The following is a 69,914-nucleotide window of genomic DNA, read 5'->3' as shown; positions in this document are numbered from 1 at the left end:
TCCATTGGATGTTCCAGTTCATGGAGGGGTAAGACTTACACCTGGGAAGCTGATGGCAGATGCCTCAGTCTTCACGCAATTATGTCATTCAGTTGAAGAGAGTGAGAAAGAATATCAACAAAATAGTACTGATCTGAAGACTCCGACAGAGCACTCTGCCCATTTGTGAAAGCTCACACAGCAATCAAATAGCTCTTAAAAGCTAGGTGTTCCCATATTTGAGTTTGAGGGGGCATTATGTAACATGGTTAATAATTTACCAGCTAATGTTAAGTGGGTGAGTGTTTAAGTAATGATTGTTTTTCCCTCACAGTCTCAAGTCTTCTTGCCTTTATTTTCTTTGAAAATTGTTTTATATGTTATACATATATATTATTTTATTTGCCAGTTATTTCTGAAAGTTATTTTATTTGCCAGTTTTTGGTTGTCATTCTATTGAAAATTTTATGTTGTTTCATTAGTAAAAAACTGTATTATATAATTCTGTCTTTTTTTTAAAAAAAACCAATGGTGCATGATATTATAGAGATAATGAAGTACTGAAATGTTTGAAGACTCATCCATGGATTATGAAGATTGTGTTCAACTAGTATTGTTTTTTTTTATTGCACACAGAATGAAAAGAGGAAAGAAAAGAAATTAATATCAACATTCAGGTTTGCCATCCCTTATAGATTTAAAACAGCTGGTAAACAGTTTCACTTTTAATTCAAGGGCCAAAGTTTTGCATAATTTACACCAGAAAAATACCACACAAATCCAGGCTGTTGCAGGGTCTTAGGACTGAAAAGAGCACCTCAGTTCTGGTTTCCCCTGAAAACATGAAGAAAGCCTGCTCTACAAGGGCTCCATAGCAGAAGTGATGGAGGCCTGATAAGGATGAAAGGTATTTTGAAAAGTCTGGGACCTTAAACACATGCTAAACTGATTGAGGTGAAGTGGGGAGACTAGGGTTTACCTTGAACAGTTTAGCATGTATATGCTGCCTTGTCTACACTAGACTTTTCAAACATGGTAGCTAGAATGGCTCAACATTTCACCTTTAAATTCTAGTCTGGACAAGGTTGGAAGGGAAAGACCAAGGGTTTACAACCAGAATTTGAGCATACAGCTGTTGTTTTTTGAAGTTTGTATATGTGCCTTTTGGGGAGGCAGGAGATGAGTGGATATTATTCCTGTACTGCAATCAGCCAGTAGCCAGCAAGAATTTTGTTCTAAGGCCAGGTCTACACTACCGCGGTAGTTCGACAGCTGGCAATCGAACTTCCGGGTTCGATTTATCGCGTCTGGTCTGGACGCGATAAATCGATCCCGGAAGCGCTCGCCGTCGACTGCGGTACTCCAGCTCGGTGAGAGGAGTACCGCGGAGTCGACGGGGAGCTTGCCTGCCGCGTGCGGACCGCGTCTGAACCGCGGTAAGTTCGAACTAAGGTATGTCGACTTCAGCTACGTTATTCACGTAGCTGAAGTTGCGTACCTTAGTTCGAATTTGGGGGTTAGTGTAGACCAGGCCTTAGACACTGGGCCTTATTCTCATTTATGCTACAGCCTCATGACTCCAGTCTGGCAGTGAAAAGGAGCCTTAACATGGCTAGAGTGGTGTCAAGGGGCCTCAGTATAAATAAGAAAAGGTTCAAAATGCCAAATGTAGGAGAGTAAAAGCAACACCAGAACAGAACAAAACCTCTGACCATTTAAACCGTTAAACCAAACAATGCTATTATTTGGCTCTGATTTGATGCACAGTCCTAGATCTCCTTCCATTTTTTTACTGAATACAGAGTATTTGTCGCTCCCTTCAGGGCATGAGCAATAAACCTTCCCGATTGTCTGCTTTTTCTGTACTTCAGCCTCTTTAAAGACTCCAGATCCCTGTGGGTGTTCATTATCAGTCGACTAGAAAGAATGAAAACAAGATGTGTTTCACATTAGCAACCAACTCTCCACACAGCTGCAGGAATGAGATTCCAAATATCTTTAAAAAAACCCACTCATAAAGATCACTAATTTGTCCTTCATTAATCTGAAAGCTCTATAATTTACACACTGTTTTTCTTTCCCTTGCAGATCACCTTTAATTGAAAGAACGGGTTTGTTGTGTCTTTCACAAAGAGGGATTTTCTCCTAAATATTAAATAGGTACAAATAAGCAAAAAATCTTAACAAAGCATTAGGCCCCATTCAGCATAGCACTTAAACATGTGCTTACCTTTAAACGTGAATAAGGAAGGGATTGCTCATTTGATTAAAGATGAATAGGGGCCTTAAAGTAAAAACTCTTCAGATTTTATGGTTTGTTTACTTGCACTTATTTAATTCAAATTCCTGAATAGGAAGCTTAAATAAATGAAATCCCCTTCCCTCTCAGGCCTCGTCTTCACTATGATAAAAGGAGTGGGGGGTTTTAAATCATGAAGACAGGAAAAGTATTTTAACATGTTATCTGCTAGCGGCTGATTGTAGACTAAATCTACACTAAAAAACTAACTAGTAGAGATTAGGATTTACTTTGATCAGCTAACCCATGTTAAAAAGAAAGAGATCTTGGAGTTATTGTGGATAGTTCTCTGAAAACATCCACTCAATGTGCAGCGGCAGTAAAAAAAGCTAATAGAATATTGGCAATAATTAGGAAAGGCATAGATAATAAGACAGAAAATATCATATTGTCTCTATATAAATCCATGGTATCCCACATCTTGAATACTGGCTGTAGATCTGGTTGCCCCATCTCAAAAAAGATACATTGGAATTGGAAAAGGTACAGAAAAGGGAAACAAAAACTATTAGGGGTATGGAACAACTTCCATGAGGAGAGATTAAAAAGACTAGGACTTTTGAGCTTGGAACAGAGATGACTAAGGGGGATATGATAGAGGTCTACAAAATCATGACTGGTGTGGAGAAAGTAAATAAGAAAGTGTTATTTACTCCTCATAACACAAGAACTAGGGGTCACCCAATGGAATTAATAGGCAGCAGGTTTAAAACAAACAAAAGGAAGTATTTCTTCACACAATGCACAGTTAACCTGTGGAACTCTTTGCCAGATCATGTTGTGAAGGCCAAGAGTATAACAGGGTTCAAAAAAGAACTAGCTAAGTTCAAGGAGGATAGGTCCATCAATGGCTATTAGCCAGAATGGGCAGGGATGCAAAACCATGCTCTGAAGAGTCCCTAGCCTCTGTTTGTCAGAAGCTGGGAATGGGTGACCTATGTTCTTAGGTAATTACAATTTGCTGTATGTACACTAGGATTTTGAAAAATGTATCTTTTTTTCCTAGCAAAGACAATGCCATAAACTTTGACCCTTCAAATCCTTGTGTGGTTTGCAGCAGAGTGTGTAGTAAGGCTGTTACACTCCAGCACAAGTGTGAATGGAGGTTTGTGGCATAAGTAATCTTAAGCAAAGTCTTTCACAGTAAGCAGTAGTTTTAACCTGCTGGTACACAGGAGTGATATGGTAGCCCCACAGTAGTTCTGTCATTAGTGCAGGAGTCCCTCTCCTGTGCTCCCTGCTCTACTAATCACTTTTTAACCTTGCCCTTATGCCCACGTAACTGTACACATGCCTTGTGCAGGTTCAACCTCTTACAGGGCATACAAAGACCTGGACATTTGACACTAAAACAAACCAAATCTCTGAAGCGGTCTATATTATAAAGCACAGTAAACCAATCCTCCTATCTTTCAGTCAATAATCAAGAGAATCACATGCTGTGAAGAGTTCTACATGTACCATCCCTGATACCGAAGTATGTTCTTACTTGAGATTAGAGAGCTCAATAATCAGACCACAAACAACATCTGTTGCATCTTCCTCTTTGGTGGGATCACAACCCCCCTCCATCATTTCAACCCTGATGAAAAAAGGAAGGAGAGAAGAACTAAAACAGTCCTAATCACCAACTCATCAATACCCACTCAGCTAAAACATTAGGCCTGATTCTCATTTATACTAAGGCCCCTATACAGTATATGACTAAATGCAACTTTAAGCTTCTGTACACTGCTGAAGGGGTAAAAGGGATAGTGTAAACAAAAGGCCTTAGTGTAAACAAAAATCAGGCTCATTATATATTTTGGCTACCTGCTGCAGTTGCGCTGTTGTAGCACTTCAGTGTAGACACTCACTACAGTGACGGGAGGGGTTCTCCCATCGCTGTAGTTAATCCTTGAGAGGCAGCAGCTAGGTCGATGGAAGCATTCTTCCATCAGCCTAGTAATGGCTACACTGGAGTTGAGGTTGGCTTAACTACATCACTCAGGAATGTGGATTTTCACACCCCTGAGCAACGTAGCTGGGTCGACATAACTTTTCTATAATCTATATCTAGTTACCATTTTTTCAAGCTCCAGATAAGTAAGAATGAGGGTCTAGGAAGAAAACTGTATTACCTATACAATGAGAAGTTCCCTATATTTGGTATTTGACCAGAAACTAGTATTTCACATTGCTTACACATTGCTCATCTGAAAGGATTGCGAACTATAGTAATGACTTTGTCCACCCTCTCCAGAAAAGTATGGAACAAAGCAGTTAGAAGTCCTCAGCAACATTATGCAATAGTTTAGGGCAGGAAGTAAAGAATATTAGATCCATTTAAAACTGCAAGGGAAGTTTTAGGTAGACAAAATGTAATTGCCCAATTCCAGATTGTCCACAACTCTAATCCATGTGTAGAGTACACCCCTGCATACGAATCCACTATGCCATCTCACACCTCCTCCCCCCCCGTATGGAAGGCTAGTACCCACATATTTATACATGGAAACTTATCATATAGAGTGGCAATGATAGAGCATGTCTGTATAGCTCTAAAATCAGTACTACAGCCAGCTCACACTTTCCATTCTTTCCATGATAGTTTGAAATACAATTGAATCTTGTTATCCCTTCTTGCCAGAAACGTTCCTAGTACCAAAGAAATCAATTGAAATAACAATTATTCTATTTCCAGTAGTCAGGATTAATATGTACAGTCCTGGACTGGTGAAATGCAATATTGCTTACTCCAGAGCATGAAACTATGAATGGAAAGAACATATTGAAAATAAGGTTTCACACTGCTCAGTAGGAAGTCTCCCTACCTGGGTTGCAGCTTGTTTGGGTAAGATATATTAATGATTGGGACTGGTGTCTTTGGACCACGTCGTTCTCTTTCAGGATACAGATCACTTTCAGGAATGGAAGGACTGCAATTACTATCCACAGAAAATGGCTGAGAGGGAGGAAGTTAATACAAAAATAGAGAAATGCTCTGTAGAACGATTTAATTTGACACACCAAGAGAAGTTGCTTAATGCACTATTGGAAAGTGCTCAGATATTATGGTGATGAGCATGGTATAAAAACCTATATAGAATAGAATATAGATGCCCCCGACTTATGTAATCATTCTGTTCCGGAAAGCCTTGCGTAACTCGAATTTTGCGTAAGTCGGAAACGTATACCCCTATATTACGCAAAAATTTCCGAAACTCGAAAATCCTATTTCTGGCTTATGGAACTTTTTCCGTAAGTGCGAATTTGCGTAAGTCAGGTCTTGAGTAACCCGGGGAGCGTCTGTAGTATAGAATAGAATTCCAATGTGTAGTCATCCCTCTCCCATGCTCCATCTATTATTGTTTTGCACAAAGTTTCTGCATCCTGGTATAGTAATAATAAATTAATTATTAAGCAATCAGTGATGAGTACAGGCAGAAGTCTGATGCAGGTATAGCCTCTAATGAGTTGTCCAAACTGTGCAACACTAGAAGCCTCATTGGCAACTTTTAGGGAGCCCAAAGGCTGTATTTAGACCCCAGTCCTAAAAAGCCTCAAGCTGTGCACCCAAAAATGGAGGCACACAAAAGTAATGGTCACTTTTGAAGATTTTGCCTTTTAGTTTATCAGTTTTATTCTCACCTTGCAGGTTTTGGCATTTAGGGGGAGTGTAGCCAAAAGCTACATTTTAAGACTCTAGGCTGCATTTGGCCAGCAGGATGCATTTTGGATAGTTCTACTCTATGGTAGCATGTTTTAAACAAATGTCATCAAGGCTAAAAAAAAGTGTGTGGGGGTTGATTTTGTTCTTAAAAGAAGTGTTTTAAATAAATGCCCTTATTAGAAATGCCTTACCCAATGGGTCTATATTTAAGCCCCAATTCAACAGAACACTTAAGCACATGAGGAGTCCCATTTAACTTTAAACGTATCACAGGTCTAGTCAAGCTCTCTCTTCTGCACACTCACCTGGCTGTAGTGTTTGGGTCCCACCATGTTGGACTCATGCTTTTAAGCTTCCTAAGTCTGAGCAGAGTCCAGGCACTGCCTCTGGCTTTGGGTTTCTAGGCACTTTCTCAGGTGTAGATCCTCTATTCTGAGAGCTGAGACGCATGGTATAACTGCCCAGGCTCTGTGACTAGTGCCAGCACCCCAGACTCCTCAATAGCTTACACACAACCTTCCCAGAGTTACAGCCTTGTGGGCACCCTCATTTTCAGGGACATGCGATAGTTGAAGCATATATTGGACAGACTTTGCAAAGATTTCTAACACAATTTAAACAGCACAAGAGATATACAGATAATAAAACACCTACACACCATTCCTTGCCTCAGTTTTCTCACCACTCGAGTGTTCTTTGGGATACAGGAGTCCTGTAGGGTGTCCCCCTCCTGCACATGGCTTTGCCTCTAAATCACAGAATCTCTCTCCTGCAGCTAGTTTCCTTCTTCCTCAGCTGGTCCTTCAGTCAAAGAGGACTCCTATGAAAGCATGAGCCTTTGTTCTTCTCTCCTACCCACTCTTCCTTTCTGGCTCTATGAGTTTTTACCTCCTAGTATTAACACCTGGTTTCTTTGTTTCCTCATTCCACTGTTCAAACCCCTTGTCCCCTTCCCTGCAGACAAACTTGGTCAACCTGATTTCCCTGGGCATTCAATTACACAGCAATTTAATGAAATCAACCAGAATTTGTAAGATGTAAATAGATTCTCCAAATTGTCACAAAACACAGGAACAGTCCCTCTGATTTCCAACGGGATTATTCACATGCTCAAAGTTAAGCACTTGCTTAAGTGTTTTGCTGAATTGGGGCCTGAGGTAGGCCTAATAAAATCTCATAATGTACACTATAAACTGATCATAAAAGGGGCCAGAAATTTTGCATCTATATATACAACTCCATGTTTGGCCAGGTGTGTTTTGAATGTAGTTTTCCTTTATATGCTAGGTGGGCCCAATTCAGTCCAAAATGGGTATTTATGCTCAACATTATTGTAACTTGACAATCAGCTTACCTGCTGTAGTGGAAATTCAACTCTGTTATCTTCAAGGACAGTCTGTAATGGGTTGTTAGGCAACAATTCTAGATCCAGCGAAAGTGCATCTTCCCAAGGTGAGCAGGTTTGGTCCACTGGGGAAGGATCCCTCAGTGCACCACTAGGCAAACCTGTATCTGCTGCAGAAAGAGATTTCCAGACACCTGAATTCGCATCAGTTTCTCTTTTATGATTGATTATCACCTTTTCTCTTTCCAGTTGCTCAAGAACATCTATAGGGGAAAGATAATTTTCCATGGGAACAGGGTCCATCTTATTTTTCTCACAAATGACCATTTCTTCATTGTTTTTTACATTCAACGGGAGGCCAAATGAAAGGGGAGAAGACTTTATTCCTGCTTCTGGAATTTGAGTTGCTGCCTGTGGGACAATCTCTGTATTTGACTGTTTCACTTCTAATGCATTAGGTCTTGAGTCACAGATACTAAATGGTGACTGTTTCCTACCAGGCCTCACCTCCTCACTTCCATTTTCCTTCCACCACTCCAAAGTGATGTAATCTTCTTGATTGTTCTCACATATAAAGCTATTATCAGTCAAGAGGGTTGAAGCATTTGGGTCAGAATCTGCTCTGGTGCCTACAGCTGTCTTGCTCTTCTTTTCTGCCTCTTCTTTGCCTGTATAACTCTCTCCATTGTAAAAAGCTGGTTGCAGTGAGGTGTTGCTGCACTCTAAGTGACCACACCCTTCAGTTTGTAGGCAGAATAGACAGGTTGTTTCAGTAGCTTGTATGCTTTTTGATTCAGTAACCTCTACATCCATCTTCAGATCAACAATCCTGGATTGAGTACTACTAAGAAAATCCTTCCCAGAAATATCTCTGTCTTTGTCACTGTTGATTTTCTCTGAGACTCTGACACTGTTGTGAGGGCTGCTTTGCTCTGCAACTTTACCACTGCTCTGCAGGCTCTTTTGCTCCAAGACTCTGCCACTGCTCTGTGGGCTGCTTTGCTCTGTAACTTTGCAATTGCCTCTTTGCTCTACTACAACTTCAGCACTTATGCATGGGCTACTTTGCTGTGTGGTTTTGCCACTGCTTTTTGAGCTGCTTCGATCTCCAATTTTACCAGCGCTGCACAGGTCGCTGTGTTCTGCAATTTTGCCACTGCTGTGAAGACTATTTTGTTCTGCAGCTTTGCCATCTTTGAATGGACTGTTCTGCTCTACTTCTTTGTCACTGCTGCTTTGCTCTTCACCCCTGCCCCTTGTGCATGAGTTGTTCTTTTCTTTATCTTTGGTGATGTTTAAATCTACTAAAAATTGAGGTTTCATTAGGTTGCTCTCCATTTTGCTTTTGATGCTTGTATCCATCAGATCTATGACTTCCTCATGCACATTTTTAGTCTCTTTTTCTTCTTTAACAAAGTTGCCTAGTTTTATGGCAATTTCATCCTCTGTGGGTTTCTTTTGGTCCATATTCTCAAGGCAACTATTCAGAAGGTCTTCATTTTGATTGCCTTTACCTCTGTCAGAAATTCTGTATTCTGTTAGTATACTACAGCTCACATCCTTTTCAATGGGGCATTCAAGTGACCCTAGAGATAGGTTCCTGTTTTCATGACTACCTGTATCCTTATGACATAAAGTATCTGGAAATAAGGGAACAAGTTCCACGAAGGTGTTTTTGTCACAGTTGTCTTCTTGTAAATTAGATGCTATCCCTGTTTCTTGGTGAGAATCACCTATCATAGCAGCCTCGGTGCTTATGTTTTTAATCTTCTGCTGGTTTTGAGTTTTAACATCCAGCCCTTCACTAGTACATTTCTGACAGTGAGAAATTACCATATCTCCAGCTTCTTGCATTTTGGATCCCATCAACTGAAATGACTCTGGTGAGAACTTTGCTTCCTGCATATCTGCTTCTGAGGACTCACATGCCAGATTGCTGTCTGTGCATTGGAGATTAGACTCTAATATTTCCTGAAGTTTGTGCATCATTAGTGTCTTGGAGGAAAATAATAGAGCAACTTCAGTGTTTTCCAGTATATAGATCTCTACTCCAGTCTATACAAACAATTACCAGGCAATTTATAGGAGCTGTGCACTGAATTCAGAGGATATTTACAAAGGTGAAAATTATATGTAAGTATGTGATAAAGTTAATAATAATCAGTTGTTCCCAAAGGTGTCTGAAAGTCCATTAGGCAGACAATGAAAAGTAGTGGGGGCTAATCCTCAGATGGTGTAAATTGGCACAGTTCCATTGAGTTTAATATACACTGGCCCAGGATCTGACTGAGGCTTTGTCCTCTCTCTCTCAGAACAGTTTTCTGAGGCCTGATGAAACTCCCAAGGACCCCTGCCAACAGCAGACTGTGCCGCAGTTCACAGAATCCAGAAAGATTTTTAAATACACCCACTGAACAGCTTTCCCTTTTTTAGTCTTCCTGGATTTATTACTCCCATTTGTATGGGAATATATAGTAGTTGTTCCACTCTCATGAGACAACTTACACCGTGGAATAATTTCTCAAGGGATCTAGTGGAAACCCTGTCGCTGAGTCAGGGTACATCTTCACTCAAGGGGGGGGTCGATTTAAGATACGCAAATTCAGCTACGCGAATAGCGTAGCTGAATTTGACGTATCGCAGCCGACTTACCCTGCTGTAGGGACGGCGGCAAAATCGACCTCTGCGGCTTCCCGTCGACGGCGCTTACTCCCACCTTCGCTGGTGGAGTAAGAGCGTCGATTCGGGGATCGATTGTCGCGTCCCGATGGGACGCGATAAATCGATCCCCGAGAGGTCGATTTCTACCCGCCGATTCAGGTGGGTAGTGTAGACCTAGCCTCATTTAAAATTGAACAAGACAAAGCACTAGAAAAGAGATAGCAGAGCAATCTTACAGGCCTAATTAAGAGGAAATAGACTAGAGTAGATGGACTTAACAGGGTTTTTTTCCATCCTTAATATTTATGGTTCTACAATAAGCAGAGCCAAGATTTATTATATCTTGTTGGCTGGTCAATTATTGTATATTCCCGACATCAGGAAACATTTTCAGAAGTGCCTAAGTAACTTAGAAGCCTAAGTCTCATTTTCAAGAGTAACTTTGACACTTAGAAACCAAAGTCTCATTGAAAGGGCCTTCAACCCTAAGTGCCTTTTGAAGAAGGGACTTAGGCTCCTAAGTCACTTAGATGCTTTTGAAAATTTCATGCATAATGTTTTCATTCTCTTCATATCTGGGCAAAACTTTTGGAAGAACTTTTGGGCACTGTTCCATGGAACTGTGTTGCGTGGAATATGTTCATCTTTAATTACTAATGTGAAATAAAATGTGCTTTAAATTTTAGAGTCAGAAGGAATTATTTTGCTAAATGTTCTCCAACATCTAACAACAAGAGGTGCCTGTAAATTGTAGGTTCTCTTGTATATAACTGCACATGCATTGGTGGGGCTGTCTAACATGTTAATTGATGATCAAGTGCTGTACCTGTTCTGTTTGAAACCCTGCTGCTTCTCCATCATTTCTCTCAGGTGTTTCAGTCAAACCTTTCTTTGGTTTTGCAAAGACTGGCACAAACTTCCCTGCTGAATTCTACAACCAAGTTCAATAATGATGAGTGTAAAGGATGGTTATTACCAAATGAACTAAGTAATACAGCACTCCGAGCAACCCTGACCCAAGCTCCCTCAGATCAGACACTTTCAGTATTGATTAGAAAGATATCAAGGGAATGAATGTATCTGGTTTTATAATCCTGTCTAGTTAAATAATGCAAACCAACCCATTTCAATCTACCCAATAACATGTCAAGTCTGAATCTAAACTCACATAGACTACTTGGCTGAACATAGAAAACAGAGCTGAATAATTTAAAGAATGCATTTCACATAATTTCACACATTTTAACATTTATTTTACAAGAGAACAGAGGATTAAATTAGTTGTACATTATTAATATGTATTTAGGTCTTGTGATGAATGTGTGGTCCATAGGCAGCATCTCTATGAGGTTAACCTTTTTCCAATGCATGTTGCTTTGGTAAAGCTGTTGCCAACAAACCATGAGCATCCAAGTTTGAGGAGTAGGAGATAACAATATGTACACACAGCAAATCCATCTACATAGTGGAATCAAATCCAGCTGTGCCATGTCTAGACAGCACCTAGCAAACCACAGCACAATTTATTGCTCATATTAGTTTTGCATCACACCATTAGAACAGACTTACCTGAGATAAAGGAAGAGAAATAAACTCCTTTGCCTGACTTAACTGTTTCAGCTCAGAGGTAGTCTTTCTTTCTTCGTCATTTGAGCTGGTTAGAAAAAGAGAGCACAACAGCATGCATATTTAGGAAGTTAACAAATTAATAAATTCCCTAGGGAGAGGCTAGAGCACAGATTCTGGGCCCCTGCATTCTATTTCCAGCTCTACCAATGCCTTGCCATGTTATCTTGGAGAAAATCATAATAATTCTGTGCCCGTTCTTCCTTCGGTAAAAAGGGGATAACAATATGGATCCATTTTCACAGGAATTCTGTGACACTATCTGTAAAACACTCTGAGACCCTCAACTGAAAGACACTACTGAAGCACAAAGTATTATTATTAATATACACCAGTAAAACTGAAGCAAACATATATAGTGTAAGGGCCTGATTTTCAGAGGTGCTGAGCAGCACAACTCTATAACTTCATTTGGAGTTATACATGCTTAATAACTCTGAAAATCAGGTCCATAGGGTCAAATCTTGCAGTTCTTGACTTATTAGGTTTGCCTGGGTAAAGAATTGCAGAATTTGGCCCTCAGGCTTCAAGTGAACATTCTCCTATAAAGAAATCTTATGTGAAAGAAATTCTGTGCAAGTGATCAAAGACAGTGAAAATTAAACGTGCAGGGAGTCAGAAAAAGGGAGTATTTCTCCATATTCATCCCGCTCACCCCACTCTACAGGGAGAATTTCCCCCCCTGCCTTTGTTACTCCAAATCTCTGTCTTCTATCATCCAAGAAACTCATGTCTGATGATTCCAGTGCTTCATGGGGAACAAATTCAATTACCTTGTTTGCAAGTTTACTGCCAAAGCTTCAGTGTTTTCCTGGCTTTTCTCTTCCCGTTCCTGCTTTGTTCCTGCTGTGGTTGGTTTTGATTTTCTTTTGGAACCATTGGATTGAGGTTGTACTGGTATTTCAAAATTATTCTCTGCCGTCAGCTGGCAGTTCTCCCTAAGGCTTCTTTTTGTTTTGGAAACATTGAGTTCATTGTTTCCTTCTTTTAAGGGAAAAAATCATTAAAAAGTCAAATTGATAATGTTCTATGCAACAGGAATGATTACACTACATCTCTCATCTAGAACAGAAAAAGAGTGCAATTTTATACAGTTACATTGTAGCTTGGGAGCTGTGGCAATTACTCCACAGGCCCTATCAATGGAAACTTAATAAGCTCAAGGTATCATTATATAGTTGGCCAAGTGGTCATTAGTGCAGGTTTTGCATTAATTTTTGTGGCTATATAAAAATGTCAAACTAACACTAAATTTCTAATGCAATCTGTGACACAACATAAAATGCTACAGATAATTTTGGATCTGATAGTCAGTTATGCTAAGGACCCTTTGCAGAACTCTTGCAGTGTTAAGGTGCCTTAAAGAGGGTGTAAAGCAGCATTTTTCAGGCCCTTTAACTGTATCCAGCAATCCTCTTAATGATGTGGCACAGGGATTTCCAGATTTAGTAACATTGAGGTAAGCTACATTAGATATTTGCTAGCTGCCAGAACCTATTATATATATATATATATATAATTCATTGAGCATCTAGGAACTTCTCAGAAATTACTATCCTGCACATCATGGTGCTCAGGAGCTTACATATTATTTATTTTATTTTAAATTACATATAATCACAATAGCAAAGATGAATCTTATATCCTCCTGCTACAGAAACACACATCTCTACCATTTGAGCTAAAGGAGGATCTTCTTTAGTTGTTAGCAATATAGGACATATGATACACAGTAGAGGACTTCTGATCCCAGTTGAGGGCAGTGGTGCCTTAGCCAGTTCAGTACAGTATTTACATCAGTTTAAATAAAGATGCTGGTACTTTTATTTTTCTCAATAGATGAATAAAACATATGGGTTGGATAAATTCATGACCAATAAAACGTAAATTTGTCCATGTTTGTCTTCATCCTGAGGTTGCAAGCAGATTAGCCATGAGTGATATTTTAAGAGGCTACAGGCTGTATTTGTCCCTCTTGCTGCACTTTGGACACCTCCTGATTTGGCAGATTGGAAAACAAATGCTAAGCAAGGAATCCTGAAACCCCCTCTGCATCTTGGAATAAAGCCTCATGTATGTTGCCAGTGTTAAAAGTTAATTATGCAGTGGTGAAATTCCAGGTCTCCTTTCTAGAGTAAATCTGTAAGCGCTGCCAGCTGAGAGAGGCTGAACAGGACTTCTCAGTGATCCTCCACCTACCAGAAAGCTGCATAACACAAACTACATAATAATTATGCCACAACATATAATTTGACAAAACTCAATCTCTGAGTAGATTAGACAGGTTCTACTCAGGGGAGGGAGCTGAGACTGAACTAGTTCAGCAGTAAGAACTAAAAATTATCACCCATATGGTTAAGCTTAGTTTGGTCGTGTCATTCCTTGGACCCAATTCTTCTTTTACACAATGGTCTAAATTGAAGTCAATGCAGTTACAACAATGTAAATAGGTTTCGCAGAATTTGATTTTTATTTTTTCATAATTTTGATAGATAATATCAATGTTTATTTTTAAGCATTTTTATTTTTATCTATTTAAATTTTCACCATTGTGCAAAGTTACGGGTTTCAAGTATTTTTTTCTATATTATCGATTTAAATGTTCACAGTTGCAGGAAATTATGAGGTGGTCAGACAATTATTTGATGACAGTAGACATAGTTTTAAAATTAAAATTTTATAATTGTTAAAACACAAATTAGCAACATCAAAATATACAAAGGAAATATCCATAAATCAAATTCTTATAAATTCTCAAGCAGCATTTTTCTTACTTTGCCTTTCTGTAAATTTTGATTATTATTGAGGGAAATATTTTTTCATCAGTTTGTGTATCCTGGGACCAACTCCGCTACAACACTGCAAACTACGATGAAATAGACATTTACTGAAAAAAATCTAATCCTTCCAAGCCTACGTGTAAATGAATCAGGTGCTTTGCCTTTAGGTCCTTACTGCAATGCATTGGCAGGAAGCTTGCTCTTGCATGCATGCGCTGCCATCTGACCTTTGAATAGAAAGTTCAAGTGCTGCTAGCCCTCTAGGAGTACCAGTTTCCCATACTCCCCATCAAAGTTAAAAGAACCTAAGCAGATCTGATTGATTCTAGAGTGTTTTTTAAATGGACTGTCGTGCTGTGCTGGATTTTTAAATATGCAGCATTTATTGATTCTTCAAAGTGTGTTTCAGTTAGATGAGGGTAAAAAGATGAGGATTGTTTCCAAAGAACTGCAGACTGTGTTCCCCACTTGAAAATCATCAACTTTATTCCTTTATTACCAATTGTACTAAGAGGCACCAGGCCAGACTCCCTTCTGATATCCCATGGTGTAAGAACAAATGCAATCAAGAAAGACAGCAGGAGCACACAATGCAAATGGTGAATTCTTGTGTACCCAAACAAGAAGAAATGGGCTTGCTACCTGATAAACAGCCAGGGTCTCTAAGTGCGGACTACTGAGAAACTTCATGAAATATTTATTAAAACAAAACCACTTGAGAGCAGAGCTTTACCTCTTCTGTCACTGACATACAAAGTGTGACCTCGCATGTACAGTGCATGTGAGGTCATGTTGTGCAGAGGATGCCATTGTTATTGTTTGAGCCCAGGCACCTCTTTCTTTACAAATTAAGCACTGCCTGAGAGGAAGTGTTATAAAGGAACTGGGGGAGCCGACTGGGTACTATTCCCTGCTTTGTCAATGGCTTCTTGTGAGGCTACGAGCAAATTGCTGCACATCTCAGTGCTTCCATATCCTCATCTGCAAAACAGGGATAATAATAGATATCTACCACACAAAGGGGTTGTAAATGTAATTAATATCTGTAAACTGCTTTGAGATCTTCAGATGAAAGTTGCTATAGAAGTGCAAAGTATTGTACAGCAGGGTGAAAGGAGGGGAAAAGGTGGTGGCATAGGCGCCGACTCTGTGGGTGCTCCAGGGCTAGAACACCAACAGAAAAAAATTAGTGGGTGCTTAGCAGCCACACACACCCCCCCATCGGCCCGGCGGATCAACTCCTCCCCCTCCCTCCCAGCGCCTCTTACCCGCCGCAATCAGCTGTTCCACAGCATGCAGGAGGTCCGGGGGGGGGGGGGGGGGGAGCTTGCTCTGGGGAGGGGGTGGAACTAGGTGGGAAGAGGCAGGGCAGGGGTGGAGCAGGGGTGGGGATGGGAACTTGAGAGAAGGGGTGGGGGCAGGGCCTGGGGTGGAGCAGGGGCAGAAAGAGGAGAAAGAGACGGGGCAGGAGTGGGGGTTTGGGGGAAGGGGCTGCGTGGGGGTGGGGCAGAGCGGGGGGGCTGAGCACCCCCCAGGGCCTGGAGGAAGCCAGCATCTGTGGGTGGTGGTACTCTTCTAAGCTCCACCCACAAAGTAAGATCTGCCCATGTGAGGTGCCAAAATGAGACAGCAGTGGCTCACAATAGATTGTGCAGTTGTTTAAAAATATGAGTGTATGTACTCCCTGAAACTCCTTGAAACCAGATTCCTCTCAGTAGTGTAGCAACCTGCATGGAACTTAGATGGAGAAACACATTTTGCAGGGCGGAAAGGTTTGGAGGAGGCACCAGGCAGGAACCAGTCTGCCTACGCATGGTTTGAATGCTAGAGTAGACAACATCTCTGTAAAAAAATATCTTAATAAAGAGCCAATTCAGTTTTAGAAACATGAAGCCCTCTTATTCTCCAGCACCAGGTACATGAAACTAGTGGCCTTCAATACACCCCTGGACTCTACTAGGTTGGGGGGGGGGAGGGGGAGAAGTGGTGGCATCTCACACCCACTTGTAGCACCAAACTAGGCCCTGGTCTTACATTATTATTACCTGACAGTTCTTTCTTCCTTTTATTCATCTTGACGGCTTGGTAAATCTAGATGGGGGAAACACATGAGAGTGCTCAAGATACACAAGTCTCGGTGTATGTTATTTCATACAAGGCAAAACACATTCAACATAAATGTTGACATTTTACTACGGATTTTTAAAATTATTAGTACATAATTCCAGGAGATACTTTTTCCATCCATAGCATTTGAGCAGATATGCCAGACAAAGGTATTTGCAGTGTTGTTGCAGCCGTCTTGTAGAAGAGCTCTGTGTAGCTCAAAAGCTTGTCTCTTTCACCAACAGAAGTTGGTCCAAAAAAAAGATATTACCTCACCCACCTTGTCTTCTCATGCAAGACAGCGTGAAGTTATGCAGTTTATTCGGCTACAGGGATACAGATTTTGCCCACATGTTGTTATACCTATAATCAAAGTATCTAGACACCTTACAAAGTTGACACTGAAATATTCAAGATCTCAATTAGAGAGACCAAGCACCCCATCTGCCTGCAGTTTTACCAGTGAGCTAGGAAATCAGGATTTAACCAGCTCAGAAGGCGTGGGCAATGAGTTGCTTCTTTTTGCAGCTCTTTCTAGTCTAAGAGTGGCCAGCTTCCTGGTAAATCACTTTTCTGCAGGGAGTGAACTCCGGTGGTATGGGCCTGCTATTGAGAAAACCGTGCCACTCCGATGCAATGTAGTGATGTCGCTGTGAATGGAATGGCACATCTCCTCATCACCAGCTGGCATCTTGGTCTGCCAACATTGTGCCAACACTAGAGCTGGCTGAAATTTTTTTTGTCAAAAACAGTTTTCCATTGGAAAACGCTATTTCAACTAAACCAATGTTTGTATTATTTTGGCTAAATTTTGTTTTGAAAAAAATAATAATTGGAAAAAGTTTTTAAAATGTGGAAACACCCTGTTTTGACATTTTCAGAAGAGAAAGCTTCAATTTTTCATTTCGAAGCAGCTTTTGGTTTTGAAAATGTACAGTCAAAACTATTTAAAATAGTCAAAAATCAAATGAAAACATTTCAAATGTATCAAAAGCGAACGTTTTCAATGGCCCTAAAACCATCATTGTATTTAGACTTTTGTTTGGAAATGTTAGCCTTCTGTCTCAATTCAGGCCACGTTTCCTCAGAATTTCTAAATTTGTCACGGGACAGAAAATCCGTTCCCCGGCCGGCTCTCGCCAGCACATGGCGACGGCGCCTTCGCCAGCACGTCGCTCTCTCGTTGTGACACGGTGGCATCTTGGCATCACGCCGTTACACCAACGCCTCCTGATGGGATCGCCGGAAGTGGCCCCTCTCCTCCGGACGAGCGGCCTGTTGGCAGAACCGCATCCTGCCAACGCACTGTCACGTGTTGTTTGGCGGCGGCGGGAGGGCGCCGGGCAGCCCCGCGACAGCCCTGCGGCGTCTGTTGAGGCCCGGGGGTGTCCTCGGGGTGGTGGGCCTCCTGCCCCCAAGGAAGCTCTATATTCACCTGAGGAGAGAGGAGAGAAGGGGGGTATTCGCTCCCCTCAGCACAACTAGGGTTTTCCCGCCCAGCCTGAGGCTCACCCCCTGTCCCGCCCTTCGCCTCAGGGCTCGCGCCGGCATCACCGCGGGTAGCTCGCGCTCGCTTCGGCTAACACTTTTCCCGCCCTTTCCTTGGCTCCGCCCCTCTCGCTTAGCCGCTCCGTCCTCAGCTCCCTGGCCGGGCATTTAGCTCCGCCCCCTAATCGGGGCTCAGACCAGGTTTCTTCCGCTCTGCCTCTCAGCCACGCCCTCCGTTGAAGGGTTCCAAATTCCCTCCCGACCTTTGGCTGTTAGCCCCGCCCCTCTGTAGGTCACGCCTCCTCCACTATTACACATGCGCGATTCTGCTACCTCCCTGCGTTGTCTTCTGGGAAATGTAGTCCCCTCAGCCGGAGCGCTCTGCTGCGTAGGGCCGCCCGCTAGCCCGGGTTCCACCTTCCGCCGGGGGAGGCCGGAAAGCAAGTCGACCGCTGCGCTGGTTTTGCGACAATGGTGTGCCGGTGGCCGTAAAGCAAGGCGTGTTGTTGACAGCTGCCTGGGCAAAGCAGGAAGTGAGTTGGGGGGGATAAGGAGGGAATGGGGCCCCCTTCCCTAGGGGTGTCTTCGAAGAGAGCCCTCTACTGGGGGAGATAGCGAGGCTCTTGGGGGGCCAGGAAGTGTGGGGGTGCTGGGTGGGGGAGCAGGGTGCCGGGGGAGGGGTCAGGACGTGGGGGCGATCGGGCTGGGGGAGCAGGGTGCTGGGGGGAGGGGCCAGGAGGTGGGGGGGTTCTGGGTTGGGGGAGCAGGGTGCTGGGGGGAGGGGCCAGGAGGTGGGGGGGTTCTGGATTGGGGGAGCAGGGTGCTGGGGGGAGGGGCCAGGAGGTGGGGGGTTCTGGGTTGGGGGAGCAGGGTGCTGGGGGGAGGGGCCAGGAGGTGGGGGGGTTCTGGGTTGGGGGAGCAGGGTGCTGGGGGGAGGGGTCAGGAGGTGGGAGGGTTCTGGGTTGGGGGAGCAGGGTGCTGGTGGTGGCAGAAGCCTTGGGGTTGCAGGGAGTAGGCTTATGGGGCAGTGGACAATGAGCTGTGTGGGGCTTCAGGGTGTGGTTGCTGGGGTGAGGGAGCAGGAGCTGGGGATGTGGGTAGTTCAAGTAGGGTGAGAGAGGGACCACCTGGGCAGGGAGGATAGTTCGTTATGGTCTCCTGGGTTGAGAGGGAAGCAAGGATCTGGGAAGTGTGTGTGCTGTGTTGGGGATTTGTGGGAGAGCTCCTGGCAGTTGGGGACTCTTGGGAGGAGAGGAGGCATTGGAGGTGGTATGAGGGGGAAAATTGGGATGGTGGCAGAGGGCTGAGGAGGGGAAGAAGAAAGCATTAGGAGGAGGAAGGAATGAGGTTGGCTAACCAAACTGCCCCATGGGGTGAGGGAGCGGAAACACAGGGACAGTGCCTGAGTGATCCCATTATAACCATCTAGCTCCATCTGACCTAATCGTGCACTGATTCTCTTCAGATCAGTCTGAGGGGGAGAAAAAAGAAATGAGCAAGAACAGGAGGCCGCCTCCACCACCAGGACGCAGTGGTGCTGCCAAAGCCAGACAGGTGAGGCCTGGGTTTCCTTTTTTACCTCTCCCCTGTCTGTATGAGGAAACACCTCTCCCTCCGGATCTGCTTTGAGATTCTTGGTGTAAAAAATGTAGTTGTCCTGTTGTCAGAATCTGAAATCCCCTCAATCCCTGTGGCTGCTGCTCCCACGCCCCAACAAGTGATTTCTGAAGTAACCTTTGCGTGTATAAAGGCCCCAACCTTGCTACTCTTGTCTTCAGTGGGAGCAGGTTCAGGCCTGTAGTTTATAAAGTTTGGGCTCCTGCAGGATGAAAAGTTCTATAGAGGTGAAAAATTGTTGCTGTTTGTTAATAATATTGGTTCTTTCATTGTGGGTAAATTTTTGTCCTGCTGGTCTTATGGTATAAATACTGGTTTAGCCAGTGGGAAAACTGTCCAGGTTGTAACCCAAGTGGCCTCTGCCTCCATCCCAAGGTGGGAATTAGATTTGCTGTCATTTAGAAATCACAGCAGGGGAATTGACAAACCAGAAATAATAATCATACCTCTCCCCCTAACCCCTTGGGACAAAGATGGGACCAGATGAAGAGGAGTGATTCATCTGTTCCCAACATCTCTCTGCTAACGCACAAAATGTGGAATTAAAAGTAAACAAGAAAAATACTAACGTGTGGAATTTAAAATAGTGTTGCGTACATTTCCTTAAAGCACAGCATCTACTTTTACCCTAGTTTCATGATGCAGAATTCCTGATGTTAATGTTCATTTGTGTTTACATAATGAACTAGAAATCTGAGATTTCTCAATCTCTGTGTACAGGCAGATGGGCAGGGTGATCTTTTGAGTTGTTTCTGTCTCTAACTTTTATTAACCTAGATCAGAATCACATAGAAGGTTTATGTGAGTTGCAGGTCTCCTTTCTGACAGCTACTGGCATGGGCATGGTCAAACAATTGCTTTATTTTCCTAGAATGACTGGGGAGGAGAATTTAGGATTTTGTTGAAGATGATTGAAATGAATGGTGTTAAATATTGTTTTGCAAATGTCAAAGAATCAGTTTTAACTTTTCAAAGCTCATTTTTCTGTCACACTGTGCCTGCCACTCGCTAGTCTGTGGAGCACATGTGCCAATCTAAGGGTGGGAACTTGATTGCTCCTAAGTGACTGTCTCAGAGGAATAAAATGCAATGTCTTGTCATAGATCCCTGGTTAAATTGCCACTCTGTAGGATGGATGGTCCAGCATCCTGCAGCATTTTCAGTCTGTGGTGGATAAGCTGGGCATTATTCCAGGTCTCTTGTATCAGTGGATGTGGGTAATTGAGCTTCTGTAGACCTTTCTTTTGCACCCTTTTTACTGAACTTACCTATGTGCTAAAAGATGGAATGGCTGGAAAACCTGCTAACACTTTCAGTGGTATTGTATATGGTATTCCAGTCACTATGGTACCTAGGCACAGCTGACAGTAACTAGTACTGCTGTCTGGCACCTCACCGAATTATTAATGGAGGTACCTGCCTGCAGGAGGAGCATGTTAAGAATGGCCAAATTCACAACATGCAAGTCATGGACCAAATCAGAGATCTAGAGCAAGTCTATGGAGGACAAACTGTCCAGTGACATATGGTAACAGCCCTCCCTCTCTTCATATGCTGGAGGGCTTTGTGTCAGACAGAATCCAATTAGGTGTGGATAATGTATTAAACCTCCCCCTTCGCTTGAATCCTGCTTTCAATAAAATTAATGTATGACCAGTCAATTGGTGAGAGCTTTCAATTTCACTGGCTATAAACCTTGATAGACTGTAAAATTTATCTGACTGTGCTGCAGCTTGGCGGGTGAGAGGATCGCATGTTGCTTCTCCATTTTCAGGCTGTCTGAAGGTTTACAGTACTTGCATTAGCCTTTCTTCTAGTAATCTACCAGGAGGAGGTACTGAGTTGAGTTTTGCCATCTGTCAGGGATTTTTACGTAGTGGTGCATGCATATAGGATTTGTATTACCCTGCCCTGCACTGTCTCAGTTGAAAGTCTGGCCTCCTCCCTTATGCTTTCTTCTTCCGCCCATCAGGGATTGGGTCAAACTCCAAGCTAGACGGGTGTTGGGAAGCGCAAACCAAACACTCCTATAAAAGCACAGACACACCTGCAATTAAGTCTTTGCAGCAGTCTCTGTAGGAGGGAGAGCTGGTTCTTCTTAACAGCAGTATGAAAAGTGAATCCTCTCCGATATTACAGTGAGGTGCCCTCCACTATACAAAGAGCAAGACACGCCCTGACCACACGTTGGGGGAAGCTGTCATAAATAATGTGTTGTGTAATACGATTATACGCCTGTAGCGCCTCTCATATGAGGCTGTCAAAATGCTTCATGAACATATGTTAAACTGTGCAATGCCTAGTAGTGTAAGTAGGTGTCCTGTTAGTTTCATTTTAGCAGTGGGTAAATTGGCACACAGAGGTGAAGTGAGTAGGGTTGCCAACTTTCTGATTGCAGAAAACCAAACACCTTTGCCCTGCCCCTCCCTTTCTCCGAGGCCCCTCCATCGCTCGCTCTCCCCCACCCTCGCTCATTTTCACTGGGCTGGGGTAGGCGATTAGGGTGCGGGAGGGGGTGAGGGCTCCAGCTGGGGGTGCTGGTTCTGGGGTGAGGCGGGGGATGAGAGGGTTTGGGGGTGCAGGAGGTGGCTCTGGGCTGGGGATGGGGGGTTCGGAGTGTGGGAGAGGGTGTGGGTTCCGGGCTCTGGGAGGGAGTTTAAGTGTTGGAGGAGAGTCAGGGCTGGGGCAGGGGGTTGAGGTATGGGAGGAGGTGCAGGCTCTGGTGGGGGGGAGTTTGGGTGTGGGAGGGGACTCAGGGCTGAGGAAGAGGGTTTGGGGTGCGGTGCAGGCTCCAGGTGGCGCTTACCACTATCAGAAGGCAGAATACTGGGCTGGATGGACCATTGGTGTGACCCAGTATGGCCGGGGAGGAAAAAAGTACCCCCTCCTTATCTTCTGCTCTAACCATCAGATGACACTTCTCCCTCTTTTAGTTGAGACTAGAATTCAGGAATCCTGACGCCTGGTCCCTGGATCTAAGCACTAGATACCACTGCCTCTTGTTGCCTATTAGGAAACCATGGACTCGTGGTTTGTCTTTTATCCTCTCTAGATGGGTTTGCTAGTGGATTTCTCTCCACATGGGATGATGGACAATGATAAGGAGGAGGATGGTGAACTGGAATCAGAATTAATAGCTATCGTGGGAGGCCGGCCAGATTCAAAAGAGAAGCCGAAAGGGAAAAGTAAGTGGTCCTCAACTCTATGCCCATTATACATCTGCTCAGCTAGGACACATCTGAATCCCAGAAGGACTTGATTAAAAGAGTTACAAACTGTAAGTTTCTAGTGCCTTAATTTCAGAGCTACAGCGAGAGAGAAGTGGCAGAGCCTCGCAGTCCTGTGCTTGGCAACTAGACCTTTCTTCCCCCCCCGCCCTCCCAGCACACTAGTCTGAACTCTGATATTAAATGGTTATGTGAAATGAGTTGTGTATTTGTCTCCTCTTCTTTTCAGCCCCTTTGCCCATGGAAGCTATTGAGAGAATGGCCGCTCTCTGCATGAAAGACCTGGATGAAGAGGATGGGGAAGAGGAAGATCTGGAAGATGAAGATGATCTGATGGTATGAAGGACATTGTACTCGGTGAAGTACATACAACATGATGGGGGCTAATTTAGCTACAACGAGTCAGGAAAAAGATCTTGGCGTCATCGTGGATAGTTCTCTAAAGATGTCCACGCAGTGTGCAGAGGCGGTCAAAAAAGCAAACAGGATGTTAGGAATCATTAAAAAGGGGATAGAGAATAAGACTGAGAATATATTATTGCCCTTATATAAATCCATGGTTCGCCCACATCTCGAATACTGTGTACAGATGTGGTCTCCTCACCTCAAAAAAGATATTCTAGCACTAGAAAAGGTTCAGAAAAGAGCAACTAAAATGATTAAGGGTTTAGAGAGGGTCCCATATGAGGAAAGATTAAAGAGGCTAGGACTCTTCAGTTTGGAAAAGAGAAGACTAAGGGGGGACATGATAGAGGTATATAAAATCATGAGTGATGTTGAGAAAGTGGATAAGGAAAAGTTATTTACTTATTCCCATAATACAAGAACTAGGGGTCACCAAATGAAATTAATAGGCAGCAGGTTTAAAACAAATAAAAGGAAGTTCTTCTTCACGCAGCGCACAGTCAACTTGTGGAACTCCTTACCTGAGGAGGTTGTGAAGGCTAGGACTATAACAATGTTTAAAAGGGGACTGGATACATTCATGGTGGCTAAGTCCATAAATGGCTATTAGCCAGGATGGGTAAGAATGGTGTCCCTAGCCTCTGTTCGTCAGAGGATGGAGATGGATGGCAGGAGAGAGATCACTTGATCATTGCCTGTTAGGTTCACTCCCTCTGGGGCACCTGGCATTGGCCACTGTCGGTAGACAGATACTGGGCTAGATGGACCTTTGGTCTGACCCAGTACGGCCTTTCTTATGTTCTTATGAAGGACTGGGAATGTTACACAAAAGTCCTTGTTATCAGGTCGATGCCTCATATGTGGGGAATGTCTGAATGGGAATTCTTGTGTAGCGACAGGCGAATAGATCCATTCATCTGCCATCTCCCTGATCCCTCTAGGTCCTCTTGGAGAAACAGGATTTTTTTTTTTCTCCAAAAAGCTTTATACCTCAGTGTATCCCTGACCAGGGATCCTTCTATTGAATTTTGCTCACTGCTGCATTGTGAGCCAAACCCATTATACTGATATTCATACAATCCCGCAATGTTACCTATCTGTAGATACTGGAGTTAGTGTCTTGACTCCTAGGTTATTCCATTTCCTTAAAGATGGGGTATTATACATAAGTGCCTGTCACATCCTAATAAGGAGGAGATACTCTTGAAGTGCTGGGACTTTTGCTGCAATGCTTCTCCCTTGCTAGTTGTCACCCTTAATCTCTCTCTCTGTAGTTTATAAATTGCTGCTCAACTTCCCATCAGTGTGACTTACATTTTGAGCATCTCTAAACAAAATTAAGAGACTAAATTTCTTTGTTTTGTAGGCGGAACTCAATGAAGTCCTGGGTGAAGAGAAAGAAATCAAGGATGCCACAATACCTGCTGCTAAGGTGCAAAACTACCCTTCCGACTTTGCTTCCTCTTTCATTCTTCTCACTGTTCCCAGTTGAAAGTGTGGCCATAGTACAGAAATGGCTCCTCCTTGTGCTACGTATCTGTTCCCTGTATGTCTGCAAGTTATATATGCTCACCCCATTGATGCAGACCAGCCTGTGTGCCTGTTAACATTGCAGAGTCTGAAGCGTTAAAGATGTAAATGACCTATGAGGTCAAAGTCCATCTTCTTGTCGGTTCAGGGGGGATGAATGAGCTGGAGCCAGGTTCTGACAGCTTACAATATTGGGTTTGGGTTTTTTCAGATACCAGGTGAATTGGTGACATTGGTAGACAGTCAGGAGGCTTGTTTTGGTCCTTGTAAATTGAGCACAGTAATTGGGTGGAAAAGATAAGGCACACTCCAGAAATGTGCAATGTATGGGCAAAATGCTGTGACCGCTGGGAGCCACATTGCCTTAGTAGCGCTCTGCAGGTCCAGCCGCTGTCCCGTGTGTCATAAATTGCAGGATCAGGGCCTAAATGTGCACCCCCAGTAAAGTCACTCTTCAGAACCTTCAGGAGCCAAGTCCCTAAGGAAAAATCGAGTATTTAATGGTCTTGAAATCAGAGGGGTTTTAGAATTATAGCTGATAAAGTTGGAAAAAAACGTAAACCTCTGAGTCTAGGTCATTGATACTAGCAGAAAAGGCCTTGTACCATTGCCATTAATTTCTCACTTTCATTAGAGATTGTGTCATAACTACCTTTCCTGTGGCCATACATGGGCGTACTGTTCCATTGTCTTTTTAAAGGCTTTTCTGAATATGGAAGACGAATGCATCCTTCCTCAGCTTCAGTTTTTAGTAGCCATTGCTTGAACCCTGGTATACACTGAGGAGAGTTCTTATTCCTTTACCAATTCCCTTCACATAATGTATTGTTTTTCCTATGAGTGTCTTTAAAAGACTCTCAACTGGTTGAAGACCAGTTCTGTTTTTAAAAACAAAACAAAACAAAAAAAAAGCCCAAAACGGGGAAAATCTAATACGAATAGGGACATTTTTGTTGTATGTGGTTGGATTAGTTAACCCAAACTCAATAGCCCTGTGCTTTCAGACCTTGCTAAGGCACCTATTGCTTCACCAGCTGCCCACCTTCAGTCCTTAGTGTCTGAACAGAGAGACCCTGAGTTGTGGTCACTCTAACCAGGGACCGGCAACCTTTGGCACGTGGCTCGCCAGGGTAAGCACCCTGGCGGGCTGGGCCGGTTTGTTTACCTGCTGCGTCTGCAGGTTCGGCCGATCGCGGCTCCCACTGGCCGTGGTTCGCCGCTCCAGGCCAATGGGGACTGCGGGAAGTGGCGCAGGCCGAGGGATGTGTTGGCTGCCCTTCCTGCAGCCCCCATTGGCCTGGAGTGGCGAACCGTGGCCAGTGGGAGCTGCGATTGGCTGAATCTGAGGACGTGTTAGGTAAACAAACCAGCCCGGCCTCGAGCCGTGTGCCAAAGGTTGCCGATCCCTGCTCTAGACCAGGTTGTCCAGGAGAATTGTTCTAGCATGTAAGAACCAGAAAGTGAAACTGACCAGTCTAGTTTGACTGTCTTGAGCCGAACAAAATCAGTCTCTCGTTGGAAGTGTTGATATGGCTGTCCCCCGTTAGGCCAGTGCTTTGGATTAATTCACAACACTTTTTCCTCCTCTTCCCTGGGCTCTTACAGGTGAATGAAACTTCAGCTGATTCCAGCAGCGTAGAATCTACTCTGGTGGAAAGGCTGGAAATGTACAGAACTGCCATGACTAACGCAAAGCAAGCTGGAGACAGTGCCAAAGTGCGCAGATATGAAAGAGGCCTCAAGGTGAGTGTTAAATAATGCACTCAGAACACGATGTGCCCAGGCTAGCGGCTTGGTAACCATCTGGTCTTGCAAGATGCTTTTTAGGAATAAAACCGAAAATATTTTTTAGAAACTTAATAGAAATTGCTTGATCTTAAATTTGCAACTGAGCATGACCAACGTTTTCAGATTTCAAAGTATGGCACTTAAATCCATATTTAGGCACCCATGTAAGGGGCCTGTTTTTTCAGCCTTGCTCCTAGTGCCTTTGGTGGAAGCTATGGGTCCTGAGCCCTTCTGAAAATCAGGCCATTTTTATTGAGGTGCCTAAATATGGATACTACAATAGCTGATAACCTCCTCAGCAACAGTATATTGCAGGGGGTGCAGTGCACTGATGTCTTCATCTTTAGTGATATTGCTGTGTCCTCAGAGATAATATTGACCCCAAAGGCCCCAGCATGGTCCTAATGGATCCTGTACAACTGCAGGTGCGGGCTTTCCAATTAGACGGAAAAGTGAGGACCTGATCACTCCTGGTCATTGAAGTTCCCATAGTGCTTTTCTCAAGTCAGAGTGCTCGTCCCAGCATCCTGGCCAAATTCCATCTTGGGTACTTTTATTCTGCCGCCCTAAAATTCTCCCTGCATCTTCATTTGGGTCTGGAGTCTTCACTTACGAAACTGGAGGTGCTCTGACCGTGTGCTGTTGCTAATCGCCCTGCTGCTTCCCACCACTGAGAGCTGCATTTCTGTGATGAGATTTGTCCATAAAGAGCGTGCGGTTTGTACAACACTTTTGGCTCCCGTAGGATGAATGGCACTCATCTAAGAGGCTGCTACCTTCTAGTCATGAAAAATGTGGGAATTAGGAACTTGCTGTTTGGCTGAGGAATGGCTTTTTAGCTGATGACAGGCTGTGGGTTTCTGAGGTCTAATTAGGCTGCAGTTTCTGGGCTGGCTAAGGACTAAGGTGCTGGTATCCAGTTTTCCTGCAGTCAGGCTCTTAGTTGAAGTTCTGGCTATTTTAAAGCGCCTGTCTTCTATAGCTGTTGGCAAAACCAAGAGTGAAAGTTTGGAAGCTTATCGCTAATTATCCATTGTTGTTTTTTCCCAAGACATTAGAAAACATGCTGACCTCTGTGAGGAAGGGCAAAAAGATTGATGAGGAAGAAATCCCCCCCGCAGTTGCACTAGGAAAGAGCGGGAGCTCCCAGCTGCCGTCCCCTTCTCCACTGACTCTGTCATCCCAGAGCTCCACACCCAACGGAAGGTTCAGTTTATCCAGCCATCCTCCTCCACAGCCACCCACTGCAGCACCTCCACAGGGACCCTCTGCACCATCTCCCAAGCCGCCACCTCCTGTGTCTCCCAAGCCGTCGCCTCCTGTACTTCCAAAGCCAGCCCTGGCCTCACCCATCAGATCCCCAGAGACACCAGAGGAAAAGCCTTTGGCACCGTCGGGTAAGCATGGGGGACCTTTTCATTCTCTCTCATCGCAGAAGGTTGAGCTTATAAATTCCTACTGATCTATGACCATGATGTTCCCCCGATCTTGCATCGGATGATTCTGAAACACAAAGCACAATGGCTCTTTTCTCTGTCTCTCTACAGGTTCTGAAAACTTCAGCACCCAGGCGCTCCTACATGACAGGCAGCGGGAGTACAAGCTAGCCGCGCTGCACGCTAAACAGCAAGGCAGTGTCGAGATGGCCAGTAAATACTACCGCATCGCTAAGGTAGGTGCCTGCCAGCCAAAGCACTGTTCTGTTAGCCTGGCAGGGGCTTTGGGTTAGCCCTAGAAGTGACACTTTCAGTGGGTGCAATTAAGAAGTTGACCAGTTGGTGCTTAGAAGGCTGCTGGTAAACCACATCCACCGGTTCTGCGGCATGTTTGTGACTCTATTTCACCTTGGCTAGTCTTATTCTGGGACAGGCTTTTCCTTCAATTCAGCCGTTCAGCTTCGTATGGGGAATTAAAATCAAACTGTGGTCTCCCCTCTACAAAAAAAGACCTTGAAAATTGCAGTTAATGCAGATGCAGTTATTGTCTCCATAGGCCAGCTCAGGTGTGGCTAAAGAAAATACCTTCCTCTGCTCCTATCTATCCTCCACCTTTGGAGCATCCCTCTATAACCAGCATGAACCTGTGCTGGTAGTATGGTTCACTCTGGGAGCCCAGAGACCTGGGTTCTGTTTCTGAGTCTGGGGGAGAATGTGGCCTAGTAGTTAGAGCAGAACATTGGAAGCCAAGACTACTGTGTTCTAATTTCAGCTCACTGTGAAACCTTGGGCAAATTGCTCTGGTTTTTTCAGTTGTAAACTGGAGATAAATCCCACTTCACATGGGATATATGAGGTTGGTTTGAGTGGTTTTGAATGAGGTGTTTTAAGATCTTTGAAGAAAGAGGTTAAAAGTACTATTCTCCCTGGCTTGTGCCTTTCAGAGCTTTGATCCCATTCTAGAAGCTTTGGGGAAAGGTGAAACCGTGGATCTGGGCCGTCTGCCCCCACCTCCAGGTGAGAATTGATACTCGGCTTTGCCAAACAGCTGCATCTGCTTTCTGGAGGGGTTCCCACTGACTTCATTGATATGGCAATGGAGGCACTGGCTGAGTGGAGGAAAGTGCTAAAAGAGCGAACACGGCAGTCGTGATCTTTCTTTGCTAAGACAGGCCTACAAAGTTTTGCCAGCATAGCTATATCGGTCAGAGACGTGAAGAAATCCACCACCTTGACTTACATGGCTATGCCTGCAAAACCGCCCGTTGACATGCAACTGGACTGGTAAGAGTCCTTATGTCGTCGTTCGGGGAGGTGGATTGTACCAGCCAAAGATCTCCTGATGGGAGCTGCCCTAGGGGGCTCTGGGAGTACAGCTCCACTGGTACAGCTGTATCAGCAAAGCCTTTCTAGTGTAGACTAGCCCTTAACCTCATCCAGTGGTTGGAGAGGGCCTGGAAGTCGGGACTCATGGGTTCTATTCCCACTTCTGTCACTTACTCGCTGTGTGGCCTTTAGAAGGGGACTCCACCACTCTGTGTCTCAATTTCGGTGTTTGTAAAATGGGGCTGGGAGGAAAGGGGAGGTTTAATTAAGTGCTTTGGGATCCTGGCTTGGAAGGTGCCAGAGAAAGACGGAATATCCTCATTGCAGTGTACCATCTGGGTGCTGCTCCTTGTGAGGACTGGGTTGGCTGGGCCTGGTGGGAGAGGAGTAACCTATCTCCTTTCTGTCAATCTGGGTTGATTTTTTTTTTTTTTTTTTTTTTACTTTCTGCTTGTCGCTTACAATCTTATTTTCACAGACCAGCTGCCCAAGGAGCTGTTGTCCCCAGGTCTACAACAACAATCTGCTGTGTCGACAACCATGCCTTTAGCAAAATCAGCAGCCCCTGCTGCAGGTATGAGCTCCAGAACGGTACCTTGGTATCTTAGCTGCCCCAGCGTGACTAGAGGTTGCTCATTATGCCGTGCAGCCGATCAACCCTGGAATTTCCATTAGACAGAATGGGAGCCGTTTGGTAGTTGCTGTGTATCTTGCCAACCTTGCTTTTGTTCCTAAGGACAGCAAACCCCCTCTGTAGTGAAAGGAAAAACCTGCCCAGAAAGTAAATGGGACCTGGAGGGGAGGAGGAGGCAAGCCTGGGAGTATCACTAGCTTGAGTGGTATTACCGTGCAAACTCCAGCTCAGCTGTTACCTGCAGAGGTCACGGCATCTACCAGAAAACATTCTAGAGCCTTGCAGAGCTTGTGCTGCGTGTTCGGATAACCAGAAGAATCGTCATGACACAGGGATGGGTGGGCATGTGAGTGCTGGGGTGGGAACATCTCTTATTTATCGTCAATGCTCAGGGAGGAGTCCGTGTTGCCGAGTGGACAGAGCACTGGACTAGGACTCAGAAGGACCTGGGTTCTATTTCTGGCTCTCCTGTTGGGTGACCATGGGCAAATCGTGGCCCGCTTTGTGCCTCAGTTTCCCCATCTGTAAAAAGTGGGGATAATTCTATGCCTTCATATGTAAATCACTTTGAGATCTACTGATGAAAACTTATGATAAGAGCTAGATATTCTAGGCAGCGGTTGGAAATGAAATGCTGAATTGCCTCCTGTCACCACCTCAGCGAGGGCTGGGGCAGAATTACAGATTTTTGTTAAGGAGGGAGAAGTTAGAAAAGTAAACCCAATAAACGTGTCGTCCCTTTCTCCCCACCCCTGCAATAGATATCCCTCCACCCCCGCGGGACATGCTGGAAGCCCTGCAGCAGAGGATGGAGCGGTATAAAACAGCGTCAGCTCAGGCCAAGAGCAAAGGAGATGACCGGAAGGCAAGAATGCATGAGCGCATTGTGAAGGTGAGAAAAGCGTGAAAGTCCTGTAACCTACAGCTCTGAGTGGATCCTGGCTCCCCTCGCCCCCAACAGATACCGTTCTGAATTAGAGCTGTACAGCAGGGCAGTATTCTTTCTGGGGCAATGTTATCTGCTGCTGGGGATTCAATTGGTGGTTGCCTTCTCTTTGAGTCAGTGCTGACCCCACTTGCTGGGGGCACAGTGCCTCTGGAGGTGCCATCTTTTTGAGTGAGATTCTTTCCCACTCGTAGTCATTAGAGTCTTTAGTGCTTTCCCCAAAAGTTGGGGGGTACATTCTGGGTAACTGCATATTGCCTTCCCAAATCCCCCTGCAGTTTCATTTGGATCCATGATACATCACTTCAAGTAGCATAAATGTTTCTGTGCGCTGTTAAACCAGCTACTCCGTTCCACCCCAGAGACTGCTGCATTTCAGTGATGAGTGAAAGATCCTTGTGCCTATCATCTTTATTCGTAAAGTCCATGAGTTTTGCTCAGTATCGTCTTGAAGGCTGAGCACTAAAGCCTGGTGCAAAATGCCAATATCTTGACAGAGAAATGGAGTGCTTAAAAAAAACCCTGATCTTTTAGACCTAAGTAAAACACTACCATGATTGGAATCTAATCTGCCACTGGTGGCATAATTCCAATGGATGTTAGAGTTAGCCAGGTTTCTTCTCTCATACCACACTCAATGCAGTAAAGGGAGGAGAAGACCCTAACTGGTGCCATGGGATAAGCTTTGAACTCCTCTGTAAAAAGATTCTGGGGCACAAGCTGGTTGTCTGACTCTGATTAGTTGATGGGACACCCCCCTATTGGCAGCTTGCATGCGGATTGTCTCATTGTTTCCTTGTGCTCCCCCCCATCTGACTGTATCCACCTGTTGCCTCTTGGCTGATACTTAGATTGTAAACTCTCTGGAGCAGGGATCACCTTTTCGTTCTGTTTGTACAGTACCTAGCACAACAGGGTCCTTGCCCACAACTGGGGCTCATAGGTGCTACCCTAGTGTAAATAATAAGGGATACGTCTTTCTCAGAAGGGCGTGCCTGTGAGGCACCATGGCAGGGGTGCTCAGTCGTGATTTCTCTTTCAGCAATACCAAGAGGCCATCCGAGCTCACAAAGCAGGGAAAACGGTGGATTTTGCTGAGCTGCCTGTTCCACCAGGTATTTTCTGATTTTATTTTGCTACCAATGTAGAACAGTAGAGGATGCTCTTCACTCACTGTTTTTTAAAACTTCCATATGTGTGAATTTCACTCGGGAATAGCAGCGTTGGAGACCTCTCTATTTACAACACATACAGCATTGGCAGTAACAGGGCACACTTCTACGCTCCATCCCCACCAATGTCTCTGAGCCCTGCCCTGGAAGGACCTTTCCCCTAGGAGCAAGAGGGAATTTCAGTCTCCTTTCTGTGGTCCTTGGCATTTCTTCTGAGATCGCCCCCTTGTTCCCTGCAGTTCTGTTATCTAGCACTGTTCACTCAGCGGGTTTGAATGGCATTATCACACAAGTAGCTAGATGTGGACTCTTCCTACCTCTTTGGGGCGCTCAGGTACGCAGCAGCTCTCTATAGTAGTTTGATCAGTTTCGATCTCCTCTTTAGACTTGCCATCTCTTTGGCAGGCTTCCCACCCATCCATGGCATGGAGGCTTCATCAGGAGACCAAAGCATCATGGGAGTCCTGGAAACCGCTATGAAACTAGCCAATCAGGAAGACCGAGAGAATGATGAGGAAGATGACAATGTGGAGGGGATGAAAAAGGTCAGGTTCTGCTAACCTGGGAGCCTGATCCGTTGGGCACAAGATGGCTCAGTTAAAACCAATGCTGAGTTGTATTAACTGATTATCAGGGGTGGGACCAGTTTATACAGAACCCCATTCATTTGTGCTATGAAACTTTTTTCTCTATGGAAACTGGATACAGGTCACTTGCAGGTTTAAACTAGATTCTCTGTATTTTCAAGGTGGATTCTCTGTAACTTGAAGTCTTTAAACCATGATTTGAGGACTTCAGCAACTCAGCCACAGGTTCGGGGTCTGTTACAGGAGTGGGTGGGTGAGGTTCTGTGCTCTGCAATGTGTGCGAGGTCAGACCAGATGATCATGATGGTCCCTTGAAGTCCTATGGGTCTATGTTGGGGTTGAATTTTATAGTGCTGGCTAACGTGGGCTTTTTTCCTCTCCATTTGTTTCAATTCCCATCTTGCCCGAGTCCCAGAGTTCAGAAATGTTGCGTTCTGTTGCAAGAAAAATAGCTTCATGTATTTTTCTGGTTGTTAATTACAGCCGGGCTCCCGCACTGCGCTGTCAAAGCCAGCCGCCTCGTCCCAGCCCAAGCTGGTTCCACGGGTGTCTTCGGGAGGTACCCCTGCAGCAGCAAATCCAGCTGGGACTGGCAAATCCACCGCAAAAGCCACCACAAAAGGTACTTGTGCTTTCCAGCTCACAGAAACGTTCCGTCTTTATCAAGGCCGATGCTGTAGGAAGTGGTCAGACTGCGTTCAGGGCCACGCTGTCCTATATGCTGATCTGTGGTGCTGGAGCCAGTCCCTGCTACGGTTCTCTGGCTGGAATGGTTCCCTTGTCTGACTCGGTACCTGTGGTGTAGTCAGGAGGCCAGGCCAGATTTAGGGAGCGCATGCACGATGACACTAGGCAGCACAGGCTAGGAACCAGAGAGGACTGTAGGGTCTGATGGGCCCGGTATTTTGAATACACCAACATTCCCAGCTTCCCTTTCCAGCTCGGACTACCTAAAGCATGAGGTCCTGACAGCCACCCCCGCTGTGACTATCCTCTTTCTCCTCCTCCCGGCAGCCCAACAGCAGCTGGCTTTCCTGGAGGGCAGGAAGAAACAACTGATGCAGGCGGCGCTTCGAGCCAAACAGAAGAATGACATTGAGGGAGCGAAGCTGTTCCTGCGTCAGGCCAAGGGCCTTGACCCCATGATCGAGGCGTCCCAGGGTGGGCTTCCTGTCGACATAACCAAAGTAAGGCGGTCCCTGCAGTGCATTTAATTTGAGACCAATCCACGGCATGAGAAATCCTGACCACTCGGGCGTTAAAGATTCCTGGCCTTTTCAAAAGCCCAGAAGTCCTGGGTAATTCTATTCTGCCTCTTTTAATTCCAAATGCGTTGATTATGGCATCTTTCACTCCCTCTCCTACCATGTTGTGCACCATTGCTGTGTGCTAGGTAGGTAGCTGACACTTCCCACCCCAGAAGTGGCTGCATTCTAGTGCTGGGCATTGTGATCCTCAGAGACAGCGTCTGTCACTGTTTGTTAGTTTGTAAAGATCCCTGGGGATCCTGCATAACAAAAAGGATAAATGGTTATATTGCTACTTATACTGTAATGATAATCTGTCTCTAAAACTAGCCACTACATGAATATTCATAGCTATGTGTTTTGCCTGAATTCTGGAGTATTGAATGCTCAAGCTCCTGAACTTAGATATAACTGGAGCTGTGTTACGTGCTGAACACTGGAATACCCCGCCCCCTGCACTTGCTTTCGGAGTGCTGACGTCTCTGCCTGTATCCGAAGATCTGTTTAATGGCTAGATTAGGGGGTGAGCATTCAAGTCTCCTGGATTCTATTCCAAGTTCTGAGAGGGGAGTTGGGTGTAGTGCTTAGAGCAGGAGAGTGGAAGTCAGTACTCCTGGGTTCGGGTTCTGATACTGACCTATTGTGGGACTTTGGAAATGGAGATGCAAAGAGGAAGTGACTTGTCCAGTTTGCAAAGTGGGGATAATCTCTAGCTTCCAGGGGCTGTGAGGCTTGAAGAGATAATGAAGAAGGGTTTTGAGTGTCTCGGATGGAAGATGTGGTCCAGCATGGGCAATTCCTTACTCCAGGACTGACTTTTGCAGATGGGTCTGTGTAGGTGAAAATCTCTTCTCTTGAAACTGCAGGTCACTGTCATGCCTCCCTTCTGTTTCAGGTGCCTCAAGCCCCAGTGAACAAGGAGGATTTCGTGCTCGTGCAGCGTCGTGGGGTCAGCATCTCCCCAGAGGCTGCCAGCCAGTACATGGAGTTCATGAAGCTGATGAGGCAGCAGCACGAGGTAGAAGATCCAAGGGGAGATGCGCTAGGAAGAGAGTGTCCGGTTGGGCTTTCAGAGGCTTAGAAGCTCCTGGGAAGCTCTTCAGAACATCAGTGACAGGAATGGATTCCTGGGGGATTGGAGCTTTCATGCCTTGGCTTAAGTGAAGTTTCTTGCCCCTCTTCCTCCAAGAGGAGATGCTGCCAGCTGTGATCCCAGGAGTGTTAGGGTCACACCTGCTGCTGCGTCTTGTTAAGTCAAACTTGCTCTGCAAAGGATTGTGGGATTTCGGTGGGTATAGCAAGAAAACACAGGGGTCTGTTGGTTCCCAGATTGAGAGCCGCTGATCCAAGGCATTAGGCAGGGGGCTGAGGGAGACTCCAGTTTTGTTAAGCAGACTTGTATTGCTGTAGTGTGTGTTGGCAGGAATGCCATCCTGATGGCCGTGTACTGGTTGGATTGTAAAGGCCTGTATGAGGGAGAAAGGATAACTTGGGAGACAGGACTCAGGGGTTCTATTTCCGGATCCACCATTGCCCCATTGAGCGACCTTCCCTTTTCCGTCTCAGTGGCTCCATCTGTAATTGTGAATGAGAATACTTCTTCACAAACATGCAGACACAGCCTCCTGTGGAAGTGCTGCAGATCCTTGGATGGAAGGCGCTAGAGGAGGGCAGATTGTAGTAACTCTCTCTCTCGTGTGTTTTTTGTCCCAGATGTGTTTGAATTACTCCAAGCAGTTCACTCACCTAGGGAATATCGCTGAAACAACCAAGTAAGTATGTCAGCAGGAGTGCTTTCCATCCCCCTTTCCCTCAGGCTCCTTTCCTTGTGTTGGTTGTACACACCGTGACGCTGCTGCAGAATTACCTAGGGTGTCCTTCCCGGTTGCTTCCCTCAGGGAAGTCCTGCATTTCCTTTCCGAAATGTGGCTGTGTTGGGGGCTCTGCTCGATGTTTTGCCTTTCAGATGAGATGCTAAGCAGAGGTCCTGACTGCTCATGGGTTAATGATCCTATGGCATTTTCCCCAGCCCCAGTGTCCTGGCTAAATTCCAGCATAGGTAATTCCATACTGCCTGCCTAAAATTCCTGGCACACAGGACACCTCACTGTGCAGTGTTGTTTAACAGCACACACCAGCTGCTGTTCTCTACTCCAGAGGTGGCTGCATTTCAGTGGTGGGCGAAATACTTAAAAGCATTGCAACTTCTGGAGCATTTGGATGAAGGGTGCTATATTAAATATAGAAAGTGTTTGTAGTGATCATATTAAACTGGTAACCCCATGTGTCCAGTTTCTCTCTCCATCCTGGAAGGTGCTTTCACTAAATTCAACAATCTATCTTCCACTCCCCACCCTGAGTCAAAGGTAGGACTGCAAATTAAGATTGCCTTGGCCCAAATGGGTCCAGTTTGCTCCACATCTGTTGGACATAGGCTCATGGTATGAATTTGTGAGATAGGAACTGGTTCAATGGGTCAGGCACACAGAGATGCCTTCAGCAAGGACAGAGGCCAACAATACCAGATATTTATGCGATATGCACAATATAGGTTACAAAATAAAACCATTGGGGTATTTTTTTAGTGCCATTCATGGGAAGTTTTGAGGCGACAGTTCAGAGTTTAATAAATAGAAGGCGAGAGAAATAGTGGGTATGTCCACACTGCGATCCTGAGGTGTGATTGCAGCTCTACAGGTATACCCAAGATACCTTTGACCCTGGGTATGTACTCCGACAACGAGCCCGTGTAACCACCTGTGCTGCTGTGGCTAAACTGCTATTCTAGCTAGGCATACAGGAGCTGCAGTCCAGCCTCCTGATTGTAGTGGAGAGGTACCCAAAGCCACAGACAAGAGGGGGAATGTGATAGGCCATCTCCTGCAATCTATAGTGAGATGGAGAGTGGACCATGCAGGAATGCTCTTCCAGACAACGGGAGCTGCAGGCGTGAAGGTTCTTGCACTGGTCTGTGAGCAGAGCACAGAATAACGGGGAAGCTACAAAATAATCTCCATAAGAGTAAACTCCTGGCTCATTTTAGCCCTTCTCTCTGCAGGTTTGAGAAGATGGCAGAGGATTGCAAGAAGAACATGGAAATCTTAAAGCAAGCCCACGCCAAAGGCTTCCCATTGCCCAAGTACCACTATGAGCAGAGGACCTTCAGTGTGGTCAAGTAGGTTAATTTGCTGCCCGTTGCTTCCTGCTCCTTTCATTCCAGCCACGCTATCCCTCATTGCAGGGTGGGAGAAGGTAACCAAGACCTCGCCGATGCTGATATGTCTGGCCCTCCACTGGGGCCGCTTCCCGTGGTCTTGCTTTCGGGGGAGCTCTTCTGTACACTGGAGTGTACGTGTTGACCTCTGCCTCCCAATCGGTGTGGAGTCCTGCCTCCCACTCTTTTCTCAGGAACAGAATAATTGTTTTGAGTTCTTTCATGATCTGGTGTGTGCGTGAGGTAGAGATGGGGGCCCACAGCAGGTGGCGTGGATAGGGTTGTTGTATGTTTCACCCATGGCTAACCCTATGTGCCGTCTTCTTGCCATACTCTATAGTCAATTAAACACAACATTTGTTAAAACTGAGATCTATACAGCCCACTCTGTGCCTGTTTCCCCATCAGCAAAATGGGGATGATACGTTGCAATTCTTGGATGGAAGGTGGTATAAGTGCAGTGTTTGATCATTTTATATAAAAAGGTTGTCCTGGCAGATATATTTTTACTGGTAGAGTTGAGACATACCTGTGTTGGTCTGCTGTATGCAAGAGCAGGAAGTGTCGACCTACAGCACCTGCAAGGGGCACTGCAGAGCATACCAACCCCCTGTCCCCAAGTCACTACTTGGCTGGCTGGAGGAGGTAGGAATTGTTTGATGTTTAACCTTCTTTCTGCCTTATTCTTGAAGGATCTTTCCTGAGCTGAACAGCAACGATATGGTTCTTACTATAGTGAAAGGGATCAACCTCCCAGCTCCTCCAGGTAAAACAGCAGTTGGCTCTTATTAGCAAAGGAGGGGGTGAAAGGGATGTGTCTTATTACCGCTATGTGAAATAACCATAAGCAGAGGTGCTGAGTGGTGGTTTCGCTCTGCAGTGGGAATAATCTGTTCCGCTAATGCGGTGACCGATTGGAGCAGGTGAAGAGCCCCAGGCACTGGGACTGCTGTCGAGTGGGGTATCAACCAAAGAGGGTGGCCTAGGTGCAGTGGGAGCATGGAGCTTTGTCTGACGATATTGTGGGTGGGGCGGGATGTTGCTACAGCGTCTGCTCCAGCTCTTGGACTCCCACGCAAAGTGCCCATTTCCAGCTGCTTTTTAATGACCTTTGGTTAAAATGCCCCAGGGACTGTTAGTCAGAGCACCAGCAATTATCACTGGTGCTTTTCCCTGCTCTTCTCGTATGGGATCCCCTTGCAGACTGGTAGGTGCATCAGTAATTGTGGGTCTGAAACAGTTATGCAGAGCTGTCCCAATAAGGAAAAGAGCCCCACTGGGGGTGGGGCTCAGATGATTAGAATACGGGAATAAAAGTCAGGAAAAAATGAGTTCTGTCCCAGACTCTGCCACTGATCGTGTGACCTTGGGCAAGTTGTTGAGCCTCCGTGCCTCGGTTTCCCCATGTGTAAAATAGGGATAATACCACCTAGCTCTTGGGGAAGGGGACTGAGAGACTTAATTTATGAATTGTTTGCAGTGTTGTTGTGGCCGTGTTGGTTCCAGGATATTAGACCGAAAAGGCAGGTAAGGTGAAACCGTTTATTGGACTAATTTCTGTTGGTGAGAGAGGCAAGCTTTCACACTTACACAGCACTCTTGTCTGTGTAGCTCAAAAGCTTGTTTCTTTCACCGGAGAAGTTGGTTCAATAAAAGATATTACCTCATCCACCTTATCTCTTTAATTTAATTTATTAATGTTTGTCGTAGACTTTGAGATCCTGGAATGGAAATGCAAAGTTACAGTTTATGAGGAACTTAAGTGCTGTAGAAGATTTGCTGTCTCCATAGTCCCCATATTTTCAGCCTCAGTTGGAAATAACCCTCCCCTGCAGCAACTCCCTCTATTCGTCTAGGTACTTACCTAGTACTAGGTACTCGTCTAGGTACTACTCCATCACCCTAATAGCTGAGTGTCTCACAGATGCTGTTTATTATCACAACACCCCTTGGAGGTAGATTGGTATTTCTATCCCCGTTTTACAGAGGGGGAACGGAGGCACCCAGAGGTTATGTGACTTGCACAAGGTCGCACGGGAAGTCTGTGGCAGAGCCACACACTGAAGCCATTTCTCCTGAGGCCCAGTCCTTAACCTGAGCCAACGCTCTTCAGCAGGATTAACTGTTTGCTAACGACTGGATACATTTCACTGAGGAGGAACAAAGTGGGATATGGGACGCTAGGAGGGTATCAGACAAAAATAACACCAAAATATGATCCAATAGCAATAGCTGGGCATGAGGTGGATGGTGGTAACTGTGAATGTGTGGGAAGAAATGAGCAGAACGTGCAAATGCACAGATCTAGGGTGGATTATAGACCCTCTCAGAGTGAAAGTGTTCGAGCTGGTTGGGAAATGGTTTTTTTCCCCCCCCAACAGAAAATTTATTTTTTATGAGAAAATTTGAAAACTACAAAATTTCTATTAGGAAATGCTGCCTTATGGGAGTTGTAGTTTGAGTACCTTGTGCTCCCATTCTCCTACAGACTGGGGTTCCCTAGTTCATGTGAATCTGCCATGATGCACCCGCTCCCCAGTTGGAGAGGGGAGTCAGTACATCCTGGGAGTCCCTGGCTATAGTGCATCATGGAAGATGTAGTCCAGCCAGGGAGCTCGGCTAGTAGAGAAGAATGGGGACATGAGACAGTGGAACTACAGCTCCCATGTGGCAGCGTGGCTGATTATCCAAATAGAAATACTTTGGTTTGGGGGCATTTGGGGTTTTTGCAGAAAAGCCAAAACCTTTCTGTGGAAATTGGATACTTCTTGTGAAAAATATCGTTGAATCGAAAACTCACTTTTCCATCACAGAAGAGTTTTTTGACAGTTTTCAGCCAGTCCTAAAAAAAGGATTTGTCTTCAGTGTAGGCCGGAACCTTCCGTCTTAAACAACCTTTTCAACTATCCCAGACGTCTCCAGTACAAATTCATCTGCCCTTTAGTTAAAAAGCTCTCTTCCCCCAGGTAGGTAGCTTCAGGGGGATTGCTCACTCCCAGCGATCCCAGCAGAGTCCTTGGATTTTTATCTCATGTGTTGCATGTTAGGTCTTCTCCTTTAAACTATAAACTGGGTGGGGTTTTTTGTATTTTAAGGCGTGACTCCCAATGACCTGGATGCCTTCGTACGCTTCGAGTTTCCCTACCCCAACGCGGTGAGTTCTGAATGCTGCTCGGCGACATTCCCAGGCTTCAGTTGGGAAGGCTCAGTTCTCACCCTCTCTTGTGTTGTAGGAGGAAGCTCAAAAAGATAAGACCAACGTGATCAAAAACACAGATTCACCCGGTAGGTTCCCGTCTGGAGTTATGGATGCGTGTGTGTGCGTTTGTGTTGGGAGGAGAGTTCCCTTGTGTTACTAGAGCTCTGGCCTTAAGGCGATCTGCATGTGGAATGAGCCCAGGTGACAAAACACCCCATATGTAATCGGGCAGTCTCTGCTCAAGAGAGTTGCAGAGCAGGAATAGAAATGGATGGGACAGGTCAAGACTGATTCCGCAATGAAGCACTTAGATACTGCAGGGATCCTGGATAAACAGCTTTGCAGGTGCACGTCAGTTTTCTGTCTGGGGACTTGGAACTAGGAGAGCAGAGGGGGGCAGGTCAGGATTGAGAGACAGTCGCTAAACTGTGTGTGAGGAGCTCATGGGCTGGAATAGTGGGGAGCCAGCAGGTTGGGATTGAGAGGCATCAGCAGAGCTGTGTGCGTGGGGAGCCCAGGACTGGTGTATTAGGGTGAGGTGGGTGGTTGGTAAAGGGACAAGATTTCACTTTGGTGGCAGATCTGTGTGGGCAAGGACCCCACAGTCTATGCCCCCTCGGTGCATTGCTGGATCTGTTTTTAGTCCCTCTCCTGTCAGCATCACAATTTCCTCTTGCCTGACTTGGAAACTCGTTCTGTGAAATAAGTTCTGCTTGAGGTTGAAAGACCGAGAGGCTGTAATCTCCAGTGACACGCCAGCTGGTGCCTCGAGGTCTTTCTGCCCAAGATTCTGAGAGGCGATGGCTGTAGTGGCTAAAGCAGGGGACTGGGAACCAGGACTCCTGGGTTCTGTTCCCAGCTCTGCTGCTGATTCTGTGATACCTTGGGGGCAGATCACTTCACCACACCGTTTCCTTTTCTCCAGCTATAAAATGGAGCAGGTGGAGGGGGTTGTGTTGAGGCATAACGAACTGCAAAGTGCACTGAGCTCCCAAGGCGAAAATCAGTGCCGCTGTGCAAAGTGTTTCCTGCTAATCCTGTTCCTGGCTCATGTCTTGCCCAGGGATGCAGTTGACGGCTCTTCCCTTGGTGTGTAATCCTCATGCTAATACTGTGATTTGCTGCTGTTCCCTTGGCAGAATTCAAAGAGCAGTTCAAGCTGTATATTAATCGGGGCCACCGAGGGCTCAAGAGAGTCTTTCAGACCAAAGGCCTCAAGTTTGAGGTTGTCCACAAAGGGTGAGTGAGATGCGAGGCTGGGGGCACTGGAGGGCAGGTTTAAATGTCATCCGCAGATGCTAGAGGGAACCTTCCTTATGACACTCTTGATATGTCCTGGGGTGGAAAACTCATGAATATTGGGGCCAGGCAGAAGGTCCGTTGCAGCATTCAAAGGTGAAATAAACAACGGCTGTTGGGCGTCACTGCTTATTAACAGCTTCACTGCTGCCGACAGTCGGTCTTCTGCTGAAATCAACACCTGCAATCCTGTGAGATGGACCAAGTGTACCCGGAGTGCTAGTCAGCAGGTTATTGTTACGCTGCCTAGCAAAGGAATGGCGCCTACTCTCTGCCCTGCTGGTAAGCGCTCTGTGCTGCCGGGCAGAGAGCTGGGCTCATTCTCTGCCTGTGTCCCGTCCCTGTGTTGGGAGCATCGCAGTGGTAGCCTGCTTGGGGAGGAGCACAGTTTGTCACCCAGGGTATGTCTTCGCTGCAAGTGCAGGTGTGATTGTAGCACGGGTAGGCATACCCATGTGGGAGCCCACCGGGGCCCCTGGCTGTGTACTTGAGTGATTAGCACATGCTGAAGCCTGGGCCACCACGTTTTCACTGGCGCTGTTGTCCGTGCTAGCTAAATTAAAGCTAGCACTTGGCTATGCCTGTGTGTGCGACAGTCACACCTCCCCTTGCACTGTAGCATACCCATAACGGCGCCGCTCACTAGGCCACTTAAGAAGCAGCAGTGAATGTGTGGCCCTCCTTAGCTGGAAGGATAGTGGTCATGGTGGGGGAGAGGGTTTGCTGGATTGCCAGGGCTCTGACAAGGGAGGAGGGGAGAGGACTTGTGAGTGGAGGGTTGTGAGAGTCTAGGAAACATCCAGCTGCTTGTAGAGAGGCTGCATGAAGCACTGACACTGGTGCATAGGAAACCGTCCTGGGAGACGGGGGTGTGGGACTGAGCTGAGAGGAGCAGCCGCTGCCAGAGGAGGAATATTTTGTCCTCTGTAGTTAGCCCACTGGTGCTGCACCTCCAGAGCACAGCTGGCCCTTCGGGGGCATAGAGACAAAACCTTCCCCCAACAGCTGAAACCCTCCCGTTAACCTGTTCGACCTGTGGGAGCGCCGCTGGGATCGGTCATTGTGGGAATGGGGGTCGGAGTGGCAGGGTTCTGCCCATTCGTTACTTCTGAGAATTTGATTCCCACTTTGGGGACGTTCCAGGAACAAACAGGTCTTTGTGGGAGCTGGGATTGGATGCACTGGGCTGAGGGACTGATGAGGACTTCAATTTTATGTTGTCATATCCCTTTCTCCCCACCCACACACAATCTCCCAGGGGGCTGTTCAAGACAGACCGCGTTGTGGGCACAGCACAGCTGAAACTGGAGGCCCTGGAGACGACGTGTGAGCTTCGGGAGATTGTCGAGGTAGGAAACAGTGGAGAGTTCCCCCTCCTCCCTCTAAGCAGCACCTGTGTGCACCTGCCTATAAATCCTGCCCTCTTATCCTTCAGAGTCTCAGTCCCAGAGCTTCCTCCCGGCCCGAGGAGCTGAGGCTAGAAAGGAGCAAACAGCAGGGCAGGGGCTGGATGTTATTACCAGCTGCTCTGAACTCTCTGGTCAATTATCAGAGGGGTAGCCGTGTTAGTCTGGATCTGTAAAAGTAGCAAAGAGTCCTGTGGCACCTTATAGACTAACAGACGTATTGGAGCATGAGCTTTCGTGGGTGAAGACACATGCATCCGACGAAGTGGGTATTCACCCACGAAAGCTCATGCTCCAATACGTCTGTTAGTCTATAAGGTGCCACAGGACTCTTTGCTACTTTCTCTGGTCAGTGTCGGGCTGGTTCTGTTACTGGGGACGCCGGCCATTTCCAGCTGCAGTCAGCACCTCTCTGAAATGCCTCCCTGCTGTACAGTGGGTAGGGAGTGCACTGCTATAGGAGCAAAGGCAGACACGGTGTCCGGATGTTTTTTTTGTTTTTTTTAATGGGCCGGATAATTGACCAGTAATACAGCTAATTCTGCTAAAATGAGGATAATGCAATCTCATGCTTCCCGGCAGGTGGCTGCAGGGTCAGGAAGGAATTCCAGTCTCCTTCGGTGTGCAGTATTTCACTGGTGGCCCAGGTGCCAATTATGGGCTTGAGCCTGTCTCTGAAGACTCTGCTGGAGAGAGGATACTGGGCTAGATGAACCAGTGGTCTGTTCCAGGGAGGCAGAATGCTAGACTAGATATGTCCGGAGATGGGAGATTGGACTAGACACCATTGTTTCATTTTGCTTTGGCCTCTTCTTGGTTTTTTCACTGTTTCCCCTACACCCACATCTCTGCTCCATTCTTTTCCATGCCTAGCTACTGGATGGCCGCCGGCCCACAGGGGGGAAGTTGGAGGTGATTGTGCGTCTAAGGGAGCCTCTGAGTTCTCAGCAACTGGAGACAACAACAGAGAAATGGCTGGTTATTGACCCTCAGACCATGCCGGCGGTAAGGGCAGCTGTCTTGATGGGGCTCTGGGTTCCCTGTGACCTAGGCAGGATGATTCTAGGACTGACTGGGAAAGTGAGTCAGATCTGGCTCTGCAGAGACTTTGCCTTAGCCCCAGGCCGCTAGTCAGAGGAGGCAGCGTCCGTCCGTCGGGGTGTTGGCATGAGGGAGGGAATGTAAGTCGTTCCCAAACAGAGCGGTCACATCTCCCCTTTGCCTGCAAAGCTTCATCACGCGCCAGGGTCTGAAAAGCTGGGACTCGACCTAAAGGAAAAATTGCCTAAGGAGCAGCATGCAGCAGGTCTGCCTTGGGTTGTCCATGTGAGCTGCGGTGATGCCCCTGGTGTTTTTGCTTAAAAAGGCCCTTTTTCCTTCTAATAGAGAGGCAGCAGCGTCCAGTGTGCAGAGCTCTGTACTGTGGAGATTCTCTTCCCAGCTATGCCACTGACTTGTGTGAGGCTGGACAAGTCATTTCCCAATCGGTTAAGTGGGGTAATGATCTCGTCCCGGCCTCTTGTAGAGCACCTGGAGATCCATGGATGAAAAGGCATCACACTGCTATGAGTTATTTTGAAAGCTTCTGCCTCTTCTTTCAGGTTGCTCTCCCCAAACCAAAACCAACAGTCGGTCCAGTAAGGGACGTGGGCAACAGGTACGTCCCCCTCGCGTTGACTTGGCTTAGTTGTGCTGTTTGAGGGTTTTTTCTGTGCTCTAAGGAAACTGTGAGGATTTGTCTGCTTAACGATCCTTCCCCTCCCCCCTCCCATTCTTTCGGGGTTGGGGGGGGGGGATTCCTGCTGGATGTTTTGCATTCCTGGTGAGCTTCTGCTTCTGTAGCTTTGATTGATGAGACATGTGGGCATAAGCAAACTACCCTCGGCTGGCAGTGCTGATATTGGAGACTGTAAACTCCAGGATAATAATAAATAATTCTTTGCCCTTCTCTAGGACCTTCTGTCCACTCACAGAATCTCCCTGCACTTCACAATGTCTTCTCTGGGATGTAGGTCAGAATTATCCCCATTGTACAGGTGGGAAAACTAAGGCCCAGCGAGGGGGAAGTGAGTGGTTATGGAACAAACTGGTGCCAGAGTAGGGAACAGAACCCAGATTATTATTCAGTCACTAATTATCCCTTCCCTGCATGGTGCTCTAACAAGCTGTGTTATTGCACAGTATGGTAGCTGCTCATGGTAACGCCCTATGCCAGTTATCAGAGTTATTTTGTAACTGGAGTGGGGGGGATGCTTTTGTTAGAGCAAGGAACTGAGCTCAGCTCATTCCCGGCTCTGCCACTGACTCACTGCGTGACCCCAGGCAAGTCACTTTGCTGCCCCGTGCTTCAGTTTCCCCAGCTCTAAAATGGAAAGAACGCTTGCCTTCGTTGAGCGCTCTGAGATCTATGGATGAGCAGTGGTGTAGAAGTGCAAAGCTGTGCTCATCTGCGAGTGGTTTTCCATTTGCTCCAGTGGAGAAAGCAACTCCCTCCATCCTGCTGGACAGGCCTGACTTCCTGGGTGGGGTAAGATCAGTAAAACAGCAGCACCCAGGGAGAGACTTGCCACCGTAGTCAGGACAGCAAAACAGAACATTTGTGTAGCTGTCTAATGCATGGGATTGCCGCCACCCTGCCCTTCCCATATTCGTGTGCGGAAAGGGGGATCCTGGATACGTGGGGAGGGGATCCTGGCAGTGCTGGCTGAGAAGCGCTTTGAGATGGTAGTGTGCTGTGCTTAGATACCTTAGGCTGTATGGCCCCTCCCCGGCGAGTCCTATCTGGTTCTCTGAATGGGATGAGCGAGTCTGTGCAGGCCCTGCTGAGATCAGGGCGCAGCCTCTGTCTGGCAGTCGCTGTTTATGGTCTCTTGTCTCTGTCTTTAATTTCCTTTCAGAACGTCCATCTGCTCAGTGCTCTAGCAAGGCCGGCTCTGACTGGACCCTCCTCCTCCTCTCGGGCCCTGGAAGTTCTTACGTGGAACACCTTTCGCTCCTACTGGCCCTGGAAGAGCAATAGCTTAGAGTGACTAGCGCATTTAGGGCCCCTGGTATTCCAGGAGCCTCCTGCTTCAGTGTAATCCAGGGATACTCGCCCCTTTGCTGGCGTCTTACAGACCCTGCTCCCTACTTCATCCTCCTGCCACCTCTCCCCAGTGGCAGAGGTGAGGTATGCGCCTGCTGAGGGGGCAGAGAAAAGGTATGAGGTGATGTGTGCAGAGCAGCATGGGGGTCTTGAACAACTCCTCCGGGAGCTAGGGGCAGAGATGGAGGGAGTGGGGGGCCAATGGGTTTTCTCAGCACCAGGCTGGAGGCAGGGAGGGAGAAGGAGGAGGCTCAGAGGGGACAGAGAGAAGTGGTGAAGAACAGAGGCTCGAGGAGGAGGAAGGCCAAGTAGATACTCAGGAGGAGAGGAGCAAGAAATTGGGTAGGACGAGCTGGAGAGAATAAAATGAAAAGGAGCTGGGGGGAGGGGGGGGAGGAGGGAACAAGCAGGGGCTGGCGAATACAGTGTAGTCACAGGAAGGGTCACAGCAGTCTGCTTCCCAGTGATGCATCCCGGGCTTAGGATCTGGACTGGGGAGAGCAAGTGGACTGCGGGGGAGGGACAGCAGTTCCTTATCTCCCTTCCCTGCCTGGATCCCTGATTCCCCGTGACGGAGGTCCCGGTTCTGAAAGTATCTCTCCGCCTGAGTGCAGCAAGTGATGTTCTGAAAGGAAATGGCAAGGATGGGACGTGTGTGTGTGTGTGTGTGTGTGTGGCTCGTGTCTGTGCAGTTGTAAAAAGAATGTTTCCATGAGACAAACTAATCCATCCCCAGCAAAAGGTTGGCCTTAGTTTGTACCAGAGAGGAGACAGCGAGACTGTTAACTACAAGGGGAAACTGAGGCACAATAGAGGAAAAGTGACTTGCTCAAGGCCATGCAGTGAGTTAGTGACACAGCTGGGAATAGACTCCAGGAGTCCCAACTCCCAGGCCCATGCTCTAATCTCCCTCCCACTAACTGCCTTCCGAGAGCCCACCATCTTTATGCAGCAGGATTGGTGTGGCGGCAGCGATCACTTTTCTGCTTTGCCTTCACTCCAGAGACCCTTCACCTCCTCAGGGGTGTCAGAGTTGGGGGCCCTTCCTTTAATCTGACGAATGTTCCCTCTGTGCATTTGGACTGACCCACTTGGTCTAGGCCATGACAGAGGGGCGCAGACTCTCCCCGGGGAGAGTCACTCTGCTGTGACTCAGCAGAGTCACTCTGCTGTGTGACAGGGCTGGGAAGTGAGGGGTAGCTAGAGCTTGACAAGTGGGGGTCTGATGGGAACGCGACACAGCTCCTGTGTTTCCAGGCTGTTTTACGAGCACGGGTAGACCACAGTGCGCTGAAATGCACCGGGTCTGAGACAATACCCCCACCAGTCTCCTAAGCTGTTGGCTCACGTGCGGCAGGTGGCTTCTCTGAAGGCTGTGGTGTTCTCCAGTCTGCACATGGGCTAGTGATTGGAGCAAGGGACTGGGTCTCTGGACTCCTAGGCTGTAGTCACAGCTTTGGAACGGGAGTGGAGTCTAGTGGTTTGAGCTGGGGGGCTGGGGTTGGGAATCAGGATTCGTGAGTTGTAATCCTGGCTGTGGTGGTGGACAATTCACTTCCCCTCTCTATGCCTGAGCTCTGTTTCCTCTGACTGATACAACGTGACTGTACTTGACCCACCTCTCCCTGTTCCTTTGTGGCCCTCTTTCCTTTCAACACCGCGTAGAGCACCCGAGTGCCTGTCTGAGGACAGTGTTGCCTCTGCACCCCTCCCACCTTCACCAGCGCGACATCTAGCCAGGCAAAGCCATCGAACTGGGAGTCGAGCTACTGGCAGATGTCAGGGGAGCTCATTTCTAGGCAGCGGGAGCGGGTTCAGATCACAGGAGCATGCTTGCTATCCCTTCAAGGGGCTGATGCCTGCTTTGGAGTAGCAGCTCTGGGGTGAAGTCAGGCATTCTGGCAGGGCAAAGCTTCCCCAGGCTGAGGATCTCGGTAGGGTAAACCCTGGGATCTCTCCTGCACTGGCGTGGTCTCGATTCCTATGTCCGTCTCTCCTCTCTCTGGAGTCAAAGCGTGTCCCCTCTGGGGAAGCCAGAGCGAGGGGAACTTCTACCCACCTCCGGGGAATGAAATCCTGCCCCTTTCTTGGGTTTAACCAAAGCTAATGTTTCTCTTCCCCCAGCAAACCCATTCACACTCTGCACAGCTTGAACGTTTTAGCCTTTGACAAGGAGAAGCTGGAAAAGAAGGTGAGTGAAACCCGATGCCCTCCGCCTGCCCAGATTCTCCGGCAGCACCGGCTCAGCTAGGCCTCGAGCAGAACTCTGTGGGGAAGGGGTGGGGGTCTTCTGCAGCTGCTGGTTATGCCACGAGGGAACTGGGTGATCTGGAGGTTAGTGGCAGAGCTAGAAATAGCAACCCGGAGACCGGACTCCCCGTTTCCTGCCTTGACAAAGCCTGCACTTACCCTTCGGCTGGGGAAGCAGCTCATGCTGCGCGTTTTGGAATGGTCTCTGGCCTCGGGGGGGGGGGGGGGGGGTGGTTTGAATCCAAGAGGTTGGCTGAGGCCTGTCTCTGTTTAGGATATTACCCTGCTGGTGGCCTGGTCCGAAAGCCAATGGAAAGACTCCCTTTGACTGCAATGGGCTTTGGATCAGGCCCCAGCACGTTAATGCTGTGGGGCTGCCTCTGCCTGGGAGGCACTGATGGGGCCGGGCATTTCCCTCTAGGGCACCCTGGGGTTCACCTTCCCCATGGAGCACTTGTTCAGACCACACCCCGCCCTGACTGGGCTAGGATTTTCAACCGTATTGGCTCTCTGTCTCTCCCTCGCGTAGGCACAGTCTTTGGGGCAGGTCCCTTCAGGCAGCGTCTAGCTGCTGTCTCCGCTGGGCGGGTCCTCACCAGCCCTGCTCCCGGTGGGGGTTCCCGATGAACCGTAATGTGAAACGATCTTGAGTTCAGGAACCCACCCTGCCCAGTGACCGCCGAGGGGAACCAGCCACTTACGACTTGCAGGCTCCCTGCTCGGTGGGCTGCGATGGCTCTTCCCGCACAATCGCAAGGGTGCCAGGTTATGGGAGACGTGGCCGCAGGTCATGTCCCCTTCTAGGGGCAATGTGAAAGGGCTAGAGAATACAGGACGGGGTCCTGCCCTGCCGCTGGATGCATCCGCCATTGACCTGCACAGGAGATCTGTGCATTGGCTGCTTGGAGGGCGGCAGTGTGTGCGCTCCCCACGGGAGTGCCGGGCTCACCGGGTTCTGGCTGCTTTTCCAGAGCTGCTCCCTCCCCAGCCCGTGCTTCTGCTACCGGCGCTGATTCCCGCACTCGGCTCGGAATGACTTGACGTATGTCAGGGCTTTGTGGGTTCCTCTGTGTTTGCCTGGGAAGCCAACAGGCCTTCTGGCTTTGCTGGCAGGTGTTGGCGTACAGACAGGCTCACAGGCCGCTTCCCAACGAGCTCGTGGAACAGTACCAGGACATCACGCAGCGGAGCCAGTGGCTGAAATCCCAGCTGCAGCACGGGGGCCCTGCGTTCAGGAAAGGTCAGTGCAGCCCTGCAGTCGGAGCTTGTTTTGGGGGGTGCTGCCCATCGCGGTGCTAGGACTTCTGCCCCAGGACGGGTACAGCCTGACGTCGCAAGCCTCCGCCCCAAGCCGTGGGTGAGCCGGGTGTTCCGTCGTGGCCTCTCCCTCCTGAAAGGGGCTTGGGGCAAGGGACACGCGTCCCACTAGGACCTGGGCAGAGAACAGCGATTTGTCATGTCTGTGGTAGTTCCTAAGCCTTGTTCCTACAGCACCTTAAGGACCCCCCTGCTGTTCTTAGTCCTAATACCCGTGCCTGCCTGGGCCTGTTTAATCTCCCTCCCTCACACCGTAGGCACAGGGGTTGTGCCAAGAGCAGAGATTCCCAAACCTCAGAGCGCTGGCTAGTGACGTGCTGGGGCTGCCTTGTGTAACTGAAGGATTGCATTAAAAGCAACTGAACATAAGGGCTTTCCTAACGCTGCAGGACTGTGTGAGCAACTGCCACAGGGAGCGTTCTGCAGTTCGGGAGGGGAGGTGTCCTGGAGAGAATCACTATTCAGCTACATTCCCCACCACAGAAAGGTTTGAAGACCCCCGCCCTGCCCATAGAGGCTCGACTGACTCGAACCTTCCTCCCCCTAGAGTACCTGTCGCAGCTGGAGAGGTTCCTGCAGTTCTACACCGATTCGGCGCGGCGTCTCGGGAACGAGGGCAATCGGGTGAGGAAACCACTTATCATTCTCTTCTCCCTGGCAGGAAGCTGGGGCAGAAGCCGAACGTTGGTTCTGTGATCGTGTGTGGTGGGACAGGGCGGGCATCTTTGCATGAGCCTGTTCCACTCGTGATAAGTAACACGGGGCGACTGGAATCTGTGGGATTGGGGTCTCACTTCACATGCTCACTACTGCCCGGTGGTTCTGTGGGGGTCTAGGTAGAAACCTGGCTAGACTGTTGTGCCAGGCCCATCGCCCAGTGCTGCTAAGGTACCTGCTTTAAAGCAGCAGAGCTGTCAAACTTGGCATGGTCCCTGTAGCAGCTTCCCCCTGCTCCAGGGGAGTTCGACATCCTGATGCTTGTGGTGTTGGTTTAACAGGACGCCGCCAAGGAAGCCCTGTACAAGCGGAATCTCGTGGAGAGTGAGGTAAGCGTCCCCTAGCAGCTGAGCAGGGTCAAAGTGCGTTCGGCCAGGAGTCCTGGGCTTATCCCAAGAGCAGGGTCAGTTTCCCACCTCTCAGCCCTGGACCCCCCACTGGCAGCTGGAGGGAAACTCTTTCTCCATGGCCCATTCCCCCCTCGGCCTCTCTGCCCGGACTGTCATGGAGGGGGCTGACCAGCGACGGAGGTCGATGGTGCTTCAGAGACCGTTCAGTAGATTTATGGTGGCCCCGACGCAGTAGATTTTTCCCAGTCCTTCAGGCCTGGAAGCTCCAAATCTCTCCTGAAGTCCCAGGATCTCAGGGGTCCCAAGTGCAAGCTTTAGCTCCCTCATGCGGTTCCTGTAACCCCGCCCACGAGTTAAGTGCTGCTTGTCCCTTCCCTGCCCTGCCCCACATGGCCCCAGGGGCTGCCACTCAAATACCCACATGTGTCTTTCTCTTCCAGCTTCAGAAGTTCCGCAGATGAAGCCCTTGGTGTTTTGAAGGCCTGGGACAGAATGGCCCGCCCCGCATACACTGCACTCCTCTTCCCTCCATGACCCCAGGGGGGAGAAACTAGGCAGACACTAATGGGAGGGGTGGAGTTCCTTTCTGCCGAGGGGGGAGATATACTTGAGGGGATGGGAAAGGCCCTGAAATTGACCTCGCATCCTCTGCTAGTGTAGGGAGGGTGCTTTCCTTGTGCCCCGTCCTTGTGCTCCTTCCCCACCCCACTCTGGTGGTAGGAGTGAGCTCAGGCCCTGACCTCACCCCCCCAGAACAGCCCCACCCCGAACCCCGAGGTGCATGATGCCCCACAGGGAGACGAGCCAGACAATCATGTGACAATCACTTTGCCCCTCTGCTCACCGAGACGCACAGGTGCTAGAGTCCACCCCGCTCCTGGTCCCCGGCTCTGCTGGCCGCCTGCTAAAAGGCTTAGCGGGAGAGCACTGTATTCACTAGGCCAAACTACAGCAGGGTTTTGTCTCCACAGGGGCTGGGCCTGCACTAGGGCAGATACCTGTGGCAAATGGGTGCTGACCACAGGTCCCGTCTCCCCTTAGCAGGCTCAGCCCTGTTCATTTGTGCAGGCCGTTACCTGTAATATCCCCCGTCTACGCTAGCCCCCGGCTTGTTCTCAGCACCATCTGACAGGGGCCTGGGGTGGATCTGTGGCTGATGCACCCTGTTCTCAGCCACAGGTCCCCGTCCTAGTCCAGGCACGACCTGGTGCAAAGGGAAACCGCCCCTGTCCCATCTCCTGCCCTGTCCCTCAGAGCCCGGTCTGACCCTGGGCGGGAGCTGTGCTTGAATTCTGTGGGCAGGGAGTGGTCGGGAAAACTCCCTGCCTGTCATGGGGCACCGGTGCTGGCTGGAGCAGGGTTCAAGGCCAGACTAGAGTACAGCCACTGTCTCTCCCCCTCCCCCCCACCTTGGTAAAGTGCAATCTGTGCTGTCCTTTTGGGCACTGGTTTATAAGGGGGCTTTGTACTGCACGGCACTGTGGGCCAGGCGAAGGCTGCGACCTGTGAGCGCTGCCCTGTACTCCCCCTCCAGAAGATAGGGAGGCCCGGGGCAGGGGGGCATTTATCCGTCGCTCAGCTAATCCACTCCCTGTGCTGTTCCTGTGGAATGCCCCTGTCCCATCTCCCGGGGACGGCTCCAGTGCCTGACTGCGTCACACAGACAAACTGTGCGTGGTGTGACTAACGCATGTCCCCGGCCGCCTCCCATGCCCTTCCCCAGCCCATATTACCACAGCTCCTGCTTTGGCAGCAGCTGCTCTTCCAGCCTTTGCTTGCGTTGTGGGAGGCAGGGGCTGTCTGCGCAGAGATGGGCCGAAAACCCTTTCCCTAGCCCTGAGACCCTGTCTGAGGCCCCCTACTCCCCCCCCCCCCCCCCCCCCCCGCAGGGTGAGAGCCGGGGCAGGAAGCTGCTTGAAGGAGTCAGAGCAGGGACGCGGCGAGTGTGAATGTGGCACTGCCTTTGGCTCCAGAGGGCTCCAGGCGAAGGGAGGACATGTTCCTGCCAGCTCCTCCAGCCAAGGACGGGACGATCACAGGGAGCGAAAGGCGCCTGAGTGTGGATCAGAGCAGCTGCCCCAATGTCCGGAACTGGCTCCCGTGTAAATACCGACTAAGACTTCCGCACCTTGTCCGAACTAGATGACACTAAAGATGCTCCCTCCCCCTCCTCCCCAGCATGGCTCATGGGGACCCTCTCCCCACCCCCGATTTGCACTCTGGTCACAGCTCATCTTGCACGGAGGGGTCCCTGCACCAATGCACTTTGCACACACCTCTCCCCCAGGGACAGCAGGCCCCAGCTGCTCACGCTGCTTTGTTCAGTCTTCGCAGGGCTCCAGGCACAGGATGCCTGGGGAGGGTGGTACACGTTGTGAAGTGCCACCCCCATCACGGGCCTGCTGCCTTAAGGAGGCTGTGAAAGAGGGAAGGGGAGAATAGGGCTATTTCTCGCTACTTACCTGATCCACCCAGAAGGGCTAACGGGCCCCACTTTGAGTGCTGTCCAAGATCCCCCTCGCCCTGCATGTCCCACTAGAACCCAGTCACTTCCTGGTAGTGGCCATAGAGGAACCTGCAGCGAAAGCCCTTCTCTGGCCGCTTGTCCCGCTCCCATGCCCATTCCTTGCCCTTTGGACAGAGAGAGCCACGCGTGCGCACACGGGGCTGGCTTTCTCTCTCTATGGCAGTAGGGTGAAACAGATCTGCAGTTCACCCTACTGCCCTTCTCCCCTGGCGACTGGCTCCAGTGAACCAGTTGCAACTTCTCGCTGAAGAGAACGTATTCAGCAGCTCGTCAGGCCCTGGCAGGGGCGTGGGACAGGGCTCGGGATACCCTGGCTGGGAATGGTTGATTTCAAAAACCCCATGCTCATTAGGAGGCTGCAGCTGGGGGCAACTAAAGGTACCTCCAGCTCTGAGCTGCCTAAACAGGAGCTGAGCCAGAGGGGAGCGGCAGAGCAAGCAGCTGCGTGGGGGAGGCGGGGAACTGTCCCGTTCCTCAGAGCTGTCGGGAGTCCCACTTACCCACAGGCCCAAACACTAGAGGGGTTGAAATCCTCGACTTCAGTGGAGCTGGGATTTCCCCCTGGATCTCTCTCCCTCCTGCAGTGCCCAGCTCTCGCTGGCATCTCCGTCCCAGCTTGGCCATGGGCCGGTGGCTCTTCTTTGCGTGCCTGGCACTGAGCGCCGCGTGAAACTGCCAATGGCGATGGGCCTGGTGGAGCCGCGCTGCAGCCTCTGCACACTAGCGGGGCTGCACCGCTACTCGCTGCCCCCTGCACTGGCAGGAGGTGAAGGGACCGTGTTAGGCTGATCTGGATTCTCCCCACCCCTTGCAAGTGACAGCCTGGTTTAAACAGAAACATTCCTTTAATCCCTGTGAATAACCAAATTCAAAGAGCTGCTGCTGGGTGATGGATGAGTTGATTAGCTGTCGAAATGGTCCAATCTCAGCTTCCCCCTCCCCCCGACCTTCCTTTTAAACCAAATTTTAAAGCTTTCTGTCTCTGGCCCAAGAGAAACCTTGTTTGAGGGTAAATAATGGGTAATTGTCTAAATGTCTATTGATCCTCCTCGTCTGATTCCACAGCCCAGTAAAGCGGCGTGTTGCTGGGTCTGTTTTTACATGCTGTAAGTGCCTGTCTCTGGGGGCGTCTGTCTGTCCGGAGAATCCGAGAGTGAATGTAAAAGCAGAGATGTTGGAACTGACTGCGTTCTGGTTTTATTTTGTGCTTAGAGAGACCACAAATCTATATGAAGTTTTTGACACATCTTTTTTTCTACCAAAAAAACAAAACCAAACCCAGCTCTACCCTGAACTGAAATCCTGTAACAAATACCAATTAAACCTCTCTGGAACCTCTTCAGTCCTTGTGTTCTCTGCCGGCTTCCCTTACTGCCAGCTTCCCACCCCAGGGGAAAGAGAGCAGCTGAAATCAATTGTGCCTCCACCCTGTCTCTGTACCCATCCTTCACTGAATTTACCTAACCTGACCCCTGGGGTTAGGATATTCTCTCCAGCAAGGGCTATGGCTCGGTTAGTGGGGCGAATGAGTTGGCTCAAGCTGTGTTTCTAGTAAATTAATATAATGTACAAGTTCTACGGAAGCCAGTGTGGGTGAAAGCCCTGGAGACGGGCGTCCTACCCCCAGAACAGCCAGGCAGTGGGCATCGCCCAGACCCCACTGCTCTCGTCCAGTCTCAGCTTCTTTCCCAACAAAGGGGCTAATTATGAATGGGGCTGCCTGCCCCACCCGCCATGAAATGGACCGAGATCTACCATGCTGATTGCACACGCGGGCTACCGAACCGTTCTCTGACAGTGCCGCATGGTCAATACCAACCTGAGCTGTCTTCAAACGGGTAACCTAGACGCCTCAGGCATGCCTGGTCTGAAAGGGGGAGACCTGAGGACAGCCTGGAGATGGCCCCAGGCTCTGCCTAGGAAGAAGCGACCCCAGTAAGTAACACCGTTGCCCTTTTACCTGCTCAAAGTGCTGTGTTAACTTTGTCTCGGGATGAGTTAGCCCCATTTTACAGATACTAAAACAGGCACAGAGCCAGGGCTATAGGCAGAGAGTGAATTAATGACCGAGCAGGGGCTAGAACCCAGGAGTCCCGGCTGCCCACGTAGACCTCTAGGCTACACTGCTTCTCAAATTAGCTGCAGTCACTGTGTGCTTCGTGCAAGCGGAGGAGCAGCGTACTGCTGATGGGGGCGTGCTATCAGGGCTCTGCACCGTGCATGTCAACCACTCATTCCATGGCCTGCTCCTGCTGCCAGCTCCTCCTATCGGGCTTAAAACAGCTCAGGGAGTTGTAGAAGATTTGGTTAGATTCATGGACCTGGAGGGAACCTCAAGAGGTCAACTAGTCCAGACCCCTGCACTGAGGCAGGACCAAGTAAACCTAGGCCATCCCTGACAGATTTGTCTAACATGTTCTTAAAAACCTCCAATGATGGGGATGCCACAACCTCCCCCCCATAACCTAGTCCTGTATTTCACTAGCTGGAGAGAGAGTTTTCCCTAATATCTAACCTAAATCTCCCTTACTGCAGCCTAAGACGATTCCTTCTTGGCCTTCCGTTGCCATGAACAGTTGATTGCTGTTCTCTTTGGAACAGCCCTTAACATGTTTGAAGACCTACCAGCTTCCCCTCAGTCGTCTTGTCTCACAACTAACCATACCCAGTGTTTTTAATCTTCACAGATCACGTTTTCTAAACCTTTTAATCATTTTGGTTGCTCTGCTCTGTCCTCAGGGCCAGCTCCAGGCACCAGCTAAGGAAGCAGGTGCTTGGGGCGGCCAACACAAAGGGGCGGCACGTCCGGGTCTTGGGCGGGAATTCCGCGGCAGGTCCCTCAGTCCCTCTCTTCCTCTTTGAGCTGCCGCCGAAGAGGAATGGAGGGAGTGAAGGACCCACTGCCGAATTGCCGCCGAAGGATGAAGCAGTGCGATGGAGCTGCCGCCGATTGGCTTTTTTTTCCGCTGCTTGGGGCAGCAGAAAACCTGGAGCCGGCCTGGTCTGTCCTTCCAGCAAATTGTCCACATCCTTCTAAAAGGCTGGTGCCCAGACCTGGACACAGCACTCTGGCTGAGGCCTCACCAGTGCTGAGTAGAGCAGGACAATTACCTCCCGTGTCTTACATACCACACTCCTGTTAATACATCCCAGAATATTAGCCTTCTTCACAGCATCAGCTCATATCCAATTCGTGATCCACCATAACCTCCTGATCCTTTTCTGCTGTCCTGCCACCTACCCAGGTATTCCCCGGTGTGTAGCCGTGCGTTCCATTTCCTTCCCAAGTGCAGGACTTGCACTCCATAGAAGTTCATCTTGTTGAATTCAGGCCCATTTTCCAATTAGTCACGGTTGCTTTGAATTCTAATCCTGTCCAACGTGCTTCTAGCCTCTCCCATGGTGTCCTCTGCCAAAGCCATAAGCGCACACTCCACTCCATTAGCCAAGTCATGAACGAAAATATTGCCTAGGACCAGCCCCAGGGCAGAGCCCTGCAGGACCCCGCTAGCTCTGTCCCTCCAGTTCGACAGTAAACCACTGATAGCTACTAGAGTGGGGGGGTTCAACCAATTGTGCACCCGCCTTACAGTCATTTCCTCTAGCCTGCATTGGGGCCAGATGAAATCGATTTGTTAGGGATTCATTCGTGGGGATGGGAGCTAAGAGGCCCTGGTTATTCCATTCACTCTGGGGTCCTTTGCTACCGGACACAAACCATGTCACCCCGCCCGTGGCTCAGAGACATGGAGACACCCACTGGCTCTGCTAGCACCACTGCCTGCGTCCAGGCCCATTCCCCATCCCAGTATCTTAAATACCTTCATCAGCGCTGCTGCTGGGTGGCAGCGTGGAGCTGTCTGTTACCTGGCAGCCCTGCAGGCGCAGGTTCTAGACCCCGACCCCAGCCCTTACAGTGCCTATGCTGCAAGCACCGCACAGTCACTAATCTACAGGGAGGGTCCCTTTCAGCTGGGTTGGAGTTCAGGCCCTGGCTGACGCATGCCTCCAGCTGGCCAACTCAGGCCTACCAACCCTGTAAGGCTGGTTCAAATGCTTGGCTAAAGTTGAGTGAGGCCTTAAGCGCCCGAGGGGACGTGCTGATTCTCAGGAGGCCGGGGCAGGGCCTACAGTGGGGTGTCGGCGTGCCGTGCAGCTCGAAGAGCAGGCAGCGTAATCCCTCTGGAACGCTGCCTCAGGGGGATATCGAAACCATGTTATCGCTGTGATCTGGGATGTGGTGCGTCAGAGCCTGGGAGGGAGGGAAGGCGGCTGCAGGAAATGACAGCAGGAGAGAGGGATTTCAGTAGGGGATATTGCCAGAGCTCCTCTCAGCCCAAGAGATCCCAAAGCACCGCCAAGTTCAGAGCTGGTTGGAGGTCTCAGAGCAATCGCCCCTGCTTATAGCAGCTCAGAACTTAACCCTACACAGATGTGCATACAGAGGGAAATAACTTCCCCGGCACTGAAATGCAGCCACCTCTGGGGTGGAACGTGGCAGTACTATGTGACGGTTTGGACGAGAGGTGAAGAGCGGCTGATCCAGTGGAGAGTGCAAGGGGGAAGTCGCCAGGCTGACCAAGGGGCAGGACCCCAATTCTGTGGTTGGCTGAAAGAGCAGGAGCACGCCCCCTGCTCCCGGAAGCACAGCACCCCCAGTACTGTGCTGACTCTCAGGGAAGAGCGCCCCCTATTGAGACATCCACCCTACTCCCCACCATAGCTGGATTTTCCCCTGTCCAAGTACCGAGCCTGCCGAACCCTGCTTAGCTGCCGCTCCCTGCCAGGACCATCCGAGCCCACAGCGATAACACAGTCTAGGACCTGAACAGCGCAGCTGGAGAAGGAGAAAGCTGCCCCGGTTCCTCATTTCCTCGCTGCTATTCAAGCTTCCCTGACAAACCAGGCCCAGGGCAGACACTGACCAGCTCAGGCTGAGCTGTCCGCTTGTTAGGGGCCTGGGTGAGATCTGAGCCAGCGCCCGGCTCGTGGCATCTTGATACTGATGGGTTCTGGGTTCCCCGTAGTGTCCACAACCTCCAGCTGCGTCAGGGCCACGAAGGCTTGGTCAGACACGCTGGCTGCCAGCAGGCGGTTGGATCTGAAAGAGCAGGAGGACAGGTGAAAAGCTTCGTTCTCTGCCAAGAAGAGGCCTCCTGCGATGGCATTGGTTGGCCAAATACTTCAGGGAGATGGCACCTAGGACCCTGCCCTAGGCAGTGGGCCCCTCAACACCAGAGGCCTCAGGTCACAGAGCAAGGACGGGACAGTCCCATTCTCTATGGCTCCGGGGAGCCCAAACTTGGGCTCCAGCCTGGCCCTCCCCACCCCATAAGTGTTGCTGAAGTGCTGGAGGGGGTGCAGAGAGCAGCGATTTGGCTCGAGGTCACCCAGGCTACCTCTTGTGCTAACGCTAGCCGTGTGGATGTTGCGACTCTGGCAGGACTCAGGCTGGCCACCCGAGTCCTAGCCTGCCCAACCCCATGGGTTGCAGCTCGGGGGGCTAGCCGGAGCCACCGCCCCTGCTCCCCACCATAGCTGGATTTTCCCCAGCGAAGCTAGTGCGAGTCTGTCTACCTGCACTGCAAGGCGTGCTCCCAGCTGCAATGTAGACACACCTCCAGCGAGCCAGGGGTCCTGACTCCCAGCCCCCCCTGCTCTGACCCCTTCACCCCACACCCCTCCCAGAACCAGGGACAGAGACCCTGGAATCCTGACTCCCAGCACCCCCTGCTCTGACCCCTTCACCCCACACCCCTCCCAGAACCAGGGACAGAGACCCTGGAATCCTGACTCCCAGCACCCCCTGCTCTGACCCCTTCACCCCACACCCCTCCCAGAACCAGGGACAGAGACCCTGGAATCCTGACTCCCAGCACCCCCTGCTCTGACCCCTTCACCCCACACCCCTCCCAGAACCAGGGACAGAGACCCTGGAATCCTGACTCCCAGCACCCCCTGCTCTGACCCCTTCACCCCACACCCCTCCCAGAACCAGGGACAGAGACCCTGGAATCCTGACTCCTAGCCCCCCTGCTCTGACCTTCACCCCACACCCCTCCCAGAACCAGGGACAGAGACCAAGGGGTCCTGACTCCCAGCCCCCCTGCTCTGACCCCTTCACCCCACACCCCTCCCAGAACCAGGGACAGAGACCAAGGGGTCCTGACTCCCAGCCCCCCAGCTCTGACCCCTTCACCCCACACCCTTCCCAGAACCAGGGACAGAGACCAAGGGGTCCTGACTCCCAGCCCCCCTGCTCTGACCTTCACCCCACACCCCTCCCAGAACCAGGGACAGAGACCAAGGGGTCCTGACTCCCAGCCCCCCTGCTCTGACCCCTTCACCCCACACCCCTCCCAGAACCAGGGACAGAGACCAAGGGGTCCTGACTCCCAGCCCCTGCTCTGGCCCCACCTTCTGGAAAGGTCGGCGGGAAAGCAGGTCAGCAGGACGGCAGGGCAGGAGCCTGCCTGTGCTCCCAGCACTAACCTCCCTGCTCCGGCTGTTACCTGAGGACGATGGCTCGGATGTCGGGGATGGTGTGGAAGGCTTCGGCCCCAATGACGGCAATGCGGTTATGCTGGAGATACAGGTACTCGAGGGACTCCGGCAAGTCCGGGGGGATGTAGGACAATTCGTTGTTGCTGAGATCCAGGAGCTGGGGAGCAGGAGGGACGGGGTTACCCAGGCCAACAGCAGAGTTCTCAACAGCTTCTTGGATTCGCTCTACGCCACTAATGGCTGGTAACACCCTGCCAGGCCTGACTGTTCTGGACAAGGTTCTTGCAGGGCAGGCTGGTCGGGGACTTGATCACAGCCTTCAAGTCCCTACGCTGGGAGAGGGGAGCAAACTCCATTCAGCATGTTGTTAGCCTGTGGAACTCCCTGTCACATGAAGTCAATGAGGCTGCGACCAGTCAGACTCGAAGAGGGGGCTGGATGTTTGTATGGATGACAAGGAGATCTGGAGTTAGAACGGTTCTGGGAGGGAGATTAAACCTCGTGGTTTTAAGCCAATCTCTATTAGGAGACCTTCATGGGGGGCTGAGTGTCCCTGTGGGGGTTCCTGCACCTTCAGCTGAGGCATCTAATGGTCTGATCCTCTCCGAGCCCGGATAAGGGGGTCCTTGGCCATTGGTCCTGATCCTGTCTGACATTGCCATGCTGCCAGAGGGCTCTTTACCCTAGCAATGAAGGTACAAGCTCAGGAGTTCTGGTGCCTCATCTCTAATCACCGAGCCACATCCCCTCTCACAGCCGGGATAGAACCCAGGAGTCCTGGCTCCCAGCTCCCCGCCTCTAACCACTCAACCCACTCCCCTCCCAGAGCCGGGATAGAACCCAGGAGTCCTCGCTTCCAGCCCCACTGCTCTCTAACCACTCAACCCACTCCCCTCCCAGAGCCGGGATAGAACCCAGGAGTCCTCGCTTCCAGCCCCACCGCTCTCTAACCACTCAACCCCACTCCCCTCCCCGAACCGGGATAGAACCCAGGAGTCCTGGCTCCCAGCCCCCCGCCTCTAACCACTTAACCCCATTCCCCTCCCCGAACCAGGATAGAACCAGGAGTCCTGACTCCCAACCCCCTGCTCTAACCACTCGACCCCACTGCCCTCTCCGATTACATCATTAGGGCAATCGTCCCCCTCCCTCACCTTGAGCCCCTGCAGCTCCTGCCACGTGCCAGGGGTGATGGAGCCGATGCGCAGCCTGTTGTGGGCCAGGTGCAGCTCCTTGAGGCCGGTCAGGTTGGCCAGCAGCTCGGGCGAGAGGGAGTTGATCTGGTTCTTGTGCAGCTTGAGCACCTCGAGGCTGGGTGGGAGGCCGGTGGGCAGGAGGGTGAGCTGGTTGCCCGAGAGGTCCAGGTTCTCGAGCCGGCGCAGCTTGCGGAAGGCCAGCCGGTGGATCTTGGCGCTGTAGAGGCGATTGTAGCTCAGGTTGAGCTCGGCCAGCAGGTAGGTGTTGGCGAAGTCGTGCAGGCCGATGTGAGTGATCTGGTTGTGCAGGATCATGAGGGAGCGCACCCGGCGGGGCAGCCCCGGGGGCACCCGCTCCAGCCGGTTGTTGTAGAGGTGCAGGGTGTGCAGGTTGCGCAGCTTGAGGAAGGCGTCGGGGTGGACGCCGGCGGCCGTCAGGCGGTTGTTCTGCAGCAGCAGGTACTGCAGGCCGCGCACCCGGCTCAGGCTGTCCCGTGGCAGCGAGCCGATGCGGTTCTTGCCCAGGTGCAGGATCATGATGTTCGGGGGGAAGCCAGCCGGGATCTCGGTCAGGTTGTTGTTAGACAGATCCAGGTACTCCAGGCTCTTCAGCTTGCTGCAAAGAGGAAGGGGAACGGGGCGCTGGCTTGGGGTGAGCAGCTAGTGCCGTAGCCTCCTGCTGTACTGGACCCAGGAGTCCTGATGCGCTGGTCCCCCCCTGCTCTAACCACTAGACCCCACTCTCCTCCCCGAGCTGGAAATAGAACCCAGGAGTCCTGACTCCCAGCCCCACTGGCTATAACCACTAGACCCCCCCTCCCTGCCCAGAAGTCCCATCTCCTCCGCTCTAACCACTCTGCCACGCTGCAGCTCCCTCCCTCAGTCTCACCTGAAGGTGGAAGGGTCCATGCCCTGGTTGGACAGGTTGTTGTTCTGCAGGTAGAGCTCTCGGAGCTTCCAGTGGCTGCTCAGCGCCCCTCTGGGGATCCGGGCGATGCGGTTGTTCTGCAGGGATGGGAGGTCGCGGCCACTAGAGACGGGAGAAGCTCCCGAGCCCGCCTCAGATACCGTCAGCAGGCCTGGGGGGGAGACTGCCCTCGATACGGTACCAAGATAACCACTAGGCCACCCAACCCAGATGCCATCTGAATGGCAGAGCTGGGGCACAGAGTGGGGATGGGCTTGCCCAAGGTCCCAGAGTGAGTCAAAGGCCACGCTGAGAATAGAACCCAGGAGTCCTGGCTCCCAGCCCCCTGCTCTAACCACTAGACCCCACACCCCACCTGGAGCTGGAAATGGAACCCAGGAGTCCTGGCTCCCAGCCCCCTGCTCTAACCACTAGATCCCACTCCCCTCCCGGAGCTGGAAAGAGAACGCAGGAGTCCTGGCTCCCAGCCCCCTGCTCTAACCACTAGATCCCACTCCCCTCCCGGAGCTGGAAAGAGAACCCAGGAGTCCTGGCTCCCAGCCCCCTGCTCTAACCACTAGATCCCACTCCCCTCCTGGAGCTGGAAACGGAACCCAGGAGTCCTGGCTCCCAGCCCCCTGCTCTAACCACTGGACCCCCACACTCCTCCCGGAGCTGGAAACGGAACCCAGGAGTCCTGGATCCCAGCCCCCAGCTCTAACCACTAGACCCCACACCCCACCTGGAGCTGGAAACGGAACCCAGGTGTCCTGGCTCCCAGCCCCCTGCTCTAACCACTAGACCCCACTCCCCTCCCGGAGCTGGAAAGAGAACCCAGGAGTCCTGGCTCCCAGCCCCCTGCTCTAACCACTAGATCCCACTCCCCTCCCAGAGCTGGAAAGAGAACCCAGGAGTCCTGGCTCCCAGCCCCCTGCTCTAACCACTGGCCTACACCTCCTCTCCCCATATCAAAGGCAAACGGCTGTGGGGCTTTGGGATGTGTCATGCCTCAGGGATCCAGGCCTACCACACGGTTTATACAAAGCACCTGCGGAGGCAGACCCCCCCACACACAACCCCGGTCATGAGCCCAAGTCCTGCCCCACCTGTAAGTGGAGCCGGACGAGCGCAGGGGGCAGGTTCTGGGGCAGGTAGCTGAGCTGGTTGCTGGAGAGGATCATGGTGCTGACGGTGTCAGAGCCGTTGAAGGCGTCATAGGGGAGCCCGGTGTTGGTCAGCTGGTTGTTGTGAAGATACACGGACCTGCATGGAGGAGAGGGAAGCAAAACAGAGCTGACACCAGAGTCTCTGGGGTAGGGTAATGCCCCTGTCCTGCCCCCAAGGGGAGAGCGCCCCCTAGTGAGCCCTCCAGCCCTGCAGCACAGCGCCCCCTAGTGCCATGCTGGGGTGAGCACTGACTGCAAGGACAGAGCGCCCCCGAGTGAGCCCCCATCCCACTCCCTGCAGCACAGCGCCCCCTAGCACTGCACTGGGACATTGAGGTCAACACAGAGGGGAGAGCGCCCCCTACTGAGCTCCCTACCCAGCTTGAAGAAGAGGCCCACACTAATCAGGCCCAGAGCTTGGCTTAGCCAGTCCAACCCACTGAGATCAGCAAACAACCCACAGCTGCAGGCCCCGTCCGTCGGACTCCCGCGTGCCCGAGGCAGGAGGCCTGGATGGCGGCTCTACCTGAGGTTGGCTTTCTGCCCAAAGGTGAGCGGGTAGACTTCGGTGAGCAGGTTGGCAGCCAGGTCCACTATGCGCACTGTGCTGGGGAGGATCTGCGGTGCTACCGTGAGCTGGGAAAAAACCAAAGGGGGACGGGCCGATTCTAGCGGATCAGTGTGGCCCTGGATTTACCCATTGCCGCCAGAGGGCCTGGCCAGGCTTTATACAGGGATTGCTTCACTGGTCAGTGGCATGCAGCCACCTCTGGGCTCAGAGGCAGCAGCTGTTTCTACAGGGATTGCTCAACATCTGGTCTGGGGTAGAACACAGCAGCTGTTTCACAGTGCCCAGGGCCACCACACAAAGGTTTAGGACAGGAAGTGGAGAGGAATCCTCTCTCCAATGAGCACAGCAGCAGGAGGTTAGGAAGACAGGATGGAATCACACCAGCGTTAGCACAGACACTTGAGGGGAATGTGTCAGCATCTCTAATGACCATGTGGGACCCGTCTCCTCTGAAAGGCGGCACCTCCTGCAGCATGGCGCCCCGGAGTGCCATGCTGGGCCCCGGGGTCAGCACGGACTCAGAGGGGAGCGCCCCCTAGTGCTGCACTGACTCAAGGGACAGCGCCGCCTACTGAGTCCACCAATCTGCTCCCTGCAGCGCAGCGCCCCCTAGTGCCACATGACGGAGTCACCCATAGCACCCCCTGCAGCACCCTTGGCTTTCCTTGGAGGTCCCATCCCACTGGCGACCACGCTCAGCATGGTTTAGCTTGTGAAATCCCCCTCTCACACACACACGTGCAGAGCCCCCTCCACCTAGCTGGACACAAACCCCTGGCACCATCCCTGCTTGTTAAAGCTGCTGTGAATGCTGCGCACCGGGTCAGAGGACAGCCGCAGACACACCTTGTTGTTGGCCAGGTAGATGTACTGCAGCGAGTCCAGGGACTCAAAGGCTTCATCCGGGAGGCCTAGAAAGCAGCAGAGAGAAGAGCGGAGATTGCCTAGTCCAGGCACACCCTGCGCAGAAGGGAGGCCAGGACGTGAACCTGCTCCATCCAGCTAGTGAACTCAGACCCTGCCTCCCTCCCTGAAAGGCCCCGTGGCTGCTTCCACTCCCCCACGGAGCTACGTATCCTGTAACTGGCATCCAGCTTCCCACCATGCTTTTCTAGAACGGTCCCAAAAAACTTCCCAGGCTGCTGAAATGCAGCTGCCTCTGGGGTGGAGTGTGGCAGCCATTCACACAACACTACATAGGGATCGTTCACCCATTGCTGAAATGCAGCTGCCTCTGGGGTAGGACCCAGCAGCTGTTTAACAGCATGCGACAAGGCTGCACAAGAATTTAGAAGTGGAAGTGGAGGAAATTCCTGTATCCCGCTGAAACTGCAGGACGGGGGGACGGCCTGCAAGGGCATCCTTCTGGGATTCAAGGAGAGGAGGATAAAGGGACAAAAGGCTCGGATACCGGACCATGGGGATTTCTGTTCTATAGGAGGCCGGGAAGAGCTCTCCCTGGACACGCACACTCATGCCCAGGTCACGTTGGCACGGCCCCTGCCCACGGCACCACCCCCTTCGATGGCGTCCCAGCCCCCTGCCCGCGACGGCTCCCTCACCATCGGAGATGATGTGGTTGTTGTGCAGGTTGAGGGTTTTCAGGCTGGTCAGCGGGGCCAGCTCGTCGTAGGGCAGCTCCCGTAGCTGGTTATTCTGCAGAAGGAGACCCACTCACCTCAGTCCCTGGGGAAGTGGGAGGCATTTGCCCAGGGCCAGAGGGCAGCAGTGAGAGAGAGATGGGAGGTGGAGAGTCAGGGAAGGGCTGCTCTGGGCTCTGGAAGGGGTTCCACTGGGGCACCGCCTCCAACGGCCCCCGGCCGCCCCCCGACCCCCGGGACACCGCCTCCGACGGCCCCCGGCTATCCCTGACCCCAGGGCACCGCCTCCGATGGCCCCGGGCCGCCCCCCGACCCCTGGGACACCGCCTCCGACGGCCCCTGGCCGCCCCCCGACCCCCGGGGCACCGCCTCCGACGGCCCCCGGCTATCCCGACCCCCGGGGCGGCGCCTCCAAAGGCCCCCGGCCGCCCCCCGGGGCACCGCCTCCGATGGCCCCCGGCTGCCCCCCGACCCCTGGGGCACCGCCTCCGATGGCCCCCGGCTGCCCCCCGACCCCTGGGGCACCGCCTCCGATGGCCCCCGGCTGCCCCTGACTCCTGGGTTGTTCTATAGACCCTCCTTGGTAACTGGGATCTGGCCCTGGCTGGGCTCCCGGGTTCACTGCGGGGCAGGGCCGGGGACAGTTACCTGCAGAGAAAGATGCTGGACGGCTCTGGAGACGTTGCTGGGGAAGACGTGCAGGTCGAGCCCACCACACTCCACCGTCTCCTCTGAGGGGCAGCTGCAGTTGGCCGGGCAGCCCGGGGTGTTCTTCGGGGGCAGGGCCCCCCCGCCGAGCCGGGGGGATGGCGCCACGTCCTCGTCATCCTGGCTCCCGACCAGGCAGAAGGAGGGGATCTGCACAAAGAGGACCAGGAGACAGCCGCAGCTCAGCCGCTGGGGAGAGGGGGAGAGGGTCTGGTGAATTCCGGAGCGAACTGAACCGTCTGTATGCCGCGGGCCTGCGGAGCGGGGATCCCGAGGGCTCCTACCAGCCCAGGCCTGGCGCTGCTCGGCCCCATCAATGCAGGCTCTGTCTCCACAGCACCAGCAACTGCTGCGGGGGGATGAAGGGCCCCACTGAGCCGGGCCCGCTGGGGATCCAGGCAGGTCGGTTTACAGGGCACTTGGCAGCTCTGAAATGCCTTAGTTGTTGTTTTAGCCGGCCTGGCAGGCGATCGGCTCCCCCCAGCCGCACAGGCCGGCTGCCGGATTGCGTGTGCATGGGTGTGTGCGTCTGTAAATTAACACATCAGCGCCTGGCACAACGGGGCCCTGATCTCGGTCAGGGGCTGCAGTCTGGGCAGGCTCTGGGGTGGAGTTGGGGATGAGGGCTTTGGGGTGCAGGAGGGGGCTCCGGGTTTGGGGAGGCTCAGGGCAGGGGGTTGGGGTGCGGGCTTACCCTGGGCGGCTCCCGGGCGGCGGTGCTGCAGAACCAAGGCAGGCCGCCTGCCTGTTCTGGTGCACTGCTCCGTGCCCCGGAAGTGGCCAGCAGGTCCAGCTCCTAGGCGGGGAGGGGCAGGAGGCTCCACGGCGGAGTGTGGAGCCGGTGCATGGGCAGCGCGTGGAACCCCATGCCCCCCCCTCACCTAGGAGCCGGGCCTGCTGGCCGCTTCCAGGGCGCAGTGTGGTGCCCCAGGACAGGTAGGGACTAGCCTGCCTTGGCTCCGCAGCACCGCCGACCGGACTTTAAAAGGCCCGGCCGGCAGTGCCAACCGGAGCCGCCAGGGTCCCTTTTCGACCGGGTGTTCCAGTCGAAAACCGGACACCTGGTCACCCTCACTATAATACAAAAAACCCCACTCTCCCGCTGCCTGTTTCGTTCCCTGGCCACACGCTTTCTCGGAAGCGACGTGTACATTTGTGGAACAACAGATACACACTACAGGGCTCCCATGAGCTCTGTTCGGTATCCCAGGGAGGGTAACACCAGATGGGACAGAGCCCTGGAAAACGGCCTGGAGGGACTGGCCCTGCAGGGCTAGATGGGCTCCGATCGATTCACCGGCACCGATCCCCCACAGAACAGGTGCGGCCCGGATACACTCCTGTCCTGTCCCACCAGAGCAGGATCTGTTCAGTCTTCAGCTTCTCCGCTGAGGCTGCCAAAAGGGACCCAACTGTGACGTGGTTAGAAATGGGCCGGGACCGGGGCAGTTGCTCCCTTCCCCTTTGGGAGCCGAGTGTGAAATGAGCGGGCAGGATCCCAGCCTGACAGGCAGTAAATGGCCCCTTGTTGACAGCTCCAACAAACTGGCCATAAAGGAGTAGCTCTGCTCTGACTGGGGGCGGGGGGTTGTACCTGCAGGGCAGGGCTAAGGCGCATTGATTGCAGGGTCTGGGGACATTCGCCTTAAGGCCAGGCCCCTGCTCTAGTCACTAGACCCCACTCCCCTCCAAGAGCAGAGAATCGGCCCTGGGGTCGAAAGCTGGATCTCCACTGGGCCTTGCCTGGGGAATCCCCTTGGACACAGCCGCACCAGGATAGCACTAGCAGCTGAACCACTGTGTCATGAACCCTGCTCAGAGCAGGTGGGGGGCAGGGCCAGCGGGAGACTGTCCCCCAAAGGCTGGGATGAATCCCTCATAAGATTTCCCCCTTTTGGCCCATGCCACGGGTCTGGGAGATCTCCTCCCTCCTCCAGCACAGAGTGGGATTGCCCCCAGCTGCCCTCGTGAGTCACCCGCCTCTCCCCAGCCCAAGCAGGCGTCACCGGAGCCTCTTCGCCAACAAGCCGTAACTCTGCTGGGTCCCCAAAAACGCCGGAGGCGAAGCTCTCCCTCACCATAGCCAGGTCCCGGCTGCGAGGCTCCCAGGCTCCACTCTGCAGTCTTCCCAGGATCTTTAATTGAAGCCAGACCAGCACAGGGCTCCTGATTCCCTCCGCTCTGTCCTCGCCTCCGAAATAAAGATCGTCCTCACATGGTCCCCACAGGAACAGTCGCGTTCCACACACCCCCACGCTCGCCTCCTGGAGCACTGGAAAAGGAAACGGAGAAAGCAACCTGCCAGGAGCTGTCGCGCTGCCTGAGCGTGAGCTGCAGCCGGGACGGTGTGTCTTCGCTTGCTGTTGTCTTCTAGTCTGATCAAAGCCGAGGGAGGGAGGTGGGATGGGGGGAGATTCGGGCTCTGGGCAAGTAGGGGGGCTTTGTGTCTGCTGCGATTGGGGTTGCATAATGGGGCTGGCAGAGGTCCTGAAGAAATGTTTGGAAGGGCTCACGTTTACTGAGTCTGGTATTCCAACCATGTAAAAGGCAGATAGGACTCTGGGGAAACTTAACTGTTGCTGTTTGTTTTTCCTGAGTGCGGTCGGAACCGCCATGTTCTGCCCATGCCCCGATCCTGTGCTGCTCCGCACTCAATCGTTAAGCTGCCCTCCACGCAGGCTGGCTTGGTGCTAGCGCTGCCACATCACCCGGGGGAAACTGAGGCATAATAAGCTGACGTGACTTGCCCAAGGTCACCCAGGGCATTGGAAAGAAGTCAGGAGTTCTTCCTCAAAATCCCCTCACTAGACCCCACTCCCATCCCAGAGCTGGGAATAGAACCCAGGAGTCCTGGCTCCCAGCCCTGCCTCCTCTAACCACTAGACCCCACTTCCATCCTAGAGCTAGCAATAGTTCCCAGGAGTCCTGACTCTCAGTCTTCCTGCTGTAAGCACTGGACTAACATTTCCCCCCCACCAAGCTAAGACTAGCCCCCACCCCAGGAAACATAAGCCCCCAGATCATGCCCACTAGACCACAAGTCTCTGATCTCTGAGCTCTGCTCCCACTAGGGACCCCAGATTTCTCCCACTAACCAATGGGAGGTAGGAATTCCCAGATTCCCCCCTCCCCTCTGCCAAACACTGGGATTCAGCTTCCCGGCTGCCCATTCCTTGTTGCTGAGTTATCCAGGGGCAGAGCCCAGGGGCCAGCAAGGGGACGTTGCCTGATTCCCATATGGGGTAACATTGCTGGCTCCCGATGGGCCGTGAAGAATGTAATTTGTCCAGCCTCAAAGACCTCCCTGGGAATCGCAGTGTTTGTGCTTCGGAGTCAGTGGTAATGGCCAATTACCGTAACTGAAATACTTGTCACCCGGCCAGCTGTAAGCCGCTACACAGTTGCTTCCAGCAGGCTGGGTGCAAATTCAAGAGACCACAGGGGCTTTCTCCGAGCCCGTCTGGACAAGCCCCATGGGCTCTGCAGGGAGCAAGGGCTGACTCCCTGGATTGGCTCCCAAACCGTCCCCCACCCCAGGATCGCCCCACGATCGAATGAGCATCATTCGATTCAAGGCAGCTATTTCTCTGGGCCCATCCATCCCACAGAAGGATGAACTCCTCTCTGGCTCCCGTTCTCAGTGCTGCTGCTGGCCCCTCTGCTCCAAACCCTTCATAACTCATGCCCCTCACGCAGATCTCGCGACGGGAGGTGGGGCCACGTCTCTGGGCTTCTGTCTCTTCTAGCGCCGGAAGGACAGCTCATCCCAACCCAGCCCTACATGCTGCTCTAGGCCAAGACGGATTGGCACCCCTTGACCCAGATGGCTTGCTGCTTCCATCTCCTCCCAATCCCCCCTTGTCTGTGTCATTCCCCCCGCCTGTAGGGGCCCCCTGGTTTCTGCTCATATGTCTGTAGCTGGTGCTTCGAGATTTCAAAACATACCCCCAGAATTCTTTGCACCTCCTGCAGAGTTAGCAGTTCAGAAGTACTGAGACAGCTGCCACAAAGGATTCTGGGACACTGAAGTGCCACTACTGCAAAGG

General features: G+C 50.6%; 2 protein-coding genes across 2 annotated transcripts; one reads left to right on the top strand and one right to left on the bottom strand.

The window, feature by feature from the left end:
- The first annotated feature begins 18,415 nt into the window (after nt 1–18,415).
- CC2D1A (coiled-coil and C2 domain containing 1A) lies at nt 18,416–52,541 on the top strand. Its single transcript, XM_065419306.1, has 30 exons — nt 18,416–18,469; nt 19,402–19,490; nt 22,606–22,738; nt 23,010–23,116; nt 24,552–24,617; nt 26,321–26,458; nt 27,555–27,900; nt 28,051–28,175; nt 28,884–28,956; nt 29,744–29,839; nt 30,661–30,791; nt 31,888–31,960; nt 32,423–32,562; nt 33,088–33,226; nt 33,619–33,791; nt 34,747–34,869; nt 35,565–35,623; nt 36,910–37,026; nt 37,758–37,831; nt 40,161–40,219; nt 40,299–40,350; nt 41,404–41,503; nt 42,822–42,912; nt 43,843–43,974; nt 44,571–44,626; nt 48,179–48,245; nt 49,418–49,544; nt 50,169–50,245; nt 50,620–50,667; nt 51,129–52,541. Exons 2-30 carry the CDS (start codon nt 19,428–19,430, stop codon nt 51,147–51,149), a joined length of 3,006 nt encoding a protein of 1,001 aa, XP_065275378.1. The 5' UTR covers nt 18,416–18,469; nt 19,402–19,427; the 3' UTR covers nt 51,150–52,541.
- Nucleotides 52,542–58,165: 5,624 nt separating this feature from the next.
- Nucleotides 58,166–68,483, bottom strand: PODNL1 (podocan like 1). Its single transcript, XM_065419570.1, has 10 exons — nt 67,947–68,483; nt 65,809–66,057; nt 65,122–65,215; nt 64,406–64,470; nt 63,515–63,624; nt 62,929–63,115; nt 61,805–61,920; nt 60,874–61,531; nt 59,728–59,876; nt 58,166–58,316 (listed from the first exon to the last, which is right to left on the bottom strand). Exons 1-10 carry the CDS (start codon nt 68,481–68,483, stop codon nt 58,166–58,168), a joined length of 2,316 nt encoding a protein of 771 aa, XP_065275642.1.
- Nucleotides 68,484–69,914: the final 1,431 nt, after the last annotated feature.

Source organism: Emys orbicularis, chromosome 19 (assembly GCF_028017835.1).
Source record: "Emys orbicularis isolate rEmyOrb1 chromosome 19, rEmyOrb1.hap1, whole genome shotgun sequence".
NCBI lineage: Eukaryota > Metazoa > Chordata > Testudines > Emydidae > Emys > Emys orbicularis.
Note: the sequence above shows the minus strand (reverse complement) of the source record. Positions and strands in the feature narration are given on the sequence as shown.

Excerpts from the sequence above, each read along its gene's own strand:
- PODNL1 (XM_065419570.1), bottom strand. The coding sequence starts at position 68,483 with ATGGCGGTTCCGACCGCACTCAGGAAAAACAAACAGCAACAGTTAAGT. Across the intron at positions 66,058-67,946 it reads GCAGCCGGGACCTGGCTATG|CGGCTGAGCTGCGGCTGTCT; the intron begins GTGAGGGAGAGC and ends CCCTCTCCCCAG. Across the intron at positions 58,317-59,727 it reads ATCCGAGCCATCGTCCTCAG|ATCCAACCGCCTGCTGGCAG; the intron begins GTAACAGCCGGA and ends CTGCTCTTTCAG.
- CC2D1A (XM_065419306.1), top strand. The coding sequence starts at position 19,428 with ATGAGCAAGAACAGGAGGCCGCCTCCACCACCAGGACGCAGTGGTGCT. Across the intron at positions 49,545-50,168 it reads GGGCCCTGCGTTCAGGAAAG|AGTACCTGTCGCAGCTGGAG; the intron begins GTCAGTGCAGCC and ends TCCTCCCCCTAG. Across the intron at positions 50,246-50,619 it reads TCGGGAACGAGGGCAATCGG|GACGCCGCCAAGGAAGCCCT; the intron begins GTGAGGAAACCA and ends TTGGTTTAACAG.